We start from the raw sequence: 72,089 nt of genomic DNA, 5'->3' as shown, positions 1-72,089 counted from the left end.
TCCTGCTGGAAATATGATTTTCCAGGGATGACTCCATGATAAACCAGCAGATAAGATGTGTGAAACAGCAGATAACATGAGGAAAGAAACCCTTACGGATTTCTGGCAGATCGAAGATAGCTGGGAGTTTCCTCAGAGTTACACTAATGTATGAAAAACTCTCAAGAAATATGATGCTGAATGGGTCATAACAGATAGCAAGTATCTTCGATCCATCAAAAACTACATGGGGCTGGAAATGATTTGGAAAAAGATATTCCAAAATGAAATACCCATCAAAACCAACAAAATTGTGTGCAATAAAATGGAGATTTTGGTATTTTGGTTTGGCAGTCCAAAGGATCCTGCATATCTTGTCCCATTTCATCATATTCTTGACAGAAAACAACTCATAGAAACTGAACTACACAATTTTAACCCTGGAACTCACGTTTGTGACTACCAGAGCTATACATAATACTGGAACAAGATGATGATTTTTAGCAATAGATTCTGTATCAAAATAGATCATAGAAACCTGCTTATTTGAGCCCTCTGACTTTCGCACAGAACATTTCTATTTTGGGTGTTCTAATTTGCAGTGCCGACAGTAATTTTTAGGTGGATAGATGTGGCTTTTAGCTATCGAGAATGTAGCCAAGCATTGCTCGCAGAATGGATTTTTGGACAAATATTATTTTGTATGTGCAAATTCAGACATTCGTTGCCGTAGAAAAATATATTCCATGACTTGCACAAAAGAGGGTTCTGCACACTATGTCTAGATTTGTGTGACAGCAAATGCATACATTTATACATATATTTATTTGCATTTTGAGAGAGTTGCTGAATGTTTTCAAACAATTGGAAAAATAATAGTTTCCCACAAACAGACCTGGTACACTATGCACAAAATCATATTGAAACTTGCAATATAAAAAAGAGATCTGTCTACTTGCCAAACACCACAGAAAAATCTGCATCTGCTGAGAAAATTATGATTTGGTATTCTGGAGTGAAATGCTTTTGAAAGAGACTTGCTTCTGGAATACCACAAGAAGTGAGCTGAAATCCTGCAATTTTGTGAAGAGTTAAAGCCCTCTTTGTTTGTATAATTTTACAATCTATCAGCACTTGTCTGTATATTTTGGCATCATCAGTTTGTGCAGAAACACCCAGAATAAGTTCTCTGGCCATGCAAAGATTGTCTTTGTTGGTAATTTCCACAAGAGCTTTTTTTATTTTCACAAATTCATCCAGGCTAAGTAGCATTCTTCATTTCACATTTGTTCTTCCACCACCATTGTTAATCATATTGATAAGTACTACATCTACAAGAATATTTACCAAATGAATCTCACATTTCGATTGGATGACAGCATAAAATGCATCCACTATCCTTTGATAGTTAATTCAGAAAGCAACATGAAGGGTAAGTTAATATTGCTTTCTAAACTGGATGCACAAACACCCAACCAAATGTGAGTAAAAGTTCCTAAACTTGAAAAACGAAGAATGATCTCACTAAGCGAGTTCAAAGTAATGAAATCTAATTTGGTACTCCATTCGACAAGTTTGATATTTGAGAGAGAACCGTGACCAACCCACTGAAACAGTATAAAAATGCCTGTAGAGTGAGCATTCAGTAGAAGAATAACAGACTTTATTTTCACATCCAGAATCTGGATGTAAAAATTGAGGGGAAGGTCACGAATTCCTCCTTCAACACCAGAGACAGTAATATGATTTCTAATACCATGACCTATGCATTGTTCATTTTAACTTGCAGATGCATCTGTGAACTAAACTCTACAATCAGGGAAATCGATTAGAGACATTCCTGTCAGCATCAATAGTGAATTACAGATGAGTGAAATTTAAAAAAATACTTACTAGATTTCCGATATCTCCTTTAGAAATTAATAAATGTTACTCATCATAAGGTGATTTTGCAACTTCAGCACTATGCAATCGTATCTCTAACACAATTTTACTAAACACACACACTCAAAATTTTTCCCCAATTCCCCTAAACAAGCAAAAAATATAACGCCTTTTGGGCATTGAACTTAACAGAAAACAGTTGGAAATATTTCCATGAACAGGATTGTTTTCCATTGCCAAATAACCTTATATTAGTAATTTTAACAAAACATTTGCTAATGTAGTCTCTAATGTATGGACCCTATGATTAGTTTTACGAAAAACTATTCAGTATTAGAAATTGAATTCCTGTTACCAAAATATATGAACATTGATCATTTCAAATTAAAATAAAAATCTGACCTGATATTAATACAAACAACGACCATTGTTATGTTCGTTGTTTATAATACAATAACTTATTGTAAGTTATAGTAAGTTATACAATAATTTACTATATCTTCAGAATGGCTTATCTTGGAAATAAATTCTGAATGCAAAAATAGATATTCCAAAACACAATGACGAATCTCCAAAACTGTAAGAGTGTATTTAAAAAGAGTCATAACCAATGGAAAAGCAATAACGAGAACACGTGACATCCATAAACGATAGTTCTCACCACTCATATGAAAATTCCAAACCTTGGTAGCTAAGCTAATGTAAACAAATTACATCTACTCGAAAACAAGAACTGCCTCTTTAGTATGCATGTCTCACGTGAAGTGAACATGTGTCATTTGAAGTGACCATTTGTCACAGACAGCCGCTGCTAAAAACCAGAAAAGAGCGATAACACTATAGTGTAAGGTTCTAAATGATTGAAAGTTTGTAACAGAAATTAAGATAATGTATAATGCCAGAGCTAATATTCACTGAAATAATAATAAATAACTATTTATTTGTTTATTCTCATAAAAGAAGCAATGTAAAAACAATGAACAAAAAGAAAATAAAAAATCTGCAGTGGGGGAAAATACGAATTATCAGCAGAAAATTGGTTTAAAAATAAAAATGATAATAACCCTTAATTACACTACATTAACAATTTGCACGATCACAAATTAATACACTTTCAGAGAAAAGTGTCAAAAGACACCTCCGCAACTGTGGGAAACACTTTTGCTTTCCCACAGTTACCAACATACCCTTTGAACAACACCATGAAACATCAATGACAGAATATAATTACTTATTTAGAAAGTGACTAAGCTTAAAATCCCATAGTCAGAAAAAAGGAACGAAATTCCTAAATATCATATATATAATATTGGATTTATTAGACCATGGTTTTGAAGAAAACATTTATATATAATCGCTGATCAGTTTAGCTAACTGTGTCTGTCTAGCTTTATCAAGACGAGAAATGTTATACTAATATTAAATGCAAAAACAAGAATGCAGTAACAACTTAAAAACAGTTAAAACAAATTGGAGCACGTGACATCAAACGCATAAAGCGTGAAACTTAATCATTGTTATTGTCTCGTTTTATAATTTTCCACATAATTTAGTTCTGCTAAACTTAATGAATTTAATAGGTTTTTCCAAATGTCTTTTAATATTATGCTTTGGTTTAGATTGGGATTGTCCATAGGACTACTACAGCTTCTTCAAAGGTTTGACATCTGTAATCCTCTTTGATATATGGCACAGAGCTGATGTCCCAAACTATTGAATGGTTTGAAGTTGAGAAAAGCTGTGTCAAGCCTGAGGTGTCTGTTCTATTATTATTTACATCTCCGACACGTTCCTTCTTTCGGATTTCTAAGCTTGGTGAGGTCTGGCCTATGTAAGTCTGTCCACATGTAAATTGTATGCTGTAAACACCTCTGTGTTTGCAGCATACCATGTTGTTAGGGATCTTAATAACTGTCGTGTAGTAATGGTAGGTTTAAAAACAACTCTGATGTTAAAAGGTTTCATAATTCTTGCTATATTAGTGGAGACTGAACCTGCATTCGGTATGATGATGGATGATATGCACTGTGCTGCTAGAGACTGTTGCTGGAGGTTATTTCTATAGAAAACCTTATTAATTATATTTCGTGGATAACCATTTTGTGATAGAATTTTGGATATAAGGGAAAGCTCAGCAAGCACATCTTTTTTTTCTTCTGTGATGATATTTTTAACTCTATTTTTTTAACATGTGTATAATGCTAAGTTTCTGTGCACAGTGACGGTGAGATGTAAAATGAAGATTACGTCCAGTATCTGTAGCTTTACGATAAATAGTAAGTTTGATTTGTCCATTATCTTGTTTTTTAACTACTATATCCAAAAATGGTAATTGATGGGTGTTTTCCAATTCCAGTATGAATTTAATTTTATAATGGAGGGTTTATTTTTTGGAGGAACTCATGCAAGGTACCTAAAAATTGCAAAGACAATCCATCTTGGAATATAATTGACCATATGATAGACAATAGCTACAACAAACCCTTTCAGTCTAGTAAAGTATCTCAAATTAAAAAATTTGATGAACTCTATAGGAAAAAAAATACAACTCTAGCCGAACTCTCCAGGATGATAAGGATATTTTTAACCTTTCGGACTACAGTCTTTCAAAACAAGAATCAGAAATTAAAAAAAAAAGGATTAACTTTTCTATTGCTCCTAATCATAACCCCAAAATTGACTTAATATGTAATATTGAGAAAGGTCTTTCTCCACTCTCAGAGACAATAGCAAATGAAATAAGATTTAAAAGTAAAATCATCCTCTCTACAGTAAAATTACCGAAATAGAATATCACACCCTCTGATAAAGAAAGCAATTTTGAACTTAAAAAGAAACAAAGACATTATTGCAATTAAGGCAGACAAAGGAAACTCCACAGTCATCATGAATACCAAGGATTATATCACAAAGATCGGTACTTTACTCTCTGATCGGTCAACATATCGAATATTAGATAAAGATCAAACCATGAAAAACCACGACGAGACCAATCGTTTGATTCGCAATACAACTAGATGGCCTCACCCTTTACAAAGAAAATTAAAATCTTTACATCCATTAACCCCATGCATATATGGTGTACCCAAAGTATATAAAGATGAGGTCTCACTCTGCCAGATCGTAGATGGCAGACACTCTCCTACACACCTACCAGCCAAACATCTCGCTAGCCTATTTAAAAAAAAAACATCAGGAAATCAGCTTCATACATAAAGAATTCTCAACACTTCGTTGACAAATTTAAAAACATTAATATATCCAACACATACATTTCGGCAAGTCTGGATGTAGTCTCCTTGTTGAAAAATGTACCAGTTGAAGAAGTCATTGAGATAATACAAGATCATTTTCCAAATGACAGTATGCAGCTCTTCCGCCACTACCTCAAGTCAAACTACTTTAAATTAAATGACACAGCATATCAACAACTAGAAGGCTTAGCCATGGGAATTCCCCTGTCACCACCGTGTGCGAATCTGTTCGTGAAAAAATTAGAAAATGACATCTTAATAAAAATAAATCCAAAGCCATCAGTCTGGTGGAGATATGTTGACGAAGTGTTCATTATCTGGAAAGAGTAGGAAGATATTTTACATGAGTTCCTCCAAAAAATAAACTCTGTCCATCATAAAATTAAATTCACATTGGAATTGGAAAACAACCATCAATTACCATTTTTGGATATACTAGTTAAAAACAAGATAACGGACAAATCAAACTTACTATCTATAATAAACCAACAGATACTGGACGTAACCTTCATTTAACATCTCACCATCATTATACACAGAAACTTAGCATTATACACATGCTGAAGAACACATGCTTTAACACAGTTAAAGATATCATCACAGAAGAAAAAGGCGTACTTGCTGAGCTTTCCCCTTATATCCAAAACTCAATCACAAAATGGTTATCCACAAAATATAAATAATAAGATTCTCTATTGAAATAACCTCCAACAGCAGTCTCTGGCGACACAGTAGGTATCATCTATCGTCATACCCTATGCAAGTTCAGTCTCCACCAAAATAGCAAGAATTATGAAGCCTTTTAACATCAGAGTTGTTTTTAAACCTACCATTACTACACCACGTCCGCGCGGTTAGCCTAGTGGCTTTGCGCTTCGCAACCATATGCCTGGGGAAGGAGTGTCCTAGGTTCGATTCCCGTCAGAGACGTGAGGAGCTGAAGGATCTTCCTCAGCCATAGCCAAGTTAGCCGGTCTTGGGCGCGGGCAGTAGGGTTTTTTTTCGCCAGTTTATCTGGTGTTTTTCATCCCGCAAGCAGGCAAATAGGCCCCGTGAACACAAACGGTTCTACACCCAAGAATACCGTGAGGCACAGGAGTGACCATTCTATCCTCGTATTTCGGTTACGAAATCCAAGCATGCTTGGAAGGTTGTGGGCCTTAAAGGCCTGTTAAAGCCATTGGGATAGATGGATGGGATTACTACACGACAGTTATTAAGATCCCTTAAGGATAGCATCGCTTTCTACAAACACGTAGGTGTTTACAGCATACCATATACTAGTGGACAGACTTATATAGGCCAGACCTCAAGAAGCCTAGAAATCCGAAAGAAGAAACAAGTCGGAGATGTAAATAATAATAGAACAGACACCTCAAGGTTGGCACATCATTTCTCAACTTCAGGTCATTCAATAGATTGGGACAACAGCTCTATGCCATATATCGAAGAGGATTACAGATGTCAAACCTTTAAAGAAGCTGCAGTAGTGCTATTGACAGGAGACAACTTCGTTCGAATAATATTAATAACCAAGGAATAATATTAAAAGACATTTGGAAAAACCTATTAAAATCATTAAGTTTAGCTGAACTAAATTACGCGAAAAAATATAAAACGATCCGTAATAACAATTATTAAGTTTTCACCATTTTTGCATTTGATCTCACGTGCTCCAATTTGTTTTAACTGTTTTTAAGTCGTTACTGCATTCTGTTGTTTTTGCATTTAATATTAGTATAACCTTTCTTGTCTTTATAAAGCTAGACAGACATAGCTTGCAAAACCAGTAGGCGATTACACATAAATGTTTTCATCAAAACCATGATCTAATAAATCCAGTATTATATATCATATTTAGTGAATAGAAGCGAGTAATAACTATAAAAAATGAACGAAATACCTATATGGGAAATTCATGTATTCCATACTCTAAACATCACACAAAATGATGTCAATAAGATATGGGTGTCACCCTAGGAAATTATAAGGATTACATATCTCTAGAAATGGAGCTATAAGGAAAAAGAATTAATACGATTTTTTCTTTGCATGTGAAAATCAAGATCCATAGGGAAAATATCAATGACCTGGTTTATATTACTGCTGCTAAGACTTGTCAGCTGTGAAGTTTGGATTGTCTTGTGTAAAGCGTAATCAAAAGAGTCAAGTAAGATCACACACACACATATATATATATATATTGTTATTTATTTATTTATTTTTGAACTCGCAGTGAACTCACATGCACTTTATTTATTAATTATTTTATTTATTTATTTTGCTCCGTTATTCTGTTTAGAATTGTAGTATAGATAACATTAAGAAAAACGTGTGTGTTTGTGTGTGTGTGTGTGTGTTTAAGGGACACCAATGACATTGTATAATTAATTATTCAGAAAATTTCTAAATGCTGCAGTCATCTCTTGACTCTATACTAAATTCCCATAGTCATTAACAGAAAGAAATATCACACACTTATTGGAAAAGTCGCGCTTCTACATATAGAGACCAAACACCACGTGACGTCAATGTCGGATATTTGTCACCCTAGGAAATTCCAAGGATAACATACTCGATCTTTTCTCTAAACATTACCCACAATGCCGTAGGCAAACCAAAACACCACGTGATGTCACTGACGCATATGTTTCCCAGAAAATTCCAAGCTCATAACGTCACACGTCACGATTCCTTATCTCTAAACGTCAGCCACAATCCCAAACTCAAACCATTTACTTATCTACATCTCACAACAACACACCTCCACAACAGTGTCATCGCTTCCCCCATTCACCCTAACCCTACTTGGTTTAAAGTGTTCCACCAATCACACCACAAATCCTTATCCACTAATATATCTTCATTTCCATTCAAAACTATAACGTCGCTTATTGACAACTAACAAAGTAAGTCACTTATCTACAGCTAATAACAACAGACATCCAGGATACTGACGTCGCTTCCCACATTCACCCTACCCTATTTGGTTTAAAGTGTCCCACCAATCATGGCACGAATCCTTATCCACTAATATATCTTCCTTTTCCATTCAAATCAATAACGTCACTTATTTACAACTAACAAATTGCATCACTTTTCCACATCTCAACAACACACATCCATGACACTGACGTGCATTTCCCCATTCACCCTTCCCCTATTTGGTTTAAACTTCCCCACCAATCACAACACGACCTCATATCTCTAACCATCACCATAATTCCATACGTGAACAAAACAAACAAGCTGACGCCAATGACATATATGTTTCCCAGAAAATTCAAAACATACCAAACTCCTGATGTCACCCATCGCATCACACACACAATAACGTCAATGATTTATCAAACAATGACGTTATGATCCCTTATCATATCTTGATCTTGTTCAAAGTGACACCCCTTCTACTACTATGGAGCTACACAAGGATGCCCACTGACCAGCAAGCAATGACTATGCTCTGAACCGACACTATGCCGGCACTACAGCAATCCTAGAATACTGAATGAATACTAGAATACTGTTGTCATCCTCTAATGTCTTTACTATTTCTGCTGGTAATCTATCAGGACCAAAGGCTTTATCATTTTTAGCTGAGTTCAGCACATACTTTAGAATGCATGGACCTTCCTTATGTTCAGGAGTATTTTCTGGGTTCTGTCTGTTATCAGTAAAGATTTCTATAGATTTCATCCATTCTTGTATTATATCATCCATTTCGGATATTATTTCTCCCTTTTTGTTTCGAAGAATACATAGTTGTTTTTTCTTAAATATACCTTGATATACTAAAGGTACATATACATTTATTAAATCAACCTTACAGTATAACCAGTGTGATAAACTATTAAGCATAAAAAGAGGCGAGAACTGAACCAAAACCTACGAACGCACAGGACTCAGACACAGATTTTCCGTTTCTCCTGTATCATTTGTATATACTAATTATAAATATAACAATACAATATATATAATCTTTTTTTCGATACCATAATCTTCGCTAATGGACAAATGATATAATGAACAACTGAGAACAATCTACAAAACAATTTATATAAACTGAATTTAATAAAAAAAAAATATATATATATATATATAATATGCCAATCTCTCAAGAAAAAACTAAACCTATAGAATTCAAAGGAAAATGTCCGTCAGAACCAATTTACTTATTTTTTAATTCGTGTGGGGTGCACCGCGTTCTTCATTCGCCCTCCCCCCAGGACTGGTTGAGTCCCCCTAATGAGGGATCAAGTATGTATTTTTGACTGTAGCCTGTTTTCAGGGGCCGGTTTGCCTGCTTGCGCGAGGAAAACTCTACTGTACACGCCCAAGACCAGCTAACTTGGCTATGCCTGAAGAAGATCATTAAGCCCCTCACGATAATCGAACGTAGGACATTTCTTCCAAAGGCATATGGTTGCAAAGCGCATAGCCACAAGGCTAACCGCGAGGACTCAGAACTAATTAATAATGAACGATAAAATAATGAAACAAATGAATGATTTTAGTTAACTATGAATCAAGTTATGGTAGAGATTTGGATATATCTGACATTTTTAAAAATAATTCCCCAAAGTTAATGAAATGATAATTATTTGAAAGTTGCATAAGTGCTATCTCCTTTTACGAACTGTACTACTGAGACACAGTTTTAATAAACAAGAATGTTTTTTTTTTTTTTCAGATTTCTTAAAACAGTGTATATTGAGATAAATTGAAAAATATATGTATATGACGATTTTAAGGCATTCGACTGTGTCAGGCGTTATCTAGAGAAAATATATAGATTCAAGATATGAAATGTAATTAGTGATTGGTTACATCTCCATTTATTACTAAAAAAGCAAAATATTAACTACGAATCCTAAAGTGTGAAGCAAAAACAATAAAGACTTTATTAATTATTATGTGATGGAATGAAATCAGTGATTCGTGATATAACAATTGTAGTCTTAATTTTAACATCTATCAATTACATGCAAGTGCTTTACCTCTTTGATGGCATGCTTTTCATTGTCCTTGGCCTGCTTTACATGCACTACCATTCCTCCACTTACCTGTAATCATATAAGACAGGGCTATCCAACGTTAGGTAATCCGAGGGCCGCATTAGGAAAAAAAAATTATCCGAGCATTGCATCACAATGCGTATCTAGTAATTTGGTGAGTAGCAGCGACACAACATCGAAAGCTGAACAAACGAACAACACTAATTGTGCACTAGTCGCGCGCTCACGTTCCCAGTGAACACCCGGAGCATGCGCGTTGGAACAAGACAACAACTTCTTGGACACATCTAATATTTGAGAAACACGTCAACATATAGTGATATAAAAACACCAAATAAAAGTATCAACATCGAGATTGTTGGTTAGTGATTAGTGATAGAATTGAAATATCTAATGCGCATTCGATTTAAATTGTTATTTTATTTTTTTGCTCGTGAAAATCTAACCCACAGGCTGGCCACATGAGGACCCGGGCACTGCTTTGAACAGTCCTGATTTAAGAAGTAGAGCAGTTACTGCTCACCATCTTACACTGCCCAGCTTCACACATATCGAACCAATTCATCTTTTTTCTTGATCCAATCTTTCTATGTTCCTTTCAAAGGCCTTCTCCATTCTGCTTTTCAAAATGAGAAGTCCACCTTTTCCAAGAAACATGCCAATATTTTCTATACTTAAGCACTCGCCGCACAGTTTGTGTTGTGTAGCTTCTAATAGAGAATGAATAAGCAATGCCTGTTGAGAGAATTTAGAGAATTTACTGATTCAGTGAGAGGCTCAAATTCATACATTAGAGATGTTTGTCACAGCAATACAAGTGAATGGAACATAGTAAAAGTAATAGTGATATTCAATAGTGAGCAAATCGAACTACCCTGCGATTTGCTAAATATTTAATCTTTTGATAATTTCCTCAAAAAACCTGTTTTTTGAGGAAACTTGAGGCAGTTCATAATTTTTTATGTAATTCTAAAATATATTATAATTGGTGCCAATGTCGAATTTCTCATACTTCCTGCATAGCTCATATCAACACTAATCGGTAATCCTAGATTCAACAGTATAGGGCAGGGGTCGGCAACATTTTCATACTCGCGGCGACATTCAAAACTTTTTATAATCGGGCCGCAAGGGTTTAATTAAGAGAAAAATAGTGAGTGAAAAAAAAACTTAATTTATTAATTTTTATTATGTCAAACTTATATCTTTTTTATTATATCACTAATATCTTGCTTGAGGAAGATCCTTCAGCTTCTCAAATCTCCGACGCGAATCGAACTTAATCTCTTTTGTTTCACTTCATAAAGAAGTTGTTTATTTGGTTTGGTCAAGTGGTCCTTTATATAGACGGTCACCGGAACGTAATCTTTTTTGAGTTTTCTTGCCTCCACCATTCATTTTTTTTAATATTCGTTTTCTCTAGGCTAACTGCATGGACAACAAATATATATTCTCTGAAAATATTAGATGTTATTGAATTATATGAAAAGACGGACCATGGAAAGCGACTGCTGAAGCGCTGCAAAATCTCGGTTGAAATCGGCTTTCTTTTCCTTACTCATGATGTTTTCTTCACACGGATGACACGCCCAAGTTGCGCGAAGTTAAAATTATTTTAAATTTATCATTCATATTATAACATGGTATTATTTAAATAATTCAACGTATGGACCACTTGCCATATAAGCATGGTCAATCTTTTATGGTCCGCCAAAACGGCACGTTCCAGCCGCATGCGGCACACCGGTTGCTGACCCCTGATATAGAGTAATCTGTTATTATGTTAAAATAGATTGCACAGGATACCTCACAGGTCCTTTTGTTTGTTATCAATATATGATCAATTCAATTTACTGGAGCCTCCGTAGCTCAGTCAATATAGACGAATCCCTTTGGTCGGAAAGATCTATGTTCGATTCCCGTCAGTAAAGTGAGGAACATCTATCTGGTCTATTTTGATGGAAGGTGAGTTATCCGGTCTCATACAGAAGCAGGGATTTTTCACCGGGGAAACTCGGGTTTTTCGTCCCCCAGAACAGGAAAACCGGCCCAGTAAACACACAAGTATTACAGTCATGAAAACGTACGTTCCAACCATAGGTATGTCCCAACCCCGCAAACCATTTCATCCGTGTCGCTCACTGAAGAAATCGGAGGATGGGGAAAGCAATGGTGAACTGCCCTGTACAAATCTCACCAGGAACACTCTGTGGATAAGAATACTTGCCTATAAAAATAACCTAGGATCAGAATAATTACTGAAGGGATAAACCATTATCATCATTACAATTTGCTGAGTTCTTCGCTTCTCTTGTACTGCCAGCATTCTATGCAAGATACAATTGTGAGCCTAATACATTTTTAGATTTTTAAATTTTTCTAATATTCTTATATAAATCTAAATTTATATCCCCCAACTAGCATGGCATTATCGTGATATTCAGGAAATTATTTATCTCTGATAGAAATATATCAACTGGGCCATCAAGTGCACGTTATATAGCAAATGCAAGTATATTCATTGCTGTGTCATAAATTATTACAGTTTCAGAACTGTTCCTATTTGATTTCAGTCTAAGAAAATTAAAATCCTTTTTCCTAGCTTACAGATTAATTAAACGATTATGATCACGACAATCATAAAATGTGTCGTAATTAAGGAGAGAATAGCGATCAATTTTAAGTTGTTTGATCCATATTGCATTTATCATAGATTCGAATTTTGAGAAAAGCATTTTCAAAATTTGACCATAGCGACCTAATGTTTACATGATATAAGATACGTTGGCATTCTTTAATGAATTTGAAGTAGTATCAAAAACCTTTTTTTTTACAGAGGTTAGATTATACAGGTTTTTTTTTAGAGTTAACAGTAGCACAAAGATCTAAGTTTTTCACAAGCTCTCTTAAGTCCGTTAAGTCAGAACTGTTCTAGTTATTTATAGCTGGCATTTAGATTTGTTTTACTTCTTTAACAGTGTTCGTTGAGGTCGTCAAGTGTTTTTATCCGTATCACTTTTGTGTTGTCGTCCTTTCTCATGAATAATTTACCGTCTCTTACCCATGCATACTTGACTGCATCACTTGCTCTCTTTTGATTTACTTCATAAAGAAGTTAATAATAAATTTAGTTTAATCCTTTATCCAAGTGTGAGCAAACAAAGTTTGCGCATGAAAATATCTTCAGGACTGAATATGATGTTGTACTACCTTACTGGGGTAAGGTAGTACAACACCGGGCAACTCGTAGTAAAGGTGGACCAAGATAACAACACTCCTATCCCAGTATCTCCCATAATGCAAAACACATTTCCTTGCGGATATGTATAATGTTATGCATTAAGGGATTGGCCACTACCCAGACTAGTTTCGACCTTTATTGAGGTTTCTTCAGTGGGAGCCAGGCCCAGAGGTGGAGATACCAGGCAGAAGCAATAGCGAGGTCATCTCTACCTATAGGAGTTGCCAAAAGGTGTGCCACCTTTTTTATTAAATTACTCTGGTTTTAGAGAAAGATGTTGAAAGTTTATTTTTCACTTAGTTAGACTATAATAAATTTAGTTTAATCCTTTATCCAAGTGTGAGCAAACAAAAAGATGCTGTTTATTTGGTTTGGTCAAGTGGTCCTTTATATAGACGAACACCAGAACGTAATCTTGTTGAGTTTTCTTGCCTTCACCATTCATTTTTTTTAAATATTCTTTTTCACTAACTGGATAACAAATGGCTTAATGAGTGTTTTTCATCTGGTGGTTAATCTGTTGGTGTTCACGATGTCTTCCCTTTTAATTCTCCAAGTAGATTCACTGTTTTTTTTTACTTATGGTATGTATATATTCATTATAAGCAGGGGCGAATTCTCCATGCTTGCTATGCGAGCTCATTAATTGAGAAAGAAATAATATTTATTTGTTAATAAATGCATGCATTTATAATCATTCCACTTAGGCTTTTATTTTTGTAGACAGAAGACGTCTTAAGCTTGCGCGGCAATAATTGAGCTTTGCGTTTGTATCGAAGGCCGATGCTTGCCCGGCGAGTCAAAGATTCCTTGGCTTGCTCGGTTGTAGGAGATTCCAGGTCCTTGCAGCAGCAGCACTGTGATTTTATGCGCGCATAGCCATGTCACGTCGTCTCGCTCTGTTGCTTAAATGCAGACCATATGCAGTCAATGTAGTACTAGCTAGTGAGCTGCAGCTAGCCTTTACAAGTGTGCGTGTTGCTTGGAAAAATTAAGTTACAACCCACTTTTTATGGCAATGTTACTGATCGGTTCATAAAGAAGAACCGTAAGGTAGAATTTGCATTCAAGTAGCTAAATTGAAAAAGATAAAATATCATTTGTGAAATAAATGTTGTATTTGTATTAAATGTATATAAATTTCTAAATATATAGTTTTAAATGGTCAGTAATTCATTATTCCCCTAATCAGACTTCAATCACATCTATCACTCCGTGAATGATAACAAGAGCAAGCGTGAATTTCAAGGCCAGCCCCTGATTATAAGCTTCTGGTAAACCATTTATTTTAATATTGGTCAACCTGGAGCACTGCGGAATTTCATTAACTTTCCATTTTAATTCATTCATTTGAGCACTCAGTATTTTATTTTCATTTGTTACTTTTGCGTTTTAAATACAATCTCCTTGGTTACTCTTTCTTTGCATTCGGCTGTTTTTTTAATTCCCAGACGCATGCAAAGCTGCATTCCTCCAACTACTTCAAATTGTTTATTTCCGCTTTAAATAATTATTCCAATTCCCTTCTTAGCAAGAAGTTATCGCCTTTTATTTCTACTTTAAAAGCATCATTTAGACCTTCCAATATATGATCCCTAAAGTTGCTTAGGAACACTCTCACGTCCCTTTCCCCGTCATCTTTATTTAATGTTTTAGTTGAACCTTTGCTGCCACTGTTTAGTCTACGTGCAGCTTTATGTCATTTTTGGGAGAAGTGTTATTACAACTATGGTATTTCCATTTTAGTTTCTTGTCCTTAGACATTTTTCAAAAATTAGTTTCAGTAATATCTTTACATGCAGGATGATAGTATTCACGCCGTTCCATAAACACTGCAGTAAGTGTCTTTTTTTCTATCTTACCTTTGCAGCTTTTATAGTTTATAGCGGACAGGCAGTGTTTAGGTGAATTAGGCGGTGGTCGCAGCATGTGCGATTTAAATATCATATGGGGTCGATGACTACGGCCTTCGTTCTTCCGGTAGAGCTTGTCCAACACGGATAGCAATTTTGAAACATTAGCTCTTCAGGAACCACTCGATCGATTTCGATGATAAATACGTCTATTTTCTTAGACTACCAAGACGTTTCAGATGAGCACATTTTAAACGTAATTATATAATTAAGTGATTATTTACATTTAAGCATGAGCCAGGAGCAGAAACAGCATAGTGGAGTTTCCTCTGCTTCCTCTTCCTGCATTCATTGGTTTGACTGTATTATTTAAGTAAATAGATTGACGGTACTAAAGATAGAAATTATATAAAACTAAACTATTTTTGTGTACTTAACAATTTCCATGGATATGGGCTTTGTTTAAGAAATCAAACATTCAGTTAAATGCTACATGTAAGAGATATGAGAATTCCGATAAGAATTAGTGAACAGATGATAGCAATTGCAGAATAACAGAATCATAATAAAGTCGAATATATTAAGAAACAGTTGGTCTCATTATCATTTAGAAATGTGCTGACAGACCGGCTTCAAAATAAGTAAACTCGCTGAACACGGGAGAGGAATTGACTAGCAAAAGAGGACGCCAGAAAAATACCCTGAAGAAACTGAGATCCAGGTGGATGGATGGATGCAATTAGAAGTAACCTAAGAGAACAAAATATGATACACATTTATTAATTTAGGAAAATTGCTAATATGCAGGTAGTAATGATTCAGACTTAATTATTAGTGCTGTTGTGGTACCCTGTACAGCCTGTTCAATGCAAACGATTGTTGTGAAAAACAGTAGTGTTGACTTGCAACAATACTTTGCTTTGTAGCGAATATTGCGATTCTGATGTTAGAACTAATCTACGGATCAGATATTCTTACGTGCTGAAAATTCGGATTCCATACGTTGGGAATAGAAGCGGATGGAGATTGATTTAATATAATTATCATCTTTCAGTCTGGTGCAAGTGACTTATGTCATGGGGAAGACTAAGAGAGTTTCTTCAAATTTATTTGTGACTTAAAATCAGATAACTAATTTCGGTCCTTTTCAGCGGAATAAAAAATTTAATTTTCGCTAGAAAATGCTGCCACCCGAATATCAAAGTTTTTTTTAAATTCAAGTTTCTTTGCCACAAAGGTAATATAGCCAGTATATAATTTCTCTTAACGATTTCAGTTTTTTCAAAAAAACTCATGCAATTAAAATATATTTTTAATTTCGGTTGATTCTCAAAGATGCTAAGCATTTACCGCGTCTGTCAGTGGTCCGGTGCCTTTGTTTAACTTCCTCAGGGAAAAGTAGTCCGTGCAGTTTGTTTCATATGGAGAAGGAAGAAGAGTCTTCTTAATCTGTAAAACGGAAAAATGTCTGAAATCTATGCGAACCTGTTGTTCAATTATTGTATTTTTATCGAACTGTAATAATAATATTAATAATAATAATAAACTCTTTTGAGAATTAACTGAACTCACAGCTGTAATATCGATCCTGTACTCCTTTCCGACCTCTAGGAAATGTGCTGTTTCAATTTCTTTAAATTTCGAATATGACGAGTGAACATAAAAATAAACTCCCCGCTTCAGATTCCTAAATGCATATTCTTTTGAGTGAATCATTTCATTCAGACGGAGGAAGGAAGTTTTCACTAAATATTCTGAAATGAAATATTATTGTTGCCTGGAGTGAAGAGCATCTTACAGAAATGTCAAATTACAATCATTACAAAATAAATTTCAACGCGCATTGATATTTACTGAATAAAAGCAACATCATAAACAACATGATTTGATTACCACGTCTTTCGATTGCAGCACTGTGCTGATTACTAGCATAGTTTCAAAAGAAGGTGAGTTCCTTCTGAAACCTCACGTTTGTCATCGCTCATGCCATGCTGTGGTCATGATTGCTTGGAATTATTGTTAACATAAGCAAGACTGATTCCAGTGTATTATATATGTTAATTGCGAGTTATTGAGGTCAGTTGACTTGTTTCTAAGGGTGAAAAACAAGAGTTTCCAGTCAGAAAATCAGCCTACTTATTAAGAGACCGACCAACTTTGCTTAACATGAGAAAAAAACTTTTCCAGAAAAGGTTTCCTAGACCGGATTCTACCTTAGCTCTTTCTAAATAAACGATATCGTCAATACCCACAGGCCTACTGAGACCGTAACCCAAAAACATTTTAATCAGCCAGAAAATCCCACACAGTTTACAGACGTAATTAACGGGCTTCATAATGCTGACGACTTTCACGATTTCAAAACAACAAGTGGCACTGTAAACATGCGAATTCACCATTCCCATCAGTTTGTTTAATTAGGCTAGTAAAGCGAATGTATAATTGCCCTTCTCTTGTGTTACGCAGAGGCTGTTGATATTGGTCGTAACTGAGGTCAAACGTAGCTGTTGCTCTTTGCAATTATGGCTGAAAGAATGAAGGTAATTAGAGAAGGAGAGTTTGCGAAATGTGTACGCTTTTCTTGGTGAATTGTCCTGTTTTGGCGATGACGTATTTGCATTTTGAGTAAACAATTCCGGTTTTCTCCATGAAGGGTAACTAGCCGTAAGTTAAAAATTTGTTATATTCAACGTTCACGTTCCATCGCGAATCACGAGACATCGTCGATGTTTACTGAGCCACTCAGATTCTACACCGCCCCCGTTTTGATTACGCTAAGAAGATGCCATAAGCAGGATGAATATCCCAGATTCCGCTAGCGAAATAACAGTTTTACTTTCTATCAGGTAATGCCCGTATATGTACCTCATTATTTGTCGAAAACAAAGTCGAAATTAAGAAAAAAGTGAAAACAAACGCTCTTCTCATTACAGAATTGAAAAGCACATTTATGGATAACACGAGATGCTTCTCCTAATTATCCATCATATGCAACCGAAATTACGAAACGCTCACATCATTATTATAAGAATTATGACGAACTGAACTGTTTACAACAGACGACAAATAACCCCTCTACATAAAGGAATGCAGGGTAAAATAGAAATAGAAAGGAAAAAAGAAAAACTATTTGTTCTGTGATAGAAGAAATGAAGTTGATTGGCAGCCTCTTTGCATTTAAATTCGTTTTCATTGCGTCATAAAACAGGTTTCAGTATTGATATGAATAGTTATTTAAATACTGATATTAATTACAACTACTAAGCTGCTGCAAATGATATGAGATCAAATATTCGTTTCCGATATCAGGTATATCTTTTATCAATCCAATTTCTCAAAGCACTACTTTATGGTTTCAATAATTATAAATTATAATAAATAAATTAAGTTAATAATAATAAATAATATTTAAACAATTTTTTTTAAATAATAATAATAATAATAATAATAATAAAGGATAACGATAAAAGTTCAGACCCGAATAACTATCGCCACGTAATTGCCTACAAACCACACTTGTGCTATAGTCCGCAATCAGAGCAAATTCCACGCACACTGTTACTTCTACTAACTTACTATCAACTCACTAACTTTATCCGACTGCACAAATGGGCAATTTTAAAAAATGTAGAGGAACAAAATATCAGCTCCTGGTTTTTCTTATTAATAATCTAGGTGGTGTGTTAGTTAATATCGGATAATTTTCAGTTCTCGTGTGTACATTATTAGTTTGTGCAGAAGTTCAATTATATTGATGGTATATGTGTGATCAGACATTCCTAGAATAAATGAAGTCATTAATGTGGTGAGTAAAGTCAATAATGCAGTTTCATTTTTCACTGATTGGAGTTTCGTGTACGCATCGAGTTAGGCCTAATTTACACGTGTATGAACCATTGTATTGCTGGTAAAGATATAACAATTCAGGTGCTATTTTCATTTTTACAACTTGTTATTGGTTAACTTAAAAAGAAAATTGTTACTAGATTATGAAGATGAAAGCTCAGCAGATCTGTTTAAGAAGGAATAATCACCATGTCAATGTAACTACTTTTAATGAGTTACTGTTTACTGAAATTTTTGTAGATGTGACTTTAGTATGTGAAGGTAAGAGACTTAAAGCACAGAAAATAGTGTTGTCTGCCTGCAGTTCTTTCTTTCATGGCATATTTCTTGAAAACTCTTGTAAACATCCAGTTGTTATCTCAAATATATAAAATACACGGATTTAAAAATGATAATAGATTTTATGTACAAGGGTGAAGTGATCATTTCGCCCACGCTGCTTAGTGCTGCTAAAAGTTTGAATGTTGAGATATGTAGAGAAGTTGCACAGAGGGATAATTCCAGTATTGATATATTCAGGAGAAGAGTGAACATGACTCAAGTAACCAGGTCTTGTTACTTTCTGAGGTGCAACAGAAAAAAGGCAGCACAGAATTGCCACCGGTAATTAAGAAGAAAAGAGGAAGACCTCGAACTAGATATCTTCGTGGTTCTAACAGTCAAGGCATGAAGGCCAATGTGTCCTCAAAAGTAAATGAATTAGACACACCAGAAGATACCAACAGGTCAATAAAGTCGTTCACAAGTGAAGGAAGGTTAGAACTGTCAGGAACTGATTATCCATTAAATGAGATTTCCGTTTCTAATTTAAATATATATCCTAGTCCAACTCAGAACTCATTTCCATCTAAACAGAGTTCAGTGTTGGTAAAAGGATCACAACAAAGTGAAGATACAATAATAGAAATCGAGGAATCACAGGCGTTGGCAACATCTTTTGACAGTTTGCTCCAAGATTCATTGTCAATCCCAGTAATGAATACGATGCCTATTCTTAATACTGTTGAGTTAATTGAAACTCGCTCAAATAACATAGAATCAGGGCTAAGTACAGATAGCCAAATATTAGTTCCTTGTTCTGTATCAACTGAATTATCTGCTTCTCTTCAAGTTGCACAAAGTATGATAAAAGATATCAAACCTGGTGTCTCACTCTTATTACCTGGAGCTGCAGTTTCACCTTGTGCCAGTTCTTCACATCAAGACAGTATATCCATGATGATGATGATGATGTCTTGGGATACATCCATGCCTACTGCTGTTATGCCAAACATTCCTAAAATACATGATCAGCAGCTTCCATTACAGGATCAGAATGTTGCTCAAGTGAAGGAAAATGGGTCAGTTAATTATCTTTGGATATCCTCGTCAGAACATCATTGTGAGGACTGCTGTAGATGCTGGCGCCCAAAAATATCCAAAGACATAATATAAAACTACATGAAAATGACAGACAGGAATTTATATTGAATGTGGACATGAAAGCAGAGTTCATGATGATGATGAAGCAAGATATGAACTGCATACGAAATGAGATGAAAAGAATTAGAGACATACATGGAAGAGTGAATAAGAGCAGAAGGAATGATGGCGACGCGAAAGATATATCGAATGATTCGAGAGTGGTTCTCTATGGAGATTCCATTATTAGAGGTGTGGTGAATGAGAAGATGCATAAGGTTTGTTTTCCTGGTTGTAGAATGGAGAGAGTGATTGAAGCGTTGGACATGAGGAATAAGAGAGCACAAGAGTTGGTGGTTGTAGTAGGAACAAATGATTTGGATGGGAAACAAGGAAAATGCCAGATTGGATATAACGAGATTATTAAGGAAGAATAAAAGATAACAGTGTGGTAAGAAAAGTAGTCAGTGTGTTGCGAAGGTATGATAGTGATGAATTGAGGAGACGGGCAAAGTTTATGAATGATATGTTAGCGCAGTTATGTGAGGAGAATGGAGTGCATTTTGTGAATGTGTGGAAGGAATTTGAGGGACGGATGGAATTGTATAAAGAAGATGGGCTGCATTTAAATGGTTTTGGTGTGAGTCTGCTGGATAGATTGTTACTGGCAGGAGAAGTAATGATTGTAATGAATATATCTGAGGTGGTGCGAAGTGATTAGAAAGAGCAAAAAGTAAGGTAGGAAGAGGTATTTGTTCACTTGCAAATGGAGAGGTGAATGTTATGAATGAAGTAAATGAGAAGTGGAGGTACAACACGAACAGGGAAACGGGGGGAGTCAGGGTGGATGGGGAGAAACTTTATGAAACATGCGGGTGCTGAATTCAGAGGTAAATGTGTAAGCGGACAAGCACAGATTGAGATAGCCTGGGATGGGTGGAAAGAGTTTAGGTGTGAAGAAAGTTTTAGAATTGGTGGTAATATAGAGGAAGTGACTGGGGAAGGTATTGAAGAGCTACATCGTAGGAGTGACGTTCTTAGGACTTGTAGAAACAGTAATGATTTATTAAGTTTATTCTCTAATGCTAGAAGTATCCGAAATAAGGGGAACGAAATTGTTGCTTTGCTCGAGTCTGTTCGCCCCAAAATTCTTGGTATAAGTGAGACGTGGTAAGATGACGATGACATCCTGACAGGAATAGAGATGAACGGATATGATATTTTTCGTGAATATAGACAGGGAAGAAAGGGAGGAGGAGTACTGTTAATGGTAGCAGATGATTGTGCCCATCTAAGGTGGAATTGCAAGGTGCTAATAGTGGTTACGGTTTTGAGGCCGTATGGTGTGAGGTAGAAGTAAACAGGATGAAATATTTAGTTGGGTGTTGCTATAGACCTGGTAATATGGAGGGTAACGAGAAAGAAATGTATAGGCAAACTGGTCTAGCTAGCAAGAAACGAGTTATCATGATGGGCGACTTTAATTATCGTAATATAGACTGGAAGCAAGAGACTGCATCTGGGGATAAAGAAAATGAATTTTTGGAGTTTTTGAAAGATAACTACCCTAGGCAGCACGTAACGGAGGGTACACGAGGATCAAGAGTATTGGATTTGATCATCTCATCAGATGATGTTATTATAAATGAGGTGTCAAATCTTCCACCAGTTGGTGAGAGTGACCACGAGGTGATCACGTGCAAGGTGACTAGCTTGATAAGTGACAAGTCATTCGAGGACGTCTGTTAGAAAGGGATATATGTGAAATTATAACACTGGTAATTACGAAAAGCTCAGGAAACAGCTTGCGATAATAAATTGGAAAGAGGAACTGGATGGAAAGGATATCAATGCTGCTTGGGCCATACTCAAGAACTATTTGGTGGAGGCAATATCAGAGTGTATTTCAAGGGTCAAGAGGGTAAATAGAGTGGATGTAAAATGGATGAATCAAGGAATAAGGTATACAATCTGGAAGAAGAAGGTATTATGGAAGAAACACAAAATGAGTATTTATAACAACCAGTTGCATGAGAAGTACAAAGAGCAGGCGAGGAAGGTGACTAGCTTGATAACGTAGCAAAAATGCAGTATGAGCAGCAGTTAGCTAAAGCGGCCAAAAAAAATCCTGAGGAGTTTTTTCGATATGTCGCCAGTAAAAGAAAGAATGATTATATCAGGATGGGATTGATTGGTGAAAACGGAGGAATGATAACCGCTGCGGAGGATATAGTTGAGATATTTAGTGAGCAATTTCTAAAGGTATTTCATTCTTGTGAATGTGACATCATGCAGAACTTGAAAGCAGTGGGAAAGGAGGGGGGGGGAGGAACTGTTAGTAAGTGAACAGGATGTATATGAGGAACTGAATAGACTTGATGTAAATAAGGCTGTGGGACTTGATGCTATTTCACGAAGTGTCTTGAGGGAATGTTCCAGAGAGTTAACAACAGCTTTTGTATATCTTTTCAACATGAATCTCTCACTTTGTCAAGTTCCAAAAGAGTGGAAATAGGGTAAAATTGTTCCAATTCATAAGGGAGGTGATAAGAGTAAGGCTTTAAATTACAGACCAGTCTGTGTGTCAAGGTATTAGAGAAATTAGTTAGGAATAAAGTTCAGAATTGGGTTGACAACAGACAAATACTCTTTGGCGGCCAGCATGGATTTACTAAAGGAAGATCGTGCTTTAGCAACCTGCTTACTTTTTATAATAAAGTGACAAATGCGTTGGATAAGGGTATTGCATATACAGTGGTATATTTAGATTTTGCAAAGGAATTTGATAAATTGCCACATGACAAGCTGGTAATTAAATTGGAACGGATGGGGCTGAACAGTAGATTGGTTCACTGGATTGGAGATTGGTTGTCTGCTAGGTATCAGCGAGTTGTCTATGGAGGAACGATATCCCAGAATTGGAAAATTACTAGTGGTGTACCTCAAGGGTCTGTTTTGGTACATTCAATGTTTCAAAGTGTAAGGTTTTGAAATTTGGGAAGCAGAGGGGATGTAAAGTACACAATCCGTGCGAATATCTTGAAAGAGGTAGAGGAAATGAGGGATTTGGGAGTGATTGTAGACAAGGACCTAAAATTTCGGGGACATGTTACTAAAATAGTGAAGACAACACAGCGGATAATGGGAATGATGCGGAGGACATTGACTTGTAGAAGTAAGAATGTTATGGTTCCTTTGTATAAGGCTTTGATCAGGCCACATATCGATTACTGTGCACAGATCTGGTCACCTGGTTTTCAAAAAGATGAAATTGCGTTGGAAAAAGTTCAGAGGCGATTGACTAAGATGGTTTCTGGTCTCTGGAATGTAGAGTATGAAGTCAGATTGACAAAATGCAATTTGCAGAAATTGGTGGATAGAAGAGGAGGGGGGATATGATTGAGACAAATAAGCTGTTAAGTGGTTATTACTAGATTAACATCGGGGAGGTTTTGCACAGAATGGGTGAGGATAGCAGGAGAACAAGAGGTCATTCCTGGAAGTTGTATAAGGAGGGTGTGAGCAAGGGAGTGAGGAGCAGGTTTTTTGGATGGAGTGTGGTGAGTGATTGGAATGCTTTGCCCGAGAGTGTGGTGTGTGCAGAGACAGTAAATATATTTAAAGCACAGTATGATAAACGGTGTGTATAACAGTGGACCTCCCATGATGAGTCTTTGACTCCATGGAGGTTTTTATAATAATAATAATAATAATAATAATAATAATAATAATAATAATAATAATAATAATAATAATAATAATAATAACAGTGGTAAGCCATGTCCTGGAGAATTATTCTTTCTTCGTTTTCTTATGAGTAGTTTTAAAAAGATCAAAATGTATGGTATCACTTGAATTTGCAGCCATTTTTGCTACTTCATCTGCAGTTTCATTTCCCTTTAATCCAGCATGGGATCGAATAGATCGAAATATTATTTCGGAATACTTCTGTGGTTTGTTTATATTTTTTGCTATGTCTCTAAGTATCTCTTTGTGGTTAGTTTGGCAGTTCTCAATAGCTTGAAGGGCCTGGTAAGGAATCTGTGAAAAATATTAATTATTTTGGGTTTTGTTTACCCAAATGGTGCAGCGATGTGTTAATGACTATTAATTCTGTCCTGCATGAGTTGCATCCTACATTGTTGGTTGTTTTGAGTTCTATATTTTGATAGCCATAGATGAGTACGTCCAGGCCCAGAATTGCCATTTAGATTTTTGGAGCATTTGTGTATATCTTTATTGAGTCAGGTCCGTATTTCATTATTTTGAAAGAGCTAATGGTCTCAAGATTTTAAGGTTTTCTAGACTCTTTGCTCCTCTTTCCCTATTACAAAATTAATAACTATATTTCTCTTGTCTTGATTTGGAGGAATGCTGAGTCGTTGGGTATTTTATTCGGACAATCCAAGGGATTTTTTTCCATGATTTACTGCATTGTCTATTTTTCCATTATTCTGTTTGTTGGTTGCCACTTTTTAAAAAGTTCACTTGTTCTAAGATGTGCAAGGTTGGCTTTTCTTTCTACAAATTTAGTAAGATTTTATTGCTACCTATATTTCAAAAGAACATGTTTGGATTAGTATTCTGCTATTTTACCAAGAGTTGTATTACTTAGTCAATATATGATTCTATCTGCATTTTTCTTAATTTTTACAAGCTCGTCTAAATTGATTTGTGATGTTTGCAATTGGAGTGGTGAAGCATTTTTTGTCCGATAATTGAGGCATTTGTGACTTAAGTGTTTAGCTTCAGCTCCCCCAGTTGAGATACTTTTCATGATATTTAGTCTTCTTTCTGCTCCGACTACAATATTATTGATATGTTTATTGAAGCATAGTGATGGGTCCATAATACCTCCAAGGTATTTGTGGTTTCATTAAATGTAGTTAGTTGATTGTTTAGCTTAATCCTTCGTCTCCACTTTGGATTATTTTTTGTTTTGACAGCAAATAGGTAAACTTTCAATGGTTTAGTTTGGTTTAAGTGACCGTCTGCTGATTCTAAGTCGTGCTTTGCTGAGAATAAGTTCAATTTCTCAACAAACATAGCAATACTTGTTTCTTTATTTATATTTTTGTTTAAGTCGTTTAAGTAGATGGGGAAGAAATTAGTGGACTAAAAATGCTGCATTGATGGAATCCCTGTTTTATTTTTACTTTCTTGGAAAACGAATTATTTATTCTAACTCGAATTGTTCTATTTCTTAGAAAGTCAGTATAGAATTGGTAGATTTGATCTGGAAGTTATCTTGAATTGACTGGGATAAGCAGAAAAGTTGACTAGTTGTTGAGTGATTTATTCTTATGGCAGCCTGAAAATATACTAGTGTACTATTTTTTGTTTAGATAGTAATTCAAACTTTAGAGCATTTTTTTCATCAATTCGCCTGGAATTGAAGTCGGTGAAATTGGTCGATAATTTCCTGGTCGGTCTTGAGGTTTGTTAGGCTTTAAAACTGGTATGATTGGGGCTGATTTCCAGTCGTTCAGAGCCTCCCCTTGTTTTAGGCTGTTGTTGTATAGGTGAAATAGTCAATCTCCGGCTATTAGAGAAAGATGCTTGATCATAATTGATAAGTCTTAGGACTCTTCGGAGGTGTCACGAAATAATAATAATTCCTTGTATGTTATCCGAACCACATCATTTATTTATATCTAGTATCTCAAAGGCATCTCTCAGTTTAGAGGCAATCTCTGAAATAAGGGGCAATCATCTTGATTGTAAGGGAAGTGGCACTCCCTTGGACCCCTAGCTGGATCTATCCTCTTCTTCTACTTTGAGGAAGATCCACTTACTTTAATCTTTCCTATAAGGCCTTATCAGCCAACTCTTCTTATTTTATGATCCTTATGCTATTAGAGTACTCGAGGGCCATGGGGTCATTTCTGGCGTTACAACTATGCCCCCTCTATAAACCTTACTATAATTCTTCTATAATCTACTCTTTCCCCCTTCAGTATATACTATTCCTCCTATGGGTTTAAATTTGGAAGAAGGCTTGTTCAGAAGAATTAAGGTAGCAGCCCTACCACTGAACTATTCCATCATCAGGATACTTCCCTGACATGGAGAACATAATTCTACTTGTAAGCTGACAGAAAAAGATAATCGGATTGAATCTACGGAAAACGACCCTGGAATGGAAAAGGTAAAACACAAATGGAAACGGTAAAATATACAGTAATACACATAGCAAACTGGAATGTAAGAGAATAGTATATAAAGAAATAGAATTAGACCAACTATTAAATGAAAGAAATTTTAAAATAGCAGTAATTACTGAAATAAAAAAAAAATTAAAAGGAACTATGAGAACCGAAAATTTTAATGTGATATACAGTGGAGTTGACAGAGACCAAAGAGCACAAGCAGGAGTCATGATTTCGATTCATAACTCCCTTTCAAAACAGTTAAAACATTATAAATTATGGAATGAAATAATAACAGAAGCTAGAATAGAAATTTGATAGAGGCTATTTAACAATAATTGGTTTATATATTAGAAGAAGGAAGAGAACAGGATAATATTGATTTTTATAATCAGCTACAAAACATATATAATAAAATAAATAAAAATGATACTTAATTTTAGCAGGAGACTTAAATGCTAGAATTGGAAACACCAAAATTAATAATAATATAGGAATACATGGAGAACATACTCTAAACAGGAATGGTAAAAAATTGATTGACTGTGCAGTTTATAATAACCTACAAATAATGAATTCCTTCTATAAACATAAAGACATACATAAATATACTTGGGCAGCAAGAGGACGAAAATCAATATTACATTATTTTATATTAAATGAAAAGACATCAAAGTTTTCGTTAGATGTTAGAGTTCTCAGAGGATATGAAATAAGCAGTGACCACTTCCTTGTTAAAATAAAAATAATATTACCACTTAAATGGCTACAAGTAACAAGAACAGAAAGAAAATTTAAAACATTTGTTTATAAAACTAGATTACTAAATGACACAAATATGCAATGGCTTTATGAACAAAGAATTAACGAATATCTAGATAAAATAAAAGAAAATGAAGAAATAGAAATAGAATACCTTAATATAAAAACGATACTAAATGCAACAGCAAATGAAAGCTAAGGAAAGAATAAAGAAGTCAATAAAAAGAAAAAACTGAAGATCTGGGATGATACCATCAAAGAAATAATCAAAACGAGAAAAGAAGCCTATCACAAATGGTTAAGCAGTAAAAGATTAGAAGGTGAAATAGAATATAAAAGAATAAGAGCCATAGCTAAAATAGAAGTCAGAAAAAGACAGAAAAAGATACCGAATTGAAATTAGAAGAATTTCTAAATTACTACACATAATTGTGGACAGATAAAGATTTTAAAAAAGACAACTGGCAAACAATTAACGAAAATGAAAAGGAAATAAATAAAGAAGAATTAGAAATCAGCCTGAAATAAAAAAAGAAACGGAAAATCACTTCGAGAAGATAAGCTATGTTCAGAACTATATAAATACGCAGGAACAAGATTCAAAGAAAGAATCTTATTATTTTAAAATAAAATTTATTCAACTGGTATCTTCCCCTTAGATGGGGGGTGGGGGGGGGGGGGGGTGGGGGGGGGGGGGGGTGGGGGGGGGGGGGGGTGGGGGGGGGGGGGGGTGGGGGGGGGGGGGGGTGGGGGGGGGGGGGGGTGGGGGGGGGGGGGGGTGGGGGGGGGGGGGGGTGGGGGGGGGGGGGGGTGGGGGGGGGGGGGGGTGGGGGGGGGGGGGGGTGGGGGGGGGGGGGGGTGGGGGGGGGGGGGGGTGGGGGGGGGGGGGGGTGGGGGGGGGGGGGGGTGGGGGGGGGGGGGGGTGGGGGGGGGGGGGGGTGGGGGGGGGGGGGGGTGGGGGGGGGGGGGGGTGGGGGGGGGGGGGGGTGGGGGGGGGGGGGGGTGGGGGGGGGGGGGGGTGGGGGGGGGGGGGGGTGGGGGGGGGGGGGGGTGGGGGGGGGGGGGGGTGGGGGGGGGGGGGGGTGGGGGGGGGGGGGGGTGGGGGGGGGGGGGGGTGGGGGGGGGGGGGGGTGGGGGGGGGGGGGGGTGGGGGGGGGGGGGTTTTTAAAAAAATATTTATTCTCTACTAACATTATAATTAGAATTATGTACGGCGATGTCGTGAACATTGTCATTAAGCCTAGAACGATGAATCCTCACAAATGCAATCTAGTTCATTTCACAGGAGAAATAATGAGATTATTCATTATTTCGCCTGTTATTTGTATCCTGATTATTTTTATATAAGAATTGCTAACCATTAAAATGTATTTTAAAGTTTTCTCCATGCTATTCATGTCAGCGACATTTCTCTTATTAACTGAAATGCGCTTCGAATTCACACTCAGCAGTCATTTGCCATCAACTTCCCCCAAGGGCTAACTTCCTTAATTGTTATTTCCGCGGTTGCCAATTTCACCAAATAATTTTCGATGTTTAAAATTGTTCATTTAAAGTGATGAATAAATCTCTCATTACGCACAGGACACAACCCGCTTAAAAGCAATAATCCCCCATTGCTGACTACATAGTCAGCAATGGGGACTTTCGGCATTATACTGTATTAGTAAATTTACCTCTGTAACTCTGGATTTAGCAGTGAATTATATATATATGCTTTTTTAAATGATCCTATTGTATTTTAAACTGTCATAGTGTTATAATGTTTGTTCCCACTGACATATAGATCTTGTAATTTTGTCATTTCCCTACTCATATCTAAATTTATATCACTTACTACAGCCTCACGAAAACGTAAACTAGTTATATTTTTATAATCTAATTTCTCATTTATGGCGTAAGTAGCAGAAGATGTTAATGCTAATGGCTTGAAAATCAGATTCCATTTCCAACTTTAGATAAAACAAGGTATTCTGAGTGTTTTGAGTTTACGCATCCAATTCCGGAACAAAAAGTACTTACCAAATTAGATTCTCCTAGATTTTTCCGTTTTCTTGACGACTCTAGACTTGTATCTTGTATATTAACCAAAGGTTACGTACAACAACGACAGAATTTTTTTTTCTGTTACTCATAATTAATTTTTCTTCTTGCTAGGTAATTGTGAATAATGTACTACATGAACAAATTTATTTATTGGTAGGGAGTTCCCTCCCTTTTCTCCCCCCCTCCCTATTGGGGAGAGTTGAGCCCCCTCATGGGGGTTAAGTATTTATGGTTGTAGATCCGTGTGTTCACGGGGCAGTTTGCCTGCTTGTGGGATGAAAACCCCCCAGATGAACTGGGAGAAAACACCCTGCTGTCTGCGCCAAAGACCGGCTGACTTGGCTATGGCTGAGGAAGATCCTTAAGCTCCTCACGTCGGCGACTGGAATCGAACACCGGGACACACCTCCCCAGGCATATGGTTGCGAAGCGCAAAGCCACTAGGATAACCGCGCGGACACGTAAACAAATGAAAACAAATAAAAAAAACACCACTTGTATAAAACATATACTTATATGACAAAGGTGTGTACTATGTACTTCAAATCACATTTAGATTATGTAAAATTATTTTCTGCTTTAAAAAAATATATATTCGTTTATTGAGTTACTTCGTTGCTATTAATCTACAACAGTCAATGAAAAATCCTAGTGAATCAATGCCTAGCCCGTATTAATCACTAAGCTTTTATGATAGCACCATTAAGTCCTGAGAGTACCTTTCCACAATCATTAACATGATAAAGAAGTAAAGAAAAAATACCAATGTTTTAAACATACACTGCGTGAAAGAAGTTAACTGACGCTCAATGTATACAAGGTGCATCGCGGCATGTAACCAGTTACTTGTTTTTAGCCGATATTAAATAGAGGAATATGATACTCCGAAATCAGTGTCACTGTTTTCGGGTGAAATGGCTGCGAGAAGATTACTGACGGAATTTGCATGAAGCGTTGCAGTAGGAAGTCATCTTGCTGGCCTTATCTGTTCGACAAATTGTGACATCCCAGGTCAACAGTCAGTAACGCCATACTGAGATGGAAGCGTATGGAGTTAATTTTAAGTACTACTAGAAGTGGATGACCCATCACACTCAGCGGACGTGAAGGTAGAGTGCAACAAAGGGTAATATGTAAAAACTACCATTCATCGGCCGACCTATATGGTGAATGCGGAGTGCCGAGCATTGACCGGAATTCCAATCTGCACAAACACATTTAGAATCAAGTCAAACAACATGGATTTCCATAGCAGTACCAAAATATGGCAGCCTCACATTACCCGAACCAACAAGCAACGTTGGCCTCAGTAGTGCAAAGAGCGTGTGCAGTGGGACGTGAAGGATTAGAAAGCTAATTCTGATAAAAAAAATTAAGCTATTCGACAGAGCTGACCTGCATTCTAATACTTTATAGAAGGTTTACAAAAAATTAAGAAGATTGTTGAACTTAAATAAGTAATAGATTATTCTTCTAAACTCTTCTCAATGGAATGAAATAAATAAGCTGTAAATCGTTTAGTGATATTAATTTCCTGGAATTTTACAATTGTTTCTATTATATTTAAATTTAGAAAATACGCTGGTATTTTCTAAATCAGTTTAGAAAATCAGTTTATATTAGTATTAGTTTATATTTTCTAAACAAAATACAGTTTTATTTTTAATACATATTATTATTATAATTATTATTATTATTATTATTATTATTATTATTATTATTGTTATTATTATTATTAAACTATAATTTGCAACCCTCTCGTACTGTCGTTCACTAAAGTGTACACTGAAATTTAAGCTACGCTGAAACTCTCAGCTTGAACTTGCTTTATCGAAGCAGGTACATGCTAAGAAACTTTCCAGTTCTTGTATTAAATAAGAAAAGTGGTAGAATGTACCGAAATCCAGTAAGTTAAAGCAGCGTCATTGGTGACCATTCAAATTTGCATAAAAAAAAAGAAAGTAATAGTTAAAGTTGTGCCTTTTATCTCCGCTACTCTCTGCCTTTTTTTTCTTGTTTTTAAGATATCGAAGACACTAAAGCAGCACATCACTTTTCTGTTAGAATCATTCTTGGTTAACCTGTTATTCTAGTACATTGGCTACAATAAATATTTCTTCATTATTATTTCCACGTATTTATTCCTTCATGGCGTAAACCTTTCCCATTGGATCGTTCACAACTGTTATTGAATAAAGTGTAAAATCCTATTAGAAATTATTTTTTGCTTAAAATTAAAAATCCACATAAAAGCATTTCATGTTTATTCGCGCATTTCCAATGAATAACAATAAAGAAAGATTCACGCGAGAACAAAAGTTGTAAATAAAAGGTGTGATGATTTCGATTTGTCTTTAAATCAATTACTTGAATTCAATTCCTTGAACACTCCCCTCACCCCCACTTAACAAACGCTCTTCTTTAATGCGACAAACTTCATTATTAAATGCATTCTCTACAATAAATGCGATATTTCATAATAAAACTTTATTGATTTTTCAGATGCTGCAACGCATTGCACTAACGTCTCGATGGGATACAGAAAGGATTTCGCTCTTGCTCTTCTAAAGAGGTCGCTAATAACTGGGGTGGCCGAATTGGTGTCTACCAAAAATATAATACGGAAGATATTCAAAATATGTGTTATGTGCATATGCGTCTGTGGATTTGCGTATCAAACAAGTGAATTCCTATCATTGTATAGAAAATACCCATCATACGAAGACAGAAGAGGAAAATATATTGATGAGATAGAATATCCGGCTATTACCATTTGCAATGCTAATCGGTAAGTTAAAATAAGTCCTTAAATTTTATCGAACTTCCTTGTTTATTATCGTAATGTATGTAACATGAACCGGTGGTATATTGGCGTATAATGTGGAATGGAATTAAGAATAATAACGGTTACTTTTCAAATGGGAAATAATTCAATTTCGTAAGAATTTGAATTATTTCCCTAAAGAAGAGCGATCTGCGGACAGAAGGTCAATTTGCTTTAGTAGTACCTCGCATTTCAATAAATTCTAGTTACAGTTTCCTAGGATACATAGTCAAAGGCTTGATGTAGTTAGAAATAACGTTAATATTAGTTTATTGTCATGAACGAAAATATGTTATACAGTTCGGCAATGCATGTTCAGTGCTCAACTATATTTGAATTTTATTGATTCTTTGAAAGAAGGTATTTTTATCTCTAACATTTCATTGACCATTTCATTATACCAACGACTCTATCATTTTTCGTACATCCTACAGAACAGAGAGATAGGATTGTGATTTTTATACAATTTTTAAACCGGAACTTTATAACATTCTTAAAATCCGATTGGAACTTGCCTCTGATCAGCTAAACTATGCTATAGTTCTATTATGTACAATCGGATATTTCTTAACATGGTTTATATTTAAGCCATTGTTTTGCTAAACTCTTAGTTGCTTTTAAGCTAGCTATAACGCTTTGGATTTTCGTTTCGCAAATAGAGAAAAGATACATGGATTTATGAATTCTTTCAGCAGTGTAACTCCCGAAGTTTGCTTTAACATCACTTCGTTGTTACTGTGAGAAAGTGATTATTGAACTCTTCAGATAACCTTCTGTCTTCGTTTTCTTCACTACCAGTGATATATTTGTATGAAGTATTTGTTATTACTTACCTTCGTTAATTTGCTTATACCCAAATGCCCATACTCTCCTGAAATTGCCTTGGGAGGTTGAGAAATCATTTCTTTAGTATTTGTTTTGCTTTCCTTTAATTTAAAGTTTAAAAGATATCTGTAGTAATCGAAAGTGTGTTCATAAATTCATCGTGTGGATAATTTCTGAATTTTGTATAAACTTCATCTCTAATTTATACATTGTAATACATTGTAATTTTATACATCTTCTATGTAATACAGGGATTGCTTTCTTACATTTTGTCGATTTCTATAACTTTGACTGAATTTTGTATTTGACTGGCTAAAATAGCAATAAATTGATGATATGGATGAAAAATATTTACTTTAATTTTTAATTCAGAAGAAGCACTGCTTGAATTATGTTTCGACGTCTGCAGTCATAAGTCCTGGATAAAAACGCATTCCTTTGTACTAACTCTGAGCTGACTTTCAACTGCAATTTAATACTAATTGGAAATTGATTCGGGATTGGATGAAGAAGTGTTGTTTGCTTTTCTTTCTACTTAAAGTTATTCCAAATACATCTGCTATACATTGATTTTTCTCGGTAGTGAATGGAGAAATGGTGAATTTCTCCGAATTTGTAGACGTCTTAGGTGGACCAGAATCTCGCATTTTCGATGAGTCGTTTGTCCTCTTTGACTCAGACATAATTGGAGTGTATTTATTGGTAGATATTTCTCTTTTCTAATCAGGTGTACATTTCATAATTTACCTGTGATCATTTTGAGTTGAGTTCATAGTTATAAGCATTGAGTTATTTCTTTGCTCACTCTCGGTATGAACACGATGTATGGTCTCAATGTGATTTTCAATTTAAATAACCTTAGTTGTATGTGAAAATTTCTTCAACCGCTTCATTTACTTTTGCAAGTAGCTGATGTGTTGGATTCACCATTCTCCATGGCGCACCACAATTTATTCATTTTATGTATTGTTTGCTTGTTAACTCAGATCATCCACTGTTTCAGAAAATGTTTAATTCCCAAGCAATTCCTGATCTGAGCTCTCGTCTTCCGAGTTTTTAGTTCTAAGTTCCTTACCTTCTTGTGTCAACTGAGGAAAATAGACAGAAAGTCTTCTATCTTATTAACATATATTCTGCCGAACTTTTTTTAAGTCACTGAAGACTTTTTGTCCATTTTTCCACTGAAGTTTTTTTGTCCATTAAACGTACAATACTATTATTGTTGTTATCTCTTCAATGCATGGGTTATCTACCCAAGGTAATTTTACCAGTATATATAGTTTACCAGTAACGTATGTATATATATATATACATATATTCGCATGCATTGCACTGGGCTGTCATTTCACTAGAGAGAGAGAGAGAGAGAGAGAGAGAAAAATCGCGCTAATCCTCTCTCTTTCTTTTCTCTCTTTCTGTTCTATATCCTGATCAATGACGAGTAGAACGCTATTGAGCATTTGGTAATGAACCACAAAGTCAATTTCAAAATTTATCAGTTTTTTAATTCAAACTTCTAAACTTCACATTTCTTCACAAGTAGCGGTTTTCCGGGAATTGATTCTCAGTCCACTTTCCAATCCACAACCTAAATAGGAAGGATTCTGTATTTGTATACCGCAGAAGCAGGACATCTGGGTGGAACATGCCGACTCTTTCTCTTGGGTTGACATGGTCCACAGCTCTATCCAGGGTCCAAGTTCCAATTCGGTGATCCGTGCAATAATGGAGGACAAAATTGGTAGGTTGTACCCACCCTCAGTTTTGTGTACTAGTTTGCATGAATTCCTTTGGATTATTTGTTTGTCTTCTAAACTTCTGCAAACATGAGTAATAAAACTTAGATATAATATTATAAAATGTTTTGATTTTCAGAGTAAATACAAAGTTGTATTGCAAAGAAAACCCATCAAAATGTGGTAACACCACTGAGAATTGCGCAGAAGTTTCTTCGGAATGCAGAACTCCTGCAAGAAGATTTGATTGGTACTGTCTAACGTATATGAAATACTGCACCAAAAATATTACAAGTTTTCAAGTAAGTTATTTTTTTTTCTTTTTTAAGTAAATAGTTATTTTTATATCTGCAGAAGTGGCAATTATTTTTATTCACTATATAAGTATTATGCAACATTCGATGATGGGTTGAACGCCATCACTTACCTTCGCCAACATACAATGCACAAAGAATCTCAATCATAATTTCCCGAATGTAAGTCAGGGGGCGGTTTTTTCTCAACACAGGATTTCGTCAGTCTGCCGATGTTACTTTCACTCTTTAATTTGTTGTTCGTCATCTTCCTGGGTATTCTATCAAAAACCATTCCTTGTAGATGTTCTTTTCATTTGGCTCTGAATTTTTATATTCCTTCTACTACTGGCAGAGCCGGCGCTAGGGTCTTTGGCGCCCGCATGCAATTTCTATCTAAGCGCCCCTGTAACGATCCGGGATAGTGTGGTTCTTTTACGAAAATAAAAATTTTAATTATTTGAAATTTCTTAAATAAATTTTGATAGAACAGCTACACGTTGGTTCGCTAAATGTAACGAACTGGGGGTGTTGGCTAAGCAGGATAATCGTTAAAAACCAGAATACTCAAAAAATTCTCAAACGTTAAAGGAAATTTTGATAAAGCCACTTCACTTTAATCGTTGAATATAATGATACAGGGATTATAGCCTTCTCAACGACCCGAATCGCTAACAAAATTAAAATTAATTTTAATTAAAGTTAAAATTTATTTAACTAAAATTTAAAAAATTCTTCCATTTTCAAGTTACTAAATTCTTAGTAACTTGTAAATATTTTTTAATAATTTTTATAAGTGGAACTATCTTTTAGAAAAATAAAAGAAACTCAAAATAGATGAGAAAATAAGAAAAGAATTCAGAAATAATTAGACCATTTATATAAGTATTCAAAAAATAACATCTTTACAGAATTACAGGAAATAAATTAAATTACATAAATATACTTGAAATTTTTTTATTAAAATTTCAATGTTTTTGATTTCATATTCACAAAATTAGAAATAATGGTTTTAACGTTTAATTCCGCACATATATCATTTTCAATAGCTATTAAAGCCAAACTATCAAGCCTTTTTCGTGACATACGTGTTCTGAAGTAGGTTTTAATCAATTTTAACTTGGAAAAGGAACGATCTCCGCTCGCTACACTAACAGGTAAGGTTAATAGTATTCTTAAAGCAATTGAAAAGTTAGGGAAAGATAAATTATTGGACACAACAAAATTAAGAATATCGAAAGGGCTTTTGAATATTTAAATTATCCTTCCGAAAAATATCCCGGAAAGCACATAACTCGTCATATAGTTCTATTGTACTGTATTTACGTCTTTATTGTCGCAGTCCTTCAAGAGGATCTCTAAATCGTCACAATGTTTTCGTAAATCTTCTTTATTAATTTGTAGTAATCTATACAAGAAATTGAAATTATCATAATATGTTTTTAGTTGTTCAAAACGTTCTATTAACGAACACATTGCAACGTCTATAAGTGTTTAAAACAAATTCACTCTAAATTTATCTTCTGGCGATTGTGGTGTTTCGTCATGTTGCACGTAGTCAAATTGTCGTGTCTTCTTTCGTTGTCGAACTTCCGTACCAGTTTTAAATTCTTGTTCTCCATCCACCTCTTCACTCAGTTCTTTATTCGGTGTAACAAATATTTATTCGGTGTATCCGGCCTTATTTATATTATTATTAATCATTCTAAGAATTTTTTGTTTTTATGATAAAAAGTTTGTATCTTAAAAATTAACTTATCAACCGCTTCCTGTCGGCGGCACCCGTAACAGTGCCCGCATGCACCGCATGCTCTGCACGCCGGCTTCCGCCGGCCCTGACTACTGGTGGTTCTGGTGTCGTCTTTTATCACCTCTTCGTAATTCTTTTATCGAGACTTGAACCTCTGTTCTCATCATTTATTTCATTTTTCCTTTAGTGATTTTTATCAATTTTTATCAATTTTTATCAATGTTGGTTTTGATAAAAATATTATCATTCTTATCATGAAGGTTGTTTTCTTGATCATATATTAGTAAATAATAATATTTGGTTAACCGATCAAGTGTTGATCAATTTTATTAATTAACTGGACCAACTAGTTTCGCCACACTTATCTGTTGGCTTCTTCAGGGCACTTACATATAGGTTTAAACACTCTCACAATTAAGCGTAACTGCAAACTGACAAGAATAAAAAATGACTGGAATAATTACAAATAAAATAGTATCGAACGTGAGTGAAACACGTATCGCGTGTACAAGATCAGCTAGCTGTTGCTGAGGAACCTTCTGTAGTTTGTATTAAAGTTCATTTCTTCCGTTTTTAAGGCTCTGATTAGGGTTTTCCATATCTCTGGCAGTATTAGGCCTTGATTTCTGTTAAGGTTCACAGTAGAACGGGCGACTGTGGCTGCTTCTTTGAACATTCTTGAATGGTAATCTTCCTCTAAGTAAGGGGAGCAGCTTTTGTCCCACTCGATGACATGGTTAGTTGTGGCGAAACTAGTTGGTCCAGTTAATTAATAAAATTGATCAACACTTGATCGGTTAACCAAATATTATTATTTACTATTATCATTCTTAGTCTTTCATAATTCTCAGTCTTTTTTTTGAAACATTTCGTGTATTATTCATTTCATTTTGCAAATTTTTAATTATGTTAGAAATGGGAAATCTTCATTGTAACTTAATTTTTAATGAATTTATATCCAAATTCATTAAAATTATCGATTACTAAATTATTTTATTGTCTAATGGTATTTTAGTACCTTTCGGCATTTTCTCTTTTGAATGCTATCGCTTAAGTTTCTTCCTCTTGGAGAGAAAGAGAGAGAGAGATTTTATTGTTTTATTTTAAAATTCCCTTTTTATTTACCTTTTGGATGGTTTTCAGTGTGTCGTGTTGGTAATCCACTTGTCATCTCAAATGGGTTTGACCTCTTCTTTTCCTTTATCGTACTTTTTATAATTTTCCCAAAATAAACTGCCGGTGGCTTTAATATATTTCTAGGCAACTCGTTTTTAAGATATCAAATTGCTCACATTTATCTTGTGAAAAGATAATCAATGAATGATAGGTGCGATTGTTTTTACGAAGTTGAACTGTCCTCTTTTCACAATAAGTATTTTGTGGATGAGTAGAGAATCTGTGAAAGGTCTTATATTTCAAATGGTATTTTATTCCTGACTTATAGATTATTTTAATAAATTAGAGCTGTTTCTGTTCGTTTTGGCATATGTTTTATAACCAGTGTTTAGTAAACTTTTCCCTCTGCCAATTTCGTATCTATCATTATTTACTTTTTTAAAAATCGGTATCAGACATGCGTGGTTTCAATCAGCATTTTCTATTGTTATGTATTTTCTTCAGTAATGTCCGAAATTTTTGGATAAATTTATTTCCTGCATATTTTATATCTGTAGGGATTTGTCTTCTCTTGATGATATTTATTTGTTTTTCATTTCTTGTAATACTTCACTCGAATAATTCCTCTCATGTAATATTACTTGGAAGAGTAATATTGTTAGATTTCGTGTTTTTTAAGTAATTATTCTGATTGTTTATTTCCTTGATAAACTTAATAAAATAATCTTTGAATTGTTGTACGTCTCTCTCTCTCTCTCTCTCTCTCTCTCTCTCTCTCTCTCTCTCTCTCTCTCTTCAGTATCTATCGATTTTTTCTTTCCTTCTGTAATAACTTCATTACTTAATTCAGTTTGATTTGTGTTTTATTTATTTATTTTTCTTCTCTAATAATATCATTATTTCAAAGTTTTTTCTGGGAAGTTTTCTTGTGTACATTTTTGCTGTTGCTCTTTTTTTCATATAATTTATTTCGTTTCCCAGTTTTCTAGAAGTGAGCTATTTTACCAGTGCAGCCTGTTCATCATTCTATACTCGGAATGCTGCATTTCTCGTCTATTTCTCTTACATACTTTTTCAGTTGCTGTGTATTTATCAGTGGTGACAGCTCCGCCATTCTTTTCTCTCTTCACATTACTTTTCCTTTAAGCATTTATTTAGGGATGCGTGAATATACATTATTAATTTTTTTGTTTAGTAATGCATTTATTTTATACACATGTCCACTATCATTTAATTATATCTTCCTTACCAACTTTACCGTATTTTTAACATTAATTATTAGTAAATGATGATATGAATAAAAGTTATCATCTGAAAACTCTTACATGATTTATTAATTTTGGTAAATTTAAACAAATAAATAACTAAATAAAACTTGTAATTTTCAAAGAGTTTTGTCTTATGTTCAGGATTAACTGGTTTTTATTCTCCGGTCAGACAAAGAGGTTACCTGCTCATTGATTGTTGCCTTACATTACATAAGAATAACAGTTTTTATACTCGTAAGACGATATTACACTTTTGATACCAATAACAGTTATTGTGACATGATACTCTTGCCTTACACGAAATTAACAGTTGCCATAAGACAATATTATATATTTACATGAAAGTGACAGACGATCATCATCATTCACACAAGCAGAAAAATCTCTTTCTTCTCCCTTTTTTGGAAGGGGGAACAATGATGTCACTTCTATGTTGGAAAATGGATAGTGATGCAGACGCCCTTCTCATCCAGCAGTTGTTTCAGTAGATTGCGGTCATGGTGGAAAGGATCTAAGGTGTTGTTCTGCCTGTGGTGGTGATGCTCATGTAGGATATACAAATTTTCACCTACCTTTGTTTAAAAGCTGCAAAGAGATGATCAGCCGCCTCTCTCTCGGAGAAACTGTTGTGCTGTTTGGTCTGTTGTGTCGAAAATAGAAACTGTATATTATTGCTTTCGCAGTGATGAAGAGGTAGTTGAAGATCGAATGATTATTTGACTATGCATGGAAAGATTGAGATATTCCTCTTCTGTATGGAGACAACCGGCAGGTTAAGGCTGCCGATTCTGGTGACGAACGGTTTAATGGTGTTGACGGGACATTCCAAATAGATATGCCGGACTGTTCCTGCTGGATAGCAGAAGAACAGACAGTTAACAGAAAAATCGAGTTGAATTTCCGTAATATATTTGCAGTGGGTAATGCATTGTGCCGCGTTCTACACTGAATATCTGCGCCGGGTTTGGTGGGCCTTTTGCGATCTGGTAGCTCCCAGTTAAATATTGTTTGATAGGATGATTCAGATGAAGTATTCTGGTTGGACTTTTGTATTAGAGTGTTGTATATATTTTTTAATATTGCAGGGTGCAATCACTCCCATACATTGTTGGGTTTTACCAAAAAGATAGGCACGAGATCCTCTGCGCCAGTAGGACTGAGCCCCTCCTCCGTTATGCTATCTGAGATAGCTGCTGAAAAGCATATTTCACAGAGTTTATCAGCTCAGCCTGATTCCCGTATTCAACTTTCAGAGTGATTTAAAAAAAAAGAAAGAAATAAGACCTCTAGTGGCACAATTAAAATGTATTAGGTAGGACGTTTGCGAGCCATTCCCTATTGTAGGGAATTATAGAAAACTGGAGTGGGGAATATTGTTATCCTGTGGTCAATGGAGGTCAGGTTTTGTCCTCCTTTAAGAGAATTACTTAGCTTGGAATAGGTTATTTTGTCCCATATGAATCAATAGAGGGTTGGTTGTATTTGTTTTATAAATTACACTGGTGGCATGAGGATCTTCAGTGTATATCATAGGACCCTGGCAGCTATTTGGGTAACAAATATTGCTCTCCCTCTTCTGTAGGCAGAGGCTGGTATTGCTGCCCACTGTCCTGGCACTTATTTGAAAGGTTTAATTAGTGTATCCCAGTTCTAATCCACGTAAGAGGTGTGTTTACTAGACAATATTTCAGGTATTTGTTTCCCTGTGCAGATCAGTCACAACATTGGGGAATCCGTTTGGGTTTTCCACTTTCCACACCACAGTCCTGTGATTTTATATGCGTTTAGTTTGGCTCCTGAGGCCGCTTGGTGTTGTCGGTATGTTGTTTGTATATTATAGAAATTCTGTTCTTCGAGGACTAGTATTGCAACATCATCAGCTTATGCTATCAGGGTTATGACATGGTAAGAAAGTTTAGGACAGAATGCACTAAACAGCATGTTTATTCCACTGAAACCAAGAGGGCCGCTGGTCACAATTTGAGAAGCGCTGGTCTAGAGTGACAAGACCCATTGTTTCTCTGTTGTTGTGAAGAGCTATGCAGATCCCTAATGAGGTGTAGGTTTTCGTGATGTTATCGTCCAGAGATAGAATATCTACTGTTTCATTCAGCGAGTATTTAAGCTTGTTGGCAATGGATTGTGATGTTATTTTACAGTCGGCGTATATGATGGAGATTGGTCGCCACTTTCCTAATTTTGTAGCATTTGCTTCCTTTGGGATAAGTTTAATAACAGATGTTGTCGTATTGGGTGAGACTCTTTTCATATCAGAGAGAATTATATCAGTGGTATCCATGGATGCTGGACTAGTTTTGAATAGGTTTTTGTAGTACTGCAAAGCTTATAAGCGGATTTCGTCATGATATTCCATAATGCTTCCACTGTCTCTTGTCATAGCAGAAATGGTGATGCACTCTTGTTGGCGTTTTTCCAGTGTAACGAAATACTTTGTGGGTGTATCTGCGAAGTTAATGTGCCTGGATCGTGCTCTTATTATTGTTCCTTTTGCAGAGGGATCTAGATGTGAGCATATGGTGGCTTCTAGGGATTGCCATTCCTCATATTTCAGATGATGTAATTGCTGTTGCTGCAGATTATTTAAAACTGAATGTTTATTCAAATTCCCGTGATGACTATACTTTTGGGTAAATACCCTGACTTTAGCGTTAAGGAGTGATCACCAATCAGAAATTAGTTGGTAAGTAAGCATGTCTCTGACGACAGTTGCGACATAAGTTTTTGATGTTTGAGATATTCTGTGTCCTGTAGTAGGCTGTTATTAAAGATCCAATATGTTCATCCTTTTAGTCCATTGGGTTTGAACAATATCGCAGTCTTTCTGTCTCGCCCTTCCATCTGTGTAGATGGGTTGGGTCTCCTCCTAATGAGGAGTCACGGCGAAATAATGCAGCCGGCACGCAACCCCTCTGCTGCATTCCTAATGGAGGTATTCACGGCTGTGGTTGGTGTGTGTTCGCTGGGCCGGTTTGCCTGCTTGCGGGACAAAAATTCCCAGCTAACCTGCGGGAAAAACCCTACTGTCGGCGCCCAAGACCGGCTAACTCGGCTACTACTCGTAACACACGAATTGTTGTACTATACGACTTGCGCACTGTACAAAATATGAGATAAATTGGAATCTGAATTGAAACCCATGTGAAAACTTGTAGTATTATCTCTTAAATTGTATGCAGTTATATTAAATTGTATGTATAATATAGATATGTGTATTATATGTATTATATAAATTGAAAGTATACGTATGTAATATAATTGACAGAAAATAAAGTATTTCTTTACATTAAAAAAAGTATCTCTCATCTCATCTTCTTTATGCCATCTTTTACCTTGCGGTCGAGAGTTTATTATTCATCGGACATCAAACCGTTCACAAGATAAGGTGGTCAAGCCTTACGCCACGGTGTAGCCTATGTCCTGTAGTGTTGATTTTCAAGTCCCGTTTGTCTGTTTTGCGGGATGAAAACTCCAGGATAAACTGGGGAAAAATCTTTACTGTTCACGCTTAAGACCAGCTAACTTCGCTCTTGCTGAGGAAGATATTTGAGCTTCTCACATCACCGACGGGAATCGAACCTAGGACACTCCTTACCGAGGCATATGGTTGCAAAGTGCAAAGCCACTAGGCTAACCGAGCGGACTACCGCAATCTAGTGATACTCTATTTTGAGAAACAAACGACTTCAGATATGTGTTCGGTGAAAATATCTCGATAAGATTTCCATCTGGATCATTATTGTAAGGTCTTAGTATCATAAAACTCACAAGATGTTGGATGCATATTATAAAGGAGATAGTTGTTCCTAATGTTTCTTGATAACGTTTTCTGTATTTCTAATAAATTCCTATTCCCACATTATCTTGTTGGATTCTAAAATTACCAGAACCATGAAACTGGCACAGTGTACATTGCCTGAACATCAATATTAATTAAGAACTATCATGAACTAGCAGTCATGATTCCGTGAAGTATGATTAATCAAAAGAGCATATCATGCAGGAAGCAGGATAAATTTATGAAGCTCCATCAACAAACTTAGTCGTGTTAATATAACATTCTAACTTTCAAATCATTCCTCAGGCATCAATCATAGCAAGTCATATCCATCAGACTTAGAAGGTGAACGTAGTCAGGCTTGCCACTCATTTGGACGTCTATGTACTTTCTGGTCTAGCATTTGTAACTCATCCATTCAAGTGCATTCGTGAGCATATTCAAACGTAAATTGTGTAGAACTGGGCGGTCTTAAAATGCGATGGTTACTGCCAGATAGTGTCTATGGCGAAATGGTGATATTCTGGAGTTCACATAACCTGGCCACTTTTATTTCTTCAGAGGTTTTAACTTTTCGTTTGTACACGATAATCATCATGTAACAAAGAACACAGATTTTTTTTAAGTTCTCCAATTATCATTTTTGTTTGAAACTGCTCTCATCCCTTTGAATATATTCATCGCTTCACATCCCAAACCGTAATGGTTCGTGACGAAATTGCTTATTCCTTTGTAGCATACAAAATTTGGACTCTTTCCTATATTGCTTCCTATTCCTAGATAACTAGTGACTTTAGAGATCTTAATATATTTATTGATTCATCCAGTTATGTGTTCATAATGAACACATCAATTTAGTATTTTGTTATTAAACATATCACATTTCATTTCTACTTTTTCAGACCCCTGAAGTTTATGGAATTTTAAGTTATGAAGAGGCGAATAAATACGGATACGGATATGACAGATTTATTGGAGGATGCAATTTAACTAAAGCAAATGATGATTGCAGGTAATTTTTTGCTGCGTTATAATAAGCAAAAATAATGTCACAGTAAATAATGTTGATAATAAGAGAGAGAGAGAGAGAGAGTGATAGCACACTCCCTGGCTAAATCCTTAGGTTACATTATGACTTGTAAAGTTTTATTAATAATATTAAAAGGAATTCCAAATAACGACCTCTGAAGTTTGAAATTTTACAAATTTCCAAAGTGATTGATTACATTTATTATCTCATCTTCTTAGTGTGCATATTCTTAAATCCGTATCTGGTGGCAACCATTTTATAAGCTATAATTTTTCAAAACCTGACGGGATTCTAAACCGAAAGGGAAATTTCAAACCTCAGTGTGTCGGATCTGAATTATTTCTATTTTTCCTCTTCTACACTCCTTTTACAAATCTTGGTCAGGAGGCCTGTTGAAGATTTCTCGGAGTTTCATCGATCTACCTTTGTTCCTGCGTTCTACTATTTGCCATTCGTTCTTCAACGTGCTGTTTCGATTCATTCAGTATGTCTTCATTTCTCTTTTTAGATAATGTTTTATACTCTTCTGTTCTTTTATTGCATTTCATTTCTGCTACCTTGATGCTTTTCTTATTTGGATCTCATTGTTCATACTAGATTTCCACAGAGTGTGAAGAAATATTACACTTTCTGACTTTTTTTGTTGTTGTTTCCTTTGCTCTTGTTAAATATTTCTGGCCTTAATATTTTATGTATTATTCCTTCAGTTTGGAGAATTTGATAATTTGGAAGAAATCTCTAAATATTGATTGTAACGTATTTATATCATGAATAATTAAAAATATTTATTGTTTGATATTTTCTTGTATATTTCCATTTTAGTTCGTATATGCGTTTTTCCTTTGAATGCCACTGTTTAGTTTAGTTTATTATTTGATTATTAAATTCAATCCACTTTATATACAGCTTTTTGTAGATTCTTTTGTGTTGCTCCAAATATCGCTTGAATTTGGAGTGTGATATTTAATATAAAAATTACTTTTTATTTGGATTCCTTCCTATACACATTTATTTCCCACTGTGTTGGTTACTTCAATTAATTATATTTCAATTATTAGTAGATATAGAGGCATCAAAACGTTTTGAGGAGGTATCCCAGTAGTTTACATTTTTTGAATCTTTCTTTGCGTCCATTTCCACTTATTTAGGTTTTCTTATGCAAATTGTGAAGAGGTTTTAATAAAATTATAATTGCATTTTTATTAAATTAAAGAGTTTATACCTGTCTATCGCGCGAATTTTTTTTATAATCTTTGAATGCTAGGTGCTTTTCTTAGTTGAATTTCCTTCTTTTTTCCAATAATTCTTTGAAGATGAAGTTAAGATCAATGTAGAATCTTCCTTTTCTATAATGATTTGTTTTTCATTATTTTTTCTAGAATTGGTTTGGTTCTTTTTTTAGCAATATATGACTTAAAAATTGTTTCAGAATCAAGAGTTTCATTTTTTATTCCATAATTTCAGCCTTTTCGCACTCATCTTGTAAGCAGTGTTCAATAAACTTACTCCACTTGAATTCGAAACCAATTGAGCCTACGTATGCTCAACCTATGGAGGTCTTTGTTTTCAAAGACACGGGTTCGAATCCCTTCTATGCTTGGAGGAACCTTTATCAGGGCCTTTCAAACAGAGGGGAGTTTGCCGGTACCATATGTCTGTATAGTTATTCCTTGGCCTTTAAAACAGGCAAACCAACTCCGTGAACACACATATCTACAGAAGTCGAATACTAACCGAGAGAGGGAAGAGAATAGAGACTTACCATCTTACCTTTCTACTACACGTTATACAGCTCGAGTATAGACCCATAACAGTCCACCTCCTGGAGATAGATGACACTTCACGGGGTGAGGGGGTTATGCCTCTGCAGATATCACTATTACGTTCCGAGTTTAAGATGGGAGTTACTGTTATATATGTCCAATGTTATATATTTCATTATCAATATAAGAAATCTGATTAAAATTCTTTCGCGCGCATTTTATAAGTTATTCGGGGATTTTACCTTTTCTTGATTTTCTTTTTCTTTTTTTTTTAATTTATTATATATTCATTTAATTCGTTTCAGGGAATGTTAGTTTTCATCACAATTAACATCAATAATACCCCATCTTGTTCAAATCTCTGTGCAAAATCGTGCCCGACTTTACAAGGTGAAAGTCGCACACCACATATCTCGTCTCCATTCATTCCTTGTGGAATAATTTGCCGTCTTATGTCTTTCCAAACGATTACAATCCACAGTTGTTCAAGGTAAATTTTGAACAACCTTCTTGCCCATCTCGGTGTTAGGATACTATAGGCTCACGATCTTCTCGTGAATCGAGAACCAACAACAATTGTTGTTGTAGGTCGATTATTGCCAGTTGCATTGTCAAAGGGTCTTTTAAATACTTCTCGGTTTTCCTTCAATTCAAGGCCAGATTTTATAATAATAACCAGTCGATTGTTAGTCGTCTATCTCTGTGTAATATCTGCTGTTTCTTTTGTTTCTTGTAAGAATTTATTACTTGATACGTTTTGGGTTGTGGTTTTATATTTCTTTTTCTACTTTACTAATAGAATTAAACAAACTTCTTTTTGCTACTTGGGTGTTGCTCTGCTATTTTCTTCTTATATTCTATTTCTGCTTCATGATTTCTTAAATTATTAGGTCATTCAGCAAATGAATGAATGAAGATTTTTCATCTTCAAATGTGTTCTTTAATTTATCTTTAGATATTCTGTTTTCTTGTTTTCTTTTCCATTTATCCTAAACATTTTATGCTGATTTATGCATAATTAAAGGAAGATTTTTCATTATTCTTCAATCTGTTCTTTACATTCTCTTCTTTTCATCATTTATTCGAATGGTGTTTCCTCCCTTTTCTCCCCGTCTCTTCTGCGGCGAGTTGAGCCCCCTCATGGAGTCAAGTATTTATCTCTGTAGATCCGTGCGTGTTCATGGGGACAGTTCGCCTGTTCCGCCGGACGAAAAACCCGAGTTTCCGGGTGAAAAACGTCCCTTCCGCCGTATCAGACCAACAAACTCACCTTTCGTCGAAAAAGACCAGATAAGTTTCTTCACGTCATGGATGGGAATCAAACCCACATCTTTCCGACCCAAGGCTTTGTCTATAACGACTGAGCTACGGAAGCTTTTCATGTGTTCATGTTTTCTTGATATGCATTGTGTGTTTTCTATTTAGAGTAATTTATAATTTTACTTACATTCATTTCCATTTGAATTTCCTTTCTTTATCCAATTTGGTGGTTTTGTTGCATTTTTGTTTACACTAAATGATGATACGAAACAATATTGCAGTCTGTACAAATACAAACTCTTATTACAATTATTAATGTGCTAGGATATTATTCAATAATAAATTATTCAAATAAATATATAATAATAAATAAAGCATAAATTATTCGTTGTTCTTCTAAAGTTTTTGTATTAATATCAAGATTCTGTTAATGTCATTCCATTTTCATGAAGGAATTTTTCCCGTCATATCCCAGTTAGTTTCTTTCTGTATATTTATTATCACATGTTATTAATATACGGTGATTTGGTTATATTTTCCTAATATACCACGTAATATTTTAGAAAAGTTCATATAAATTCATGACAATTTAAAATAACTTTAGTCTGCATATTATTGATATAAATAATTTCTTTTGGTTGGAAAAATCAGCCCATTTTCACATCAAGCGGTTTAATATGCATTACAATAAATTTCATTGTATTGCACTGCAGTCTACTCTACTGAATAATCTTATTTATAAATGCAATAAATGATTTTTTAAAATAAAAAACCTTTTGGAAATTCTTAGAGATTTATTTCATTTTAATTCGCAAAATGTATAGTAAAAGAAATGAGGATTCATTAAATTTCGGTATATTTCAGAGAGTATTCATCAGATAACATAATTCTCGATCATGATTATCTGACATTCTTCAGAAAGTGTGTGACATTCTTCTCACAGCGGGATCCTACATCAAGAAAGTTGAAGCCAATGAAGTTAAAAGATCGTAATTATCAAATATTCTTTCTATCTTTTTATTGTTATTACTTCAATATCCTTTGTACATTACTTTGCATAGAGTATTGTAAAATCACTTCGCAATAACTCCAGGATGACCGGAGCTGTATGTGAGCTGCAAGCTGCAGCATCCGTTTGCAGCTCACATGGAATCCGGGATTCTGAGGTTACTTATTCTGCTCTGAATTTAAATAACACGGCAACATATGGGATGTCCCTTCTAATTCTTAGAATTAGAAGGGACATCCTTAGAACTCAGCTTACAATTAACGCACCTGAATGATTTTTGCTATCAGTTAAGTTTATGTGAAGAAAGGTTAAGTAGCAGTGATAGTGCATTAATTTACACGGAGTAAGTTAAGATGAGGTGAAACAAAGTGTATTATCTAATGGATTTGACTTGAGCAATTTCGATCTGCTGTTTGTCTTAAAATTTTCCATAAGTAGAATTCCGAGAAAATGATTTCATTTCCAAAACAAATTTCATCATAACTTCGAGTCCAAATATTTCATCATAAATTAAGCTTTACTCAGTTGATCCCATTAAACTGCAATGCACAACGTTTACAAAGCTGTTTTAGTTCATTTCTAGGTAGGAATGCCCAGTTTTTCGTTTTCCCTTAATATTCCACAAGGTTTTTTTTTAATCAGCAATGTCTCTGCATCGATTCCATGAAAGAGAAGTCTGACTTTTTTCCCTCGCATGAGTGTTCCACTTCACCTTTTTACTCCGTGGAATACACATACCTATCCCCGATTAGGATCGATTTTATCTACTTGAACTGACTTACACTTCTAACTTTCCCTACACACACACACCAATAATTCTTCGGCCCAGAAGAAGAAGATTTGGCTGTGCAGGGAAATACAGAGGTTGTACGCCAACTGGTACGCAGGAAAAGCTAAAAGGAAATGATAATGAGATTAGGGTGCCTATGTGAAAACTCGAAGAGTTAAGAGCAAACCTATAAATAAACATGAGCATCTGATGTCTAGCTTATCCATTATTTTCGTTGCTTTCCAAAGAATGGTCTGTGAGCTTAATATAGCTTAATAAGTAAAAGCCCCTTATTGAGTTTTGTGATTTTTTTTAATTACGTAATCTCCGAAAAAAAACACTCTAAATGTTCAAGAAAACAGATGAGAAAGAATTTTAGAGATACCTTTTGAACGCTTTAAATTTCTCTACCACTAATTCTCGAGCAAGGAATAAATCCTTGGTAACATCAAGTACTGGTTAATACAACTTCGAAAATGTCTAAATTAGAACTATTAAATCAATGAAATTACTATATAATTTCTGATAATTCAGGAGAAGATGATTTTATGATGTCTTAGCTTATTCATTTCTTAGAGATCGTTCGTCCTCTGCTGATCCGATAAAATTCTCATAACCCAATGGAGTTTCATTCGTAAGCTTTCTAATAGAAGTGGGTCGAATTCATTTCAAAAAATGGCTTGGAAGATTTTCAATGTGTATTAACAGTATCTTCTATAGATCTGTAGTAGTTCCAATTTGATTTAAAAATAATCATTCATCTCTAATCATTTCAAAATCTCGATTTTAATTCGATTAACTTTGGCTATTCGCATCTGAGAAAGTTTCTACGCATCTGCATACTGCGTTCACTAATTTATTAGGTCTACAGTGGCCGTCAAGTTAATATTGGTGCCGTACAACAACCCACACTTTCCTTTTCGACTTCCACTGCTTCTTGAATATTTCTGAAAGTCGGAAGGTTACAGAAGTTTTGCATCATATCAAGGGAATTTGTCTTTTTTCTTGATTTGAGATATGAAGAAATGAAGCACTCTGAAAAGTTCATTGTTTGTTTTGGTCTTTGGAGCAGGTTTTCGGATTATCTAGCGCATACATGCTATTGTTAGACCCACTTTTACTGGCAGGAGTAATTTAAAAACATACCGCCTTCTCTCAACCCATTTAATATTAATCTTCTTTACGCTTATTCTTTTCGTCAATCAACTGCGACAATAAATACTTATAGCTCTCTGATAATTTCTAGAAAAGAGAGAAACCTTAAATTGAAAAGGCACAAAATAAAGGAAAACATCTTTTATTTACTTAGGAAAATAAATACATAAGTTTCAAATTATTTTTATGCAGATCCCTTTTATTTGGCAAACGTATCAGCACTAATCAATTTTTTTAAAAACATGCCAGAATCACATTTGTGTCTTGTTCTTGTTGTCAAGTATGCACTGTTTCTTTAGTTTTCTACGGAATCTGTTTTTACAAAGAAATGCGATAATCTCTTACAAAGAAGTGCAAAGTTTGAATAATTTCAAACTAAAATTGTTGAATTATTCCAATGCTTGCAAGTTTGGAAAGATGGTCTGCAAAAATATTAATTGAAATGCATGACACAAAATATAATTGCTTGTCAGTAAGTGATATGTTGATGTTGCCTGCTTGTTTATGTGTGTGTGTGTGTGTGTGTGTGTGTGTGTGTGAGAGAGAGAGAGAGAGAGAGAGAGAGAGAGAGATAGAGAGAGAGAGAGAGAGAGAGAGAAATCCTATTAAGCGGAATGTCATGTGGACAAAATGTTCTGAATTTTCTGGTGCATTCAAATTTAGCAACGGCGCTCTAAGTTTGAGAGGGGATTTAGATTAATCAAAGGTAAGCCTGCTCAACTGGGAAGTAGTGCGTTGACCAAAACGAGTACCAGATAGTTAAGAAACGAGGAACTGCACTTTTCTTACCTTTCAAAATATACTTAACTAGAAAAAAATAGGATCGGGTTTCTCTCTTTGGGCCGACAAACTCGTCTTGCCTTTCCTGACACAGCCCATTCACAGTGAATAGATTTGGGAGAGAGCAGCTCCCTGAGGCACTCCACTGGTTACTGGTAGCTCTCTACTGCGGTCTGACCCGATACGTGTTATCTGTTTTCTATTTCGAAAGTAGTTTCTAAACCACCTGTGCAAAGGCCATTTATTTCACCATGTCTTAGCTTTTCTAATAATGTTTCATGTGTGAGTGTGTTAAATGCTTTAGTCAAATCGATAAAGACTACCTTTTCAATTTTGTTTTTTATCTAAAGCGGTAATAACTACTTCCGTAAAGTCTTACAAGAAGGATGTTGTTCCCTTATTTTTCTGAAAACCGTATTGTGCTTTTGAGATAATATGAAAGTTTCTGTATAAGTTTCAAGTTTCCTTAGTACGATCCGCTCCATAATTTGATTGATAATTGATAGTGATATATGGGTCTGTAATAAATGATTAAATTTATTTTTCCATGTTTGTAAATGGTTGTGATTATCGCAGTCTTAACATTCTTGGTTTTTGTCCAGTTTTAAATATTTCAGTTATTAATTTTGGTGGGATTGGGCCTAGGCTAGATGAGTGTTGCTTGATATCCTTGGGTCTGATATCGCCGATTCTTGGGCCTTAGACTGGTTTGATTTGATATATTACAGAGAGGAGATCTGCTTCTTTTATGGTTCGGAACCTTAATGTCTGTTTTAATTTTGGTCCGAGCGGGGGATAACGTTTTTTTTTGAATGAAGAGATCTTTCTCTTTAGTTCTTGGATGGATGGAGAACTACAAAGTATTAGTTAAAGTCATTTGATAGTTGTTGGATAGATTTTGCATCTTTCATGAAGCTGTGATTTATGATTTCAGATGCGGTGGTATTGGAAGCACAATATAGCATCTTGTTGATCAGAAGTGAGGTTTGTTTCATGTTATCTTCTGCGGAGATTAATTTTTCTCTGTAGTAGTTTCTTATTTCCGTTGCAAGGCAATTTCTTTTTATCTGATATTCGTTTTTAAAGCTGAATTATTTGGATATCGCTTTAGTTGTTTCCATAGAATGTTCTTTCTGTGTATACCTAGAATTATGCTTTGCATTATCCAAGAAGATTGGCTTGCGTTTGAACGAATTCTGACTTTCTTTGTAGTTTTCTTATATATTTCCTCCAGTGTGAGTTAAATATTACTGTATAAGACAACAACTGTTGAATCTGGTGATGCCATATGTTTGCAGTCGATTTTATTTTATTTCTCGGTTGACTATTTCTTCGTCTGTTATTGTTCTGTGTTCCGTGATGTGATGGTCTGTTACTTTGCATTTTGACTGCTGCAGCGTAACTATTTAGTGCAGCCCGAATGTTTATATTATCCAGGCAGTAAACAGTGATAGTACTTCCGACTATTTCTTCTCTAGTACATGATGCTAAAGTTTGTATTAGGTTACATAAATATTATACCCATGTTTCGTACAATGTTCTTATAGTTTTCGTTTGCATTATTTCTGTTTATATCACCGATTATCTTTAGGTATTCTGCTGAGCATAATTCTAGGCGTTAAAAGCCAACAATTGAGTACGTGCAAGATTGTTATCAGTTTTTCATGTTAGCATTATCACGTTTAATAATAATAATAATAATAATTATTATTATTATTATTATTTCTCAGATAAATTACATACATTATATGAACACAATTATGCATAACAAATACTTTCTCGTACATAAAGTTTTTTTTTATATAATAATAATAACAATAACTGTTTACAACGTATTTTATTATAATATTCTTAATGATGATTATTACAGATGTTTTTTAATTATTAATTAACATTTTTTAAAAAAATTTAACATTTTATTATTTCTCATTTGTAATAATAACAATTATTATTTCTTATTAATTTTTATTATTATTATTTTTTTATGTTTAAAGTTTGAGAAAGAGTGATTATTCATACAAATTTCTGCATCTGCTTATAAGGGTTACTTGTAGATGAGTGAGGCAAGTTAATCCCACCTACTTCGAAGCTTGGGTTAGCTTTTATGAAGAGACTGGGATTTAGCCTTCACTGTTCGTGTTGTTGCTACTGTTTATGTATGGGATGTAGGCATTGGATGCTAGTGATTTATAATGTGTATATTAGTGTTAATGGTTTCTTAACTTTGTTGGTATACTTTCCACAGTTCGTTTTTTAATGTTCTGTAGTTATCTACGTGTTTTAACTTTCTTGGTAGGTTGTTGAGTTGCGTGGGTATCTGATGTGATCGCACAAAAGAACCGTATGAGTTGTTGAAGGGTGTGGGGATGTAGAGAGTTGTTGTAGGTGGCGTTATACGATATGTGTCTCTCTGTTGTTTCGGTAGGTGATGTTGAAATAATTACTTGTTAATATCATGTAGTGTTTCAGGTTTTTAATGCTCAGAATTCTGTGTATCGCCATGTGCTTGTTCGATATTGGTTGTTGCATGTAAGGTGTCCAGATCACTGTTGACACGATTTTCCTCTGTAGTGTTTCTAATTTTGTTAGGTGGCTGTTTGATGTATTTGCATAGACTGTTATTCCGTATCTGAGTAGGGATTCGCAGATACCGTGATATAGGAGTTTTTTTATGTTGAGTGGAATAATATCTTTAATTTTGAAGAGTTTTGCTGCGATGATCCGTAGTTTGGTGTGGAGGTATTCTATGTGTTTTGTCCATTTAAAGTGGGAATCTATATAGAGACCGAGGTATTTTGCGTGTGTTACAGGTTTGATTTCGGAACATCCAAGTATTTTTGCTGTTAATGCAGCAGCATGTCTGAAAATGTATCGATAGTGATGCGGAGCGTATGATTCTTGGGTTGTGTATTATCAACATCTGTGTTTTGGTGCCGTTGATTAGAATTGCGTTTTGGTGGAAGTATGTTATGATTTCGTTTAGGTATTGCTGTGCTTTGTAGAGATCTGTGTTAATGTCTGTGTGGATTGCTAGTATTGCAGTGTCATCTGCGTATTGAAATATTTGACTTCTTATGGATATGTTATGAACATCGGTAAAGTATATTTTGAATAGAGTGGGTGATAATATGGCGCCTTGTAGTACACCGTGTTTTACTAGTATACTCCGACTGTGACATGTACCTATTTTTGTTACTTGTGTTCTGTTTGAGACGTAGTTCTTGAACCATGTATACAGTGTTCCTCTTATACCTAATGAGTATAGTTTGGTGAGTAGTATGTCATGTTCAAGTGTGTCAAATGCTTTGGTTAGGTCCAGCAGTATAAGGACGGCGTACTTGTTTTTGTAGAGAGCTTTGTTTATTGTCGGCGATGTGTTCTAATAAAGTAATGGTGCTTTTTGTTTTCTGAAATCCGTATTGGTTTTGTGAGATGATGTGGTACTTGTGTAAATAGTTCTGTAGTCTGGTGTGTGTTATTTTGTCTGTAATTTTTGAGATGACTGGTAGTGTAGCTATTGGTCTGTAGTTCTGAGTATCGTTTCTTTTGCCGTGTTTGTATATTGGCGTAATTACTGCAGTTTTTAGTTCTTGTGGAATAATGCCTGTGTCGAATATTATGTTCACGAGTTTCAAAAGTATTGGATTTATTTGTTCAAATGTGTTATAAGGTCTGTGAGTCTTATTTTGTCTATTCCTGGAGTGGTCTTTGGTTTTAGTTGTAGGATTGCTTCTTTCAGTTCCTGTTTTGTTATGGGTGGAAAACACATGGTTTGTTGTTGACTTTGTGTCGGTAGTTTTTTGTTGATCGTTGGTAATTTGTCTTTTTTGAGTTGTGTGTTGTTGTTTTTGAAAGCATGGTTGAATGAGTCTGCTAGTTCCTCTTGGTTTGTGTCCTGACCGAAGCTTTTTGCAATAAAATCTTGTGCTAAAGTTTCTTTTTTCGGGTTATTAATTCGTTTAGTGTAGCCCATTTTTGCTTAATGTTGTTGTTATGTTGAATTAATTTTGGAAGTAGTATCGTCATTTTGCCCTACGAATTTTTGTTGTTAGTTTATTTCTTGTGTTTTTGTATAAGGTTTGTAAATGTGTGTTACTGGGTGAGTTTTTAAGTTTTTTCCATAGATTTTCTTTTTCAGTAATAGTATTTAGTATGTCGTCATTTATCCATGGATTGCTATCTGTTTGTCGCCTCGTTGGTGTTGGTTTTGTTGCTTTTTTGTATATTTCTGTGAAGATTAGTTGAAAATTCTAGTATAATGTTACAGGATCGATTATTTTAAGTAGGGAATTCCAGTCTGTATTTTTTACTTGGTTATCGACAAATTACTGATGATGTATATGTATGGATGGGAGCCCGTATGGTGATATGCTCAATGCATGATTGTGTTAGTGAGTTATTGAGTATTTCTTCTCTTCTTGGGATGTTAATGGTCGGGTTTATGTTGTACTGACTTAGTATATCAAGATATGTGTTAGTGGATGAAGAAGCGTGGTCAAGTGTATTTATGTTAATGTCTCCTATTAGGATGAGCCTGTGTGTTGTACACTGTTGGATGCCGCTTAGCCATGTTTCTAACTCGTGAAGAAATCTGAGTGGATTGTTATCTGGGGTCTGTATATTGTGTTTATTGTGTATTTAATACTATTGCAGCTATTTGTGAGTTCTTAAATTAGTGTTTCGGCATGTTCGAAGTGAGTTTGTTTTTCTGTTACATTGTGTTTTTCTTTGATAAATGCCATAATTCCACCTCCTCTTTTGTTTGGTCTACAGAAGTTGTAGGTTTGATAATTATTTATGTCGTATGCGTAAATTTCTGTATCATTTATTGCAATTTCGTTCAGTATTAGCGCATCTATCGTTATCATGGTATAATTGAGCTGTGTTATCAATGTAACCCAGTGTTTTTTTTCTACTTCATATGTTTGTGTCTATAATAGTGAAGTTGGTGTTGGTGGAAATGTTGTCTGACCATTTCTTGAAAGAGTCAAAGACCTTGAAGTTTATGTTGTCTGACTGGATGTGTTCGCCTATGTTTGAGATCTCCATTATATAGTTTTTAAACGAGTTCTAATCTTATTCTTAAGGATGTAAAGGGTTAGTGTTTTATATTGGTAAGCTGTGTAAGTCGGATTCACTTGTAATTATGTATACTCGAGTGTTTCCACTCTTTCTCAAAAATATCTGGGAATTCTTTGTCCACAGGAACTTGTAGTTTTTCTCTGTTTTTGTGTTCCTTGCTTTGTATAGAAGATTTTTGAAGTATGGAGTCCAGTGTTCCGTTATATAGATTGGTGTTGGTAGTTTGTTATCAGTTAGGATCGTTGTTGTAGGCCTTGTTTTCTTGCTTGCTGTAAGAATGGAGTCTCTCAGATTTCTGTTGGTAAAACGAGCGATGATTTGTGGCGGTCTCTCTTTATTTTTTTGTGGGCCTCGATTGATATAGGTGATATCTGTGGTTGCGATTTGAATTCGAATTTTGCTGCCGATCACTTGCATTATGTTGCTTAAATCTTCTGTATTTTCTTTCGTTATTCCCTCTATATTTCCTCTATTATTCTTCTATTATTATTATTATTATTATTATTATTATTATTATTATTAATTCCCTCTAATAATAATAATAATAATAATAATAATAACAACAATAATAATAATAATAATAATAATAATAATAATATTATTATTATTATTATTATGTACGAGCTTACTTCGTATTGAATCCATTTTCACTATTAACAACACTAAACCTCCTGTAGACAACATCACCTATTTAGAACGACAGACTATTAAACATCTTCAGAATAATAAAGACATTATTACTCCTCCCGCAGATAAAGGAAATGCTACGGTTGTTCCAACACAGCAGATTATCAAAATAAGATACGAGATTTTTACAAACTTTTACTTATACTATTCGACAAAGAGATTCTTCTAGAGAACTTCATAATCGCACCAACACTCTCTTAAAAAGTACAATGGAATTGCACAGAAATTTACTTCTTTCCCTACGTGCTCTGCATCCACTGATTCCTAGTCTATATGGATTACCAAACGTCCATAAAGAGAATATCCCATTACGTCCTATAGTCGAAGCTTTTGATTCTCCAACGTTTCAAACTATCTTGCCACTTCTCTAAAGTGTTTCCCGGCAAATCTTCATCCTTTATAAAAAATAAAAAAAACTCAACTGATTTTGTCTCCAGGATATCATCATGAAACACATAGAAACCATGGCCAGTTTCGACATAATTGACTTATTTACAAATGTTCGTACAGGGGAAGTGCTTTCACTATTAAAAGATTATCTTAGAAGATCTTATCCTTATTGACACAACGCGTTAATTCAGGATACTTTAAATTTGAGAACACAATCTACAAATAAAATTCGGGACTAGCTATGGGAAATCCTTTATTTCCAGCACTCGCTAACATCTACCTGGAAGATTCTGAAGAAATGGCTATCTCATCCTTCCCTTTAAAACCAAAGATTTGGAAACGTTTCATTAATGACATCCTTTTGATGTGTGAACATGGCTTTGAATCTCTCAGGAATTTCCAAGACCACCTGAATAATATACATCGTGACATAAAGTATACAGCGCAGTTGAAATCAGAGGTTCTCTTTGTTTTCTGGATGTCAAACTGACCCGTTCAACAGGTAAATTCAAGATCTCTATTTACAGGAAACATACCCATATGGACAAATATCTTCACGCTCACTCCCACCACTATCCTCTACAAAATTTCGGAATTATTTCTACATTCGGACATTGGGCTCACTCGCTTCTTTCTGACGAAGAACGTTGATATAAACTGAGTCTCCTTCTAACTACATTTCATCTAAATGGCTACTCAATGAAGACTATCAACAAACTCCCGTTCAATCCTCTCTCTCGCAGGAATGAAGATACTGCAATTTTTAAACGCAACATTTCTATTTCTTACATCAGCTCTGTCACACCAAAATTGGCGGAAATTCTAAGAAAATATAACATACGGGCCTTCTTCAGGACACTACCAAAGCTACGTTCCCTTTTAAGTCGGCCGAAGATTAGACAATACAACCTGAAATATCCGGGCGTCTACTAGATTTTCTGCAATTGTGGAAACCCATACTTTGTCCAGACGGAAAACTCAATTTAACCTCGCAAGGAGTAACATCAAAGAGACATAAATTACAAGAGGATACGATCCAGTGCTTTATCTAGCAATGCTTTGTTTTCCCCAAATTCAAACAAGAAGGACTCACACATTCAGTTCTCTGGGAAAAGTCAAATACCATTTATCGTCGTTACGAAGAAATAGTAATATAAATAATAGAATCCAAATAAATAATCCTTAACTCTGTACATATCAACAGTAACCTTAGTTACAACTTGTCAGATACTCACTGTTCCACTATTTTAAACGTACGCATTTTAAACATAAGCATATACCTAATAATACAGTTAGCGAGAGTTCTTTTTTGAACTCCTCAAGGCTTTATCTGAACAGTTATTTTCTAATGCTTTTTTGTACTTTAGAGCCAGTTCCTCACCGTTATCTTGCTGGTTATTTCAATGTCTTTTGCACTTGAAGATGTCTGTGAAAGACGAAACTAGTCGTGCGAATAAAATGTGCCTTTTATATTTTAATTCTCGGTGTTCTAGTCATTAAATACTAAATAACATGTACTCAAACCGAGGAAATCAATCTATGTATATAATAGAAAGAGCTACTTACAGAAATCTATTTTATATCTAAATGAGATAGCGAATGTTAATGGTATGATAATATCAACAGAAAAATCAAAATCTATGGCGTTTAAAGGACACGTTCCAGCAAGAACTAAAACAGTAATAGATAACAAGATCTTAGAACAGGTGAATTCATTTAACTACCTTTTTAATATTTACTTAAATGAAATAATAATAAAATGGAATAAAAACTTCCATCTGGGTATTAAACTTTCTCCTGCAGTGAACTTAAACACTCTCCTTTTTTTCCGACGACTAAATAATAATTACAGATTCTGAAGATAACTTACAAAAAGCTATTTTAGATCTAAATAAGATAGCCAATTAATGGTATGAAAATATCAACAGGAAAATAAAAATCTATGGCCTTTAAACGATAAGTTCCAGCAAGAACTAAAATAGTAATAGATAACAAGATCTTAGAACAGGTGATTTCATTTAAATACCTAGAATGTATGATCACATATGAAAATGAAAAGATAAAAACGTAAAAATTACAAAATATTTAAAAATAACAGGTGTAATTAACTCTATATTTAAACTAAACCTAGCTCAAAAACAAACCAGATTAAAAGTATACAATACAATAGCGCTACCAGTCTTAATGTATGGAAGTGAAATCTGGACAATAAAACAAAAAGACAAACAAAGATTAACAACAGAAGAAATTAAGTTCATGAGAAAAACTGCAAAGTATATATACTCAATTTATCACCAAAGAAATGAAGAAATTATGAAAGAATTAACCAAGAACCAGTAATAGAAAAAATTAAAAAATATAAACATAAATGGATGGAGCATGTTCATAGAATGAAAACAGAAAGATTACCAAAACAAGCCTTAAGTACAAGCCATCAGGAAAAAAGAAAACCAAGACATCCACTTGAACGATTCATCGGCGACTTCTAAAGCCGGAACAGGCATTGCCAGGCCTAAATCCTTGATACTCGTGATGATAATGATGATGATGTTGTGTGTGTGTGTGTGTGTGTGTGTGTGTGTGTGTGTGTGTGTGTGTGTGTGTGTGTGTGTGTGTGTGTGTGTGTGTGTGTGTGTGTGTGTGTGTGTGTGTGTGTGTGTGTGTGTGTGTGTGTGTGTGTGTGTGTCCCTATTGGCATGCTTTTCAGTAAGTGCCTGAAATATCAGCAATGTCTGAAAGCGTAATTTTTTCCCCACAGCTTTTTATATATGAAATTATACAAATTAAAATAACTATATTAGAAAAAATAAATAAAAAAAAAAAAAATATATATATATATATATATATATATATATAATCACCGAAATTTGTTTTTAGTTATAGCAATTTAATAAAAAGAAAAATGTAATAAATAACAAGAAAAGCCTCTGTAGATCAGTGAATGTGCCGTTTGCACGCCACGACGCTTCATCGCACGAAGGAATACTTTGTTTCAAATCTGGTCGTCGAGAAGACATTTTTCTAAGTCTTGTTTCGACCGATTCCCGAGTTAATCTCTGGCACGGGCAAGCGGGTTTTTTCTCCTTGAAATTCTGGTTTTCGTCCCGTAAACTAATGAAAATCGACCGTAGAACCTACATTATTTCAGAACATTAAATATATTGTGTTAGGATTAGGGACCACGAAATGGCGGCACTTGTTGAGCCGTCTCTCTTCACTGCGTGCTGCTTAATTAGTGATAGCCTTGGGCCAGCTATCTGTGATTGGCTGCCAGTGGAAATTGAACTGCCCACTCAGTCTCCGAAAAGTTAGATAGAGCTAAACGCCCTCGCCTACTGCCTATACATGGAAATGAAATGGCGTTAGCTGCATTTTTTTTTTTTTTTTGAATAAATAACTTTTTCGGCATAATGGCTTTCTCACAAGCAAACAAAAGAAGTTAGATGTAAGAAGATTCCCGAAGAATGAGAAACATCTACAAGAACAAACTGTAAACAGAAACTGTAGTCTCATTTGAATATTCATATAAGTATTCAAGTCTCTTTCTATCCTCATGAGCTCGCTTTAGTGATTACAGGCAGGGCAAACCCCAGGTACCTAATGCTGGCCATGCCTTACTTCATGTAATATACATCTGTTATATTATCTGTAGACTGGCTCCTCCCCTTCTTTCTTTTCTTCTTGCACCTTACCCCGAACGCTATTAGGGTAATCGAGGGCTAGGGTGAATCTTTCCTATCTTGATATATCATTTCGCCTATTGCAGCCACCGAATGGGGCAAACTTTCCCTAATAGGTGCCATTACCAAGCCCGGATAAATGGCGAGGTTTGACGTCAGTTAAGGGCATCCGGTAATAAACTTCACCACCAACTCTAGCTATGATTAAATGAGTCGAAAAGAAAGTGATACAAGGGCTAGGGCGTATCCCTTAAGGGACTCGCAGCCACATCTCCTCAGAGTTGCGAGAAGTGGACGAGGGCTACAGCATCAAAAGCGGTTGCGGTTAAAGTGAGCCCAGCAAGTGGAGAGAATGTTGCGAGTGGAAACATTGATTGTTGGAAGCATGACTGGAAGGAGAAGAAAGGCGGCAGAAATGATGAGGGAGAGGAAGTTGGACATGTTATGCGTGCAGTAGACAAGGTGGAAGGGGGAAAAGGTGAAGGAAGGAACTAGGAGACGGGTATAAATTGTTATACTCTGGAACGGATGAAGAGGAAAGAAATGGTGTTGAATTGTGGTTTGTGGAAGAATGAAGGGCGAAGTACTGGAAGTGGGTAGGAGGAACGACAGGATCATGCGAATGAAACTGGGTCTTGGAGAAGAGCAACTGGTCATCTTATGTGTATTTTCCCCACAAGTTGGCTGTATAGCAGAAAAGAAAGAAGACTTCTGGAACATGCTAGATGAAGAAATGAGGGAACTGGAAGAAAATGAGATGGTGATTGTTGGAGGAAACTTGAACAGACACATAAGGAGAGAGAATAGGGACTGTAAAAGGATGCATCGTGGCCGTGGAGTGGAAATGATGAACCAGGAAGGAGAGAGGATTTTGAACTTTGCAGCAGTGTTTGATCAGGCAATTGTGAACTCCTTTTTCTGTAAGAGGGAAGAACATTTGATAACATTTCGAAATAATAATGTACAAGAAGCAGTGAGGACTAAGAGGAAGGCAAAGCAGAAGTATGACAAGAAGAGTGGAAGAGGACAGAGAGGAATACAGAGAGAAAAAGCGAGAAATCAAGAGAGGACGACCAAAGAAGAGATGGAGGGAGATGGTGCAGAAGGACTTGCGGATGAAGAACTTGGATGTGGCTAAAGCCCAAGACAGGAGTTTGTGGAGGAGACGCCCCACAAACAGCGATTCTACTTTATGATCAATTAGAAACATCAATTAGAAATGTAGAAATGAGACATCAACGGACATCGTACATGTGAGACAGATCAGAGATTCTGGTGGAAGGGTATTAAGGAGGAATGTGGATATAAGAAACAGCTGGAGAATATATTTTGAAGGGCTTTTGAATGAAGAAAATGCAAAGATTCACAGAGACGATGGGGGAGCCATATGAGGGGATGGTGCAGAACATTAGTAGAGTGGAAGTGAAGGAAGCTAAAAAGAGGATGAAGAATGGAAAATCGGTGGGCCCTGACAGGATCCCAGTGGAGGCATTAAAGGCACTGGGGGGGAGAGGAAATTGACCTGCTGTGGGACCTGTTCATAAAAGTTTTCAACAGGAAAAGACACTCGAAGAATGGAGGGAAAGTAGTCTTGTCCCCTTCTAAAAGAGTAAAGGGGATGCACAAGCCTGTAGGAATTACAGGGGAATAAAGTGGATGTCCCACACAATGAAAAGCCTAGAGAGGGTTCTCGATGGAAGACTAAAGAATAATATGGAGATTGCAAAGGGACAATTTGGCTTCATGCCTGGTCGATCAACGACCAGGCATGAAGCCAAATGCCATCAATGAAGCCATCTATGCTATTTTTGGGTTTCGGCAAATGATGGAAAAGTTTCGAGTGGAACAACTGGAGCTATATCTGGTGTTTATTGATCTTGAAAAAGCATACGATAGAATGCCAAAGCAAGATGTCTGGAGCTGTCTGAGAGAGAAGGTACCGGAGTAATATGCCAGGTTGGCGCAAGAGATGTAGAGAAATGTGAAGACAAGATTTTGAAACTGCCTGGGAGAGACGGAAAGTTTTCCAGTGACAGTTGGCTTGCCTCAAGGGTCAGCATTAAGTCCGTTCCTGTTTAATATTCTGATGGAGATGGTTATGGAGGAGGTGCGAGAAAACGCGAATTGGACTATTTTGTATTCAGATGACATCGTGCTGTGTGCAGAATCAAGATAAGAAGTGGCAGCTAAACTGGAAAATTGGAAGAAAGTATTGGAAGATATGAAACTGAGCAGAAGTAAGACAGCGTATATGTGTTGCAAAGTGGATGGCAGCCAGGACACAGATCTGGAGCTTGAAGCAAACGTCATCAGGAAGGTCAGTGACTTTAGGTTCAACAAAAAAAGAGGATGATGAGGCTGAGAAGGAAGTGGGATGCAGGATACAAGCAAGATGGAGGAACTGGAGAGAGAGAGATGGCTGGAATGTTATGCGATAAGAGGGTGCCGATCAATCTATAAGACAAAATCTACAGGACAGTAGTGCGACTAGCAATGACATATGCTACAGAAACTGTGGCCCTGAGGAAAAATAACATCAGAAGGATGGAGGTAGCGGAGATGAGAATGCTTAGGTGGATGTGCGGTGTGATCAGAAAGGATCGTTTGAGCAAAGTTGAGATGGATTAGTCATGCGATGAGGAGGAAGTAAGAGTATGTGGGAAGAAAGGTCACGCAGATGGATGTGCATAGGAGGAGGAAACGCAGACGGCCAAAGAAGAGATGGAGGGAGATAGTGGAGGAGGACTTGAGGATGAAGAACTTGGATGTGGCTACAGCCCAAGACAGGAGGATGTGGAGGAGATACCGCAGAAACAGCGACCCTACTTAAGTGGAAAAAGCTGAAGAGGAAGTAGAAGATTCGAGTCTCATTCTAATGTAAAGACTTTGTTTTTCTGAACTATTTATTTACATATGTTCTTTTAATTAATTTGAGTATAATAATTCCTCTCCCATACAAATTAAACAAAAATCATAATTTCTTTTGCAATTTCCTCAAAACAATAATTATTATTAATTTACATTTTTTTAAAAAAAATATGCATTTCAAATTTTTTGAGGCTTTAGAAAAAGCAACTGACACAATGAAAAAGGAAAAGTTGGTCCTTGTTGGGGATCTAAATAGTAGAGTAGGAAATGATTGTGAGACATACAAAAATATTTTGGGAAAATTTGGAGAAAAGAGCAAAGCTAATAATAATGGCAAATATCTGTTGGATTTCTGCTCAGGACATGGACTGGTTATTACTAACACCATGTTCCAACATAAAAATGTGCACAAATTCACATGGAGAGAAGAGGCTAGGAATAAGAAAAGTCTCATTGACTATGTTATTGTTGATAGTGATGTTTTCTCCCTGGTGCAGGACACCAGAGTGTACAGAGGATTTGAAATTGGAAGTGATCACTATTTAGTCTTGAGCAGGATAAAATTGAATTTCATATTGAAAAGAATAACATGTAAGAAAGTTTTAAAGCGAATAAATGTTGAGCAGCTCTCAGATGTAAACTGTAGACTAAAATACAGAAATATTATTGAAAAGAAAAGGAAAGAGTTTGAGAACAGGAATCAAACCTTGGAGATTCAGTGGCAAACTCTAAAGGAAACATTGATTGATTCTGCCAGAGAGGCATGTGGTGAGGTTGTGTGCAAAGATAAAAAAATCAGAACTCCCTGGTGGACACAGGAAGTTAAAGAGGCAGTGAAGGAAAAGAAGAAAGCATATCAAAAGTTCCTGGCAAATAAGTCAGCTTTTACTCTTAGAGAATACAGAGACAAATGTAAGAAAGATAAACAGTGTGTAAAACTAGCTAAACAAAAGTCATGGGAGGACTTTGGCAAGAATATAGAAAATAAATATCAAGAAGGTGGCAAAATATTCTGGAGGTTGTTGAAGAAGCTTAGGAATGGAGGAAAGAGTGCTGTAAAAGGAATTAGAGATGATAAAGGTGAAATGAAAACAGGAGAAAAAGATATCCTTGAAGTATGGAGTAATTACTTTGAAAAACTGCTAAATGAAACAAGCAGTGATGACAGCACAGTGATAAAAAACACTGACCAGGCATGCAGTCAGGAATACATATCCATACTTGAAGTAGAAAAAGCCATCAAAGGCTTGAAATGTGGAAAGGCAGCAGGAGTAGATGATATTCGACCAGAAATGCTGAAGTATGGTGGTATAAGAGTCTTACAGTGGCTGCACTGCATAGTTCAGAAAGCCTGGACAGAGGGACGAATTCCCGATGATTGCAGTAGAGCTCTCATAGTACCCATAAAAGGGAAATAAAACTGAATGTGAGAATTACAGAGGTATTTCCCTACTGAGTGTTCCTGGCAAGATCTATGCAAGTATACTTGAGAAACGGTTGAGAAGAATTGTGGAAGAAAAGCTTGGTGAAGAACAAGCTGGATTCAGGCCAAACAGAGGCTGGCAGGATCAGATCTTCACTTTACGACAAATAGTCGAGAAAGCATGGGAATATAACAAAGATCTGTATTTAAGTTTTGTCGATTTGGAAAAGGCATATGACAAGGTGCCAAGAGAGAAGCTATTCAATACACTGCAGTTATATGGTGTCAATGGGGCATTATATCAAGCAATACTTAGTCTTTATTTGAGTTGTGAGTCTGCAGTTAGAATTGAAGGAAGTACAGGAAGATGGTTTAATGTTAAATCTGGTGTGAGACAAGGATGTACGTTATCCCCTCTGTTATTCATTATCTATATGGATCACATTATGAAGGAATGTGGTATTAAACCTGATATCAAAATTGGAGATGTTAATGTCAGCTCTTTGCTTTATGCGGATGATGTTATACTTCTAAATAAATCCGCTACAAGTCTGCAAGATTCTCTGACTAAATTGAATAGCTGTTGTAATAGATATGGTATGAAGGTCAGCAATAAAAAGACAAAGACAATGAAAATAGGCAGAATCATTGAAAATGTCAACTGTGTTGTGAATGGAAAACCTGTGGAACAAGTAAAACATTTCAGCTACTTAGGCACAATTTTTACTGAAGATGGTAAACTAAATATAGAAATAGACAACAGAATCAGCAAAGCTGGTATCGTGGGAAGTCAATTGAATAAATTCATATGGAATAAGAAAGAAATTAGTCGGAAAACTAAATTAGCTGTATACAAGACTGTGTTCAAACCAATTTTAACTTATGGATCTGAGAGCTGGGTCAGAAGTAAAACACTTGACCAAAGACTAGAGACCGCAGATATGAGAGTCCTGAGAAAGATTAGAGGCGTGAACAGATGGCATCAATGGCAATATCATATTAAAAATGAGGATATTAGGAAAGAACTTGACATTGTCAGCATCCAGGAATGCGTTAGCAGAGCTAATCTTAGGTGGTATGGTCACTTAAATAGAATGGGAGAGAAAAGATTAGCAAAACAAGTGTTCTCTGCCAGGTTGGCAGGAAAACGACCCAGAGGAAGACCAAGATATAGGTGGATTGATACGGTACAAAGTGCCTTAGACGATAGAAATATAAGATCTGATAATGTTGGAGTCTTGACAAGTAACAGACTGATTTGGAGGAAAATTGTAGATAGGAAGTTAGTAATGATGTAATTTTTTCATGTAGTACTGTCATATCCTGTACACCCCTTGAGGGTACATGGCAGGAATTTGATGATGATGATGATGAATTTTAAAGTTCAGTGCAACTCAAAATGCGCATAATTAAAAATAAAATGAAAGCAAGCAGATGATGGTGCCATCTTTGCTATGAAAATATTACGTAACTCCTTTGTATGCTTCTAATGAGTTATAGGAGAAAATAATAAAAGATTGTGAATAATTTTAAAGGTAACTAAAAGTATAAATTAGATCAATGAATCGCAGAAGTATTGGCAGTTGCTACGCTAGAGCTGCTCGAATCTTGTTCACTTTATTAGTGATCAAGATTAGCGCAGACTGATCCTTCAAACTGGTAACTTATTCACTACAGCAAATATAATTAAATTTTGAATAGATTTATTATAGATATGATGATGAATGTGTCTACGAATATCTAATCCAACATGCTGACGGTAATGTTCTTCGCCTATTTTTTTTTTTTACAAATGAATTTCTAATTTAACAATAATAGTGTTATTAATATGTAGTGAACAGTTCAACTGGGCGTACATCTGTTAAGTCAAATAATAACTACAAACGAAAGTTGCTTGGCAAACAAATCATGTCCACCGTTTCTTCTAAATTATTTCACTAACGTGCGTCATATCACATGTAATACCATCAGAAACGTCGACTCTTATAATGGAAACATTTTTCTGTCAAGGCTGAGATATATCGATGAGCAGAGGGAGGAACGCTATGGTTGGACAGGTTTCAGAAGGACATCGGCGGCGCATCAATCGAACCTCCAAATATACGAAATAATAATTAAATTCAACCATATTTGATATTTTTCCGACTAGGAGTTCACCTGATATTTTTTTGGAAAATTTACATAGGGTGGCGGTAACCAAACTGTGCTACCGATATGCACTTCGTCTCTAAAATATCTTAATTTGTATAATCTTATATATATATCAACTAATGGAAAAAACTAAAGTATGTTAATGAAAAGAATGCCAACGAGTGCACTAAATTATTAATAAACACGAAAGGCATTTAGAATAATCACTCTAGGAAAATACAACTGTCATATAATTTTTCCTCTAAGATGAAATGACCACAGACTGATACGAAAAGTTGGCACTTGAATGAATCCATATGATCTATATGGATTCATGTAGAATTATGGCGCTTTTTAAAAGAACAATGAAAAATCTCACAATTCAAGAAACTGTATATTAAATGTTTACCTATTATTAGTCACTCTACATCAGCACAGTCAACTTATAAAATCTCTGGTATTATCCTAAAACGACTGTGTTTCATATTCGAATTTAGCGGTAATAATCTCAGTTCAATAGGAACAACATATCAATATCTGCTTGAAAAACAGCAGATATTGACTTAAATATAAAGAGCTAATAAGCTTCATTTCGGCAATATAAACATTACTTAAATTAAGGGGATATTAAATCCCACATTGTTTTAAAACCGAATAAGAAACTCAAAGATTGGAATCAGAGAGTTTCTTGCCTTATATAGTATACTATAAAGTATCGGCGACCAAATATCTTTTCGCTTATAGTTTACTATATTCGGCAAGAAACTCTCTGATTCGAGTCTTTGAGTTTCTTATTCGGTTTTAAAACAATGTGGGATTTAATATCCCCTTAATTTAAATAAAGCAGATATTGATATATTGTTTTCCCATTTAGTTACGATATGTAGATCTATGGATTCAAAGAATAAGATTTGAACGTTTATGCTGTCCAGAGGTATTTAAAGAATAGGAGAGATTTTTCAAATGGTGAAATTAGGTTAAGCGACAAGAACTAGAGCATTGCAAGAAGTTGCACAATATTGTGTTAAATAAGTACAATAACTTATTTTTATTATAATACTTAGAGGAATTGATAAGTGGAATTAGAGAGTGAATAGATTAACAACAGATGTGTTAAAGAATTTGTAGACACTAAGGAGTAGGACGACCAAATTTAGAAATTCACACAGCCTTACGTAATATTTTCTTATAATTTATCTGTGAGGGGTTCGATAAATACCTGCGCGTGATTCTGCCTGGTATTCAAAATTCTAATTGGAATATTATTCATTCAATAATGTGTGATAATTTGGATAAGGCATTTGATAGAATACCACATAAACGTCTGTTGCATAAACAGAAGAACATGGGATCGGAATATAAGCTGCTTCCTTGGATAAGTGGGTGGCAGATGGGTAGGTATCAGAAAATGGTGTATGGCGAGTTTGAGTCTATCGAATTTAAGGTGACTAGTAATGCATCCCAGAGTTCAATCCTTTGGCTATTATTGTTCAGTCTACAGGGTCTTCGGGATAAATTTGACATATTTATAATTAATTATATTTTTCCGTAAGTTACATGTATTAACACACACTTCTCTTCATTTAAAAGTTTGGACCCTTCTTCATTCATATACAAGATGTCAGAAAGGATGGATAGCTGGAACCCACCTGAATCATGGAAGAGAATAACTTGTATCATGATGATTCGTGCCCGCCATCAAAATAAGGATATTACGACTGCTGCCCAATGCTCCCTGAATACAGTAAAAACAATCAGGCATGAACTAGAGACTTGCAATGGTGACTACGAGGATGTAGCAAGAAGAAAGATCCCTATACAAGATTCATATACAAGATGTCAGAAAGGATGGATAGCTGGAACCCACCTGAATCATGGAAGAGAATAACTTGTATCATGATGATTCGTGCCCGCCATCAAAATAAGGATATTACGACTGCTGCCCAATGCTCCCTGAATACAGTAAAAACAATCAGGCATGAACTAGAGACTTGCAATGGTGACTACGAGGATGTAGCAAGAAGAAAGATCCCTAGCAGACGATCTGATTGCGTTCGTACAGCAGAATTCCTCGCAAATCTGCAGGAACAGGTGTTGAAGAACCCTGGCATTGGAATTCGGGCTTTGTTCGTGGAGTTGCTAACTGTAGTCAAGCCCTGGATAACAAGGGTAGCCAATGGTAGGCCGTATGTATGGCAGCAGGATTCGGCCCCTTGCCACACCTCTGGGAAAAGTCAAAAATGGTTGTCTGAAAATTTCTACGACTTCACCAGTCCAAATGTTTGGCCTCCAAACTCCCCAGACCTTTACCCCATGGATTATTTTGTATGGGGCGCAGTTGAAAAAGACACCAATCGCACTTCCAGTAATACAAAAGCCCAGTTAATGGATAAAATTAAAACAGTTTTTGCGGCCCTTCCCAGGGAGACTGTAGCATCAGCTTGTTCGAGGTTCCGAAGCAGAATTGAAGCTGTGATCGATGCTAATGGTGGTTATTTTGAGTAAATCTTGTTGATAGTATTGTAATTAACTCTGCCTGTAATGTTTTTTTGTCAATTCATTAAATTTAATAGATACAAAGAAGATTTTCTTTTTCCTTACGAAACTGTCAAATTTATCCCGAACACCCTGTATATATTAATAACATTAAAAAGGGTTTAACGGCAGATGTGCAGTTGGTTGCTGATGAGGCCAAGCTAGTCAGTAATCAGGACTACTGTTAAACATCACCTGCAGAAGGATTCGTAGGGCATCACCTAAAGAAGGATTTCAATAGCCTAAAACTTTGGAAAACTGTTAAATAACTGCTCTCAGTTCGATGCTAGTAAGTGTAAAGTTATGCATGCAGTAATTATGAGATTTCCAGCGGCAAATTATATTGGTGGGATTATATTACAAAAGAAACTGATGAGACTAAGTATCTGGACATTATTGTTCAGATACTTAGATATTTAGTTTCATATCATGGATATGAAACTAAACTTCAATTGTCACATTGTAAAGAACGAAAATATAATTTTTTGGATAATTGAAATGTTGAAACAAGCATAGATGTTTAAGGATAAGGAAGTTATTTTGCTGTCTTTACAAAAAAAAAAAAGGAATACAAAAATAACATGACACGACCGTACTCGGACCACTCTACGCAGATTTGATTTCCTGCTTTTTTTTTTTATGTAGCTACCATCCACGAAAGTTTGTAAACAAAGTATAGTACATTCGTACTGTTGGTGCACTAATGATTTTTTTTTCTATTTTACATCAATTAAATTTTTTTATTTATTTTTTTTTTTCATTTATTTATTTATTTTTTTTTTGCGTTTACCCTGCTCTAGAGACGAAACATCGAACTTTTCAAGCAACTTCAGGACTCCAGTAAGTAGAGCGGTGGTCTCTCTCTCACCTGGCGATGAAATTAAGGTAAACAGGAAAAAGAGGAATAATAGGACAGAGGTCCATAAATTTCTGAACGTTATTGGTTAGCGCTGCCCTCATATCCGGGAAAGAGTGTCACTGCCCCTTGCTTTAGACGAAGTTAGGACGCATTTAGGACGCATGATTACAATGTAATCCCAATATGCGTCAGTAGCGTGTTATAGAATTAATTCTATTCCATTGTAATCATGCGCCCTAAGTGTATGTTATTCCTAATATTGTTTGAACTGTACTGACGATGTTCTAAGATACTTAGGATGAAATATTTACGTATTAAAATTTATTGTGGTTATTACGTGAGTTTGTTTAGTTGAAATATTTCTTATATGGAAGGCGGGCAGAAAATAAGGGAGCATGCGTAGAAGTTAACTTTGTATGCAGCTAAGAAACTGGCGAGAGCAAGATTTTTGTCCCTTTTCTTGGGATTTTGTCCAATAGCGCAATAATCTCCCAGAAGAAATGAAAACTCAGTTGTTTATTTGTTCTTGGACTATCTTAACTAAAAACATTCCAAATACCGGATTGCTTTTAGCTAAGTATATTTTACTGTTGTCGCCTTAAGGGTATAAATATTTCCCCGGAAATTAATATCTCCTTAAAACGCACTCCGTGACAAGAGGAAAGAGCATATCTCAATTGTTTCATATTTTTCATATTAGAAACATATTTTATTTCCGAGTTCAGAAAACTACTGAATAGAAATCCAATTGCTTTAGTATACTGGATTGAATCCATTAAAGACAAAATGACTGGAGATTATAACGATGCATGCATTGCGCATTTTAATTACAGGGCTTAGAGCTGCTCTTCTTTTCCTTTTCTTTATTTTTTATTCAAACAACTTAATCAAAATCTGTACGCAAATTTTTTTTCTTGATTTTTATGTAATGAATGACTTTCACATTTCCTGAGTACCCTTAGTACTTTTCAGTCATTCATAACAATAAACAGCATGGCTAAGATTATCACTCCTTCTGAATGAATCATTCCAATAGGTGGGAGATTAGATGACCTGAGAGTGACCACAGAACCATAACTAGGCTTTAATCGCCCGAGGTGAATTCGTAACCAAGGAATTTTATAATGTTATAATTTTGATACTTGGTAAAACATCTTTGCCACTGACGCCCTTGGCAACTATTCCATTGCCAAACAATTGGGAAAACAAATTTCAAAGATTGTGTCCATATGACACAGACTAGGATTTAAATATCTCTTACTGCAAAATACTTGAATTCTTTTGATTTTTAATTCAATGTATCGGGACAAAACCTCCTTCTTGATGTTTTGTGTTAAACAAAGAAGAAATTCCCAGAAATTTGTTTATATGTATTTACAGTTATTTTCCATATATGTTAATTTAATTATATATGCATTTTACCTTTCACTACAAAATTCTTTACTGAGCTATTGCTTCAAAGCTCAGTTCAGCATATACACAGTACTAAAATAATCGTTTTCTTCTTCTTATCATGTATTTTAGGCCAAGTGGACTATTCCGGTCTCATGCCATCGCTTTCTTGGTGTTCCAATTCTTCCTTTTCCATCTATTTTATGTCCGTATATTATCTCTGGCAGTCCGCTATTGTC

Source organism: Typopeltis vanoorti, chromosome 6 (genome assembly GCF_054136105.1).
Source record: "Typopeltis vanoorti isolate ZY-2024b chromosome 6, IOZ_Tvanoo_1.0, whole genome shotgun sequence".
NCBI lineage: Eukaryota > Metazoa > Arthropoda > Arachnida > Uropygi > Thelyphonidae > Typopeltis > Typopeltis vanoorti.
This window is presented reverse-complemented; position numbering follows the sequence as displayed.